The 72,089-nt window shown below is 37.2% G+C and overlaps 4 protein-coding genes and 2 pseudogenes across 19 annotated transcripts in view; 4 read left to right on the top strand and 2 right to left on the bottom strand.

Moving 5' to 3' along the window:
* Positions 1 to 6,972, top strand: part of LOC122281368 (pre-mRNA-splicing factor ISY1 homolog) — a 9,315-nt gene extending 2,343 nt beyond the window's left edge. For 4 of the 15 annotated variants that reach the window (XM_043092795.1, XM_043092793.1, XM_043092792.1 and 1 more), the window contains one exon: positions 5,751 to 6,972. In XM_043092795.1, the coding sequence (XP_042948729.1) occupies positions 5,792 to 6,703 (912 nt within the window). In that variant the 5' untranslated portion in view covers positions 5,751 to 5,791 and the 3' untranslated portion in view covers positions 6,704 to 6,972. Of the gene's footprint in view, positions 1 to 434; positions 511 to 2,482; positions 2,958 to 3,078; positions 3,160 to 3,250; positions 3,406 to 5,750 lie in introns of all 15 variants that reach the window. The other 11 variants (XM_043092784.1, XM_043092788.1, XM_043092790.1 and 8 more) reach the window with 8 other exon arrangements.
* Positions 6,973 to 18,668: 11,696 nt separating this feature from the next.
* Positions 18,669 to 19,052, bottom strand: LOC122282302 (uncharacterized mitochondrial protein AtMg00860-like). Its single transcript, XM_043094259.1, has one exon. It carries the CDS (start codon positions 19,050 to 19,052, stop codon positions 18,669 to 18,671), a length of 384 nt encoding a protein of 127 aa, XP_042950193.1.
* A 3,965-nt stretch (positions 19,053 to 23,017) lies between these two features.
* LOC122282301 (zinc finger BED domain-containing protein RICESLEEPER 2-like) lies at positions 23,018 to 24,577 on the bottom strand. Its single transcript, XM_043094258.1, has one exon. It carries the CDS (start codon positions 24,575 to 24,577, stop codon positions 23,018 to 23,020), a length of 1,560 nt encoding a protein of 519 aa, XP_042950192.1.
* A 4,282-nt stretch (positions 24,578 to 28,859) lies between these two features.
* On the top strand, positions 28,860 to 33,715 carry LOC122280582 (protein NUCLEAR FUSION DEFECTIVE 4-like). Of its 2 annotated transcripts, none has more exons than XM_043091541.1 (3): positions 28,860 to 29,428; positions 31,717 to 32,663; positions 33,052 to 33,302. In XM_043091541.1, exons 1-3 carry the CDS (start codon positions 29,120 to 29,122, stop codon positions 33,161 to 33,163), a joined length of 1,368 nt encoding a protein of 455 aa, XP_042947475.1. In that variant the 5' UTR covers positions 28,860 to 29,119; the 3' UTR covers positions 33,164 to 33,302. The 2 variants fall into 2 exon arrangements, with proteins under 2 accessions (XP_042947475.1, XP_042947473.1); XM_043091539.1 differs by having other exon boundaries at positions 28,864 to 29,428; positions 32,975 to 33,715.
* Positions 33,716 to 40,518: 6,803 nt separating this feature from the next.
* LOC122282582 lies at positions 40,519 to 47,008 on the top strand (annotated as a pseudogene).
* A 21,541-nt stretch (positions 47,009 to 68,549) lies between these two features.
* Positions 68,550 to 72,089, top strand: part of LOC122282300 — a 9,418-nt pseudogene continuing 5,878 nt past the window's right edge.

Raw genomic sequence — 72,089 nt, 5'->3', positions numbered from 1 at the left:
TACATAAATTTAATTATTTATCATGAAGATGATTTTTTCACAAACCGGTATGAGAATAGTGACAAAAATATTACAAATTTAATAATAATTAATATTCACCTTTCAAAATGGTAAAAAAATACAAATTATATGTCACGTGAATAGAAAAAAATTATAATTATATACACTTAAAAAAATGACCATAATTCAACCCCAAAAGTCTATTACATGTAAACATAAGATTAGTAAGAATTTTTTAAAATAAATTGTGAAAACAAAAAGCCACGACATTGAAATCACAATAATCAAACTTGTTTTCTCCAATTTCCTCTTACACCTGTCCAATTCAATTTCAAGTTGATGTCTAGCAGTTTGGATGTTCATTGAGAATTGTATCTTATGAAGGTCAGTTTTTAACCGATGAATTGTCTTCTTGCCATGTGGTGGTATTTCAGAATCATACCAACAGAAAAATCCGCAAGCTTGCCCATCTTGCATAGGTGACAAGTATTAAATTTGTCATCGTCTGAGGTATGACAATAATGGTACAAAAATGCGTAACGAAGATGATTTGGATTTTTACCTCATAGTTTATGCACCTGAAAAAGCGGCGGCCTTTTCTTATTCAATTTCTTCCATTCATTATCAGTTTCTTTTTTGGTTTAATGCCAGCCAAATAAATAGGCTAAAATAACTCTTTGTAATACGGAACATCCTCCATCCGTGTCTACCAAATTGAGTAATTGGAAGAGGTGAGTTTAATCATGCTACCAAATGAATCCTCATTTAATCCACACATATAATTAGTAAAATAGTCAACCAAGCTCTGATACCATTTTGTTAGGGTAAACACAAAAAACACCAGGGAATATTCTTTACCGTTATTAGTGTAAATTAAATTGGTACTCTATTAAAGATAAACTTAAATACATAATAAAGAAAATCAAGCACCCCACAAGTTTTGGACCCAGTCTAACTAAAACATTCACTATTAATAATAACAAGGTTATGTCTTCTCTAGAGCAATATTTAGAGGCAACTAGTAGATCATGAATATCTATACTCTTTGTTCAACACATAATCATTATCGTACAAGTGGATATCAACTAGGGCAACAAAAAAAGATCTCACCAAGTGAGTATTTGTAGTAAACAATTGAAGAGGAATCTCAACGATCAGCACCAGTCAAAACAAAGCTCTCGCCATAAGGAATAACATACTGAAATTTCGTTAAAATCATATCACATATGATGATCCCTCAAAATTCTCATAGAAGTGTAAGAAAAATTCCCACTCTTTCGTAGATACAACACATTTCTTTCTCTTTTAAATTTTCTCTTCTTTGTTTCCCACACCTTTTAAAACACAAAAACCCTATTTTTTTAGTATTTACCATATTACCACTGAGTGGCTTAATGAGCCTCCCTCACGGTGAGGGACCCACCCAACAAGTTTTTGTACACCCCTTATTGCTTATTATTGTTATGCTTTGAACCAGCTAAATACTTATGCTTTGCTGCATGTTGTGCTATTTGATTGTTGAGAGTACTTAAAAAAATATAAATAGAATTGAGTTTTGATCATACACAGAAACATTAAGGCTGCGTTTGGATGTTGATATGAGTTGAGTTGTGAATAATATTATTTGTTGGGTCCCATTGCGATGGGTTTAACTTTTTAAATTTGGGATGAGTTTAAGTTTTTAGGTTGAAATGTATGAAGTAGGTTTAAATAAGTTTAATTTTTTTTTTTAATGGAAAATTGAAAAAGTAGTGTGCTCCATCAATGATTAGTTTGAGATAAGTTGAGTTTGGTTTAATAACTAAACGTAGCCTAAAGGGTAAAAGAGAGAGAAATTTCCTATCCAAGGGAGGAGTCAATTGTATTTCAAATCCTATCTGTAGAAATATTTTGGAAAATGCTAGTATGACTCCTAAATATACCCACTAAATGTGCCTAATCATGTATTTTTATTTTTTATTTTTATTTTTAGTGACTATTAATAATTTTTTTTTTTTTTTCCCTTAATGAAAGGGTATAAGAAGAGAAATATCCTGTCCAAGAGAGGAGTCAATCGGATTTCAAATCCTATCCCTAGAATATTTTGGAAAATTCTAGTACGACTCTCAAATGTACCCACAAAATGTACCAATTCAATATTTTAATTTTAATTTTATTTTTTTAATAGTTAAGAAAGTGATTATTAGTGAATTTTTTTCTTAATGATTAAGAATGTTTAAAAAACACTTAAAAGAAAAAAAAAGAAAAAAATTATTTACAATGATATGCATATTTAAAGTGTATATTAGTGTTCACCATAACATTGTTTAAATATTTTTTTTTTCTAAAACTCTATTTGTAGTTATTTTTACGTATTTTTTATACAATTTATTAATATAATTAATTATAAAATTTTATTTTAATATAAAATAATTATTTTAACTAATCATATTAATAAAATATATGAAAATAACTATAGGTAACATAAATATTTTCCTTTTAGCCAGCATTGAGAGAGAATATTTTATTCCGATCCCTCGATCGTGCAATGCGCAGGCCTTCTTTGTTTCCTCTCGACCAGAGTAACCTAGCTCCTACCGCCTCGGTCCAACCCAAGCCCAAATTCCAGCCACTTCAGCGTTTCCTCAAAAAACACACAGCTATCAAAACGACTCCGTTTTATATAAGCCCTAAACCGCCATCACGTCTCTACTTTCTTCCCCGATCCCCTCTTGCCTCTGCTACGCCCCCTCCCATCCCTCAATCTCTCAAGCCCATGCAAACCACTGATTCTCACCCTACCCTGTGCCGCCACCTAAGCTGCAACCTTCTTAGTCACACGACGCCGCAACCAAGACCCCTTGCTTCGAGCACCATTCTCCACCGTCCAAGAAAACAAGCCGAACGCCTCGCGGCTCGCCATTCGTCCTCTGTAGTTGCAGTCGCCGCTGCTCCTCCCGACCAAGATCACGCTGCCGGTAAGCCTCTTGGCCCCTTTTCATCTCCCTTTCCGTCCGTCTTCTCCCACTCTCTCTATATCTCTTATTCGGTCCCTCACTCATCCCATCTCTCACTCATCCTTGCCTCTTCTATATTCAGAGACACTGAACGGTGAAATTGTAGCAACCTGCCGCACCGCAAGTCCTACCGCCGCCTCCCCTCCGCTTGGTCTTCATCTTGGTAATCTCTCTCTCTCTCTCTCTCTCTTGGTAATCTCTCTCTCTCTCTCTCTCTCTTGGTAATCTCTCTCTCTCTCTCTCTCTCTCTCCAGTTTTTGGTATCCCTCTATCTCACTCTTGCTTCCTCGGTTCTGCTCAGTTTTCGATTTTAAATTCGATTCCTGTACCGAGCATTATATCGGTGACACTGACAAAACAAGCCACTTGCTTACTGCCGTGTTTCCCCTTGAATCCACTTGAACCTAAGGTAAATCCATGTTTCTCAACGCTTGGGCACTTAGATTTTGATATGATCATGGTTGGGCTATCTTCTTGGTTTGGCTAAAATGGGCATTGTTTTTTTTTTTTTTTTGGATAGGTAAAAATGGGCGTTGTGTTATGGTGTTAGATGTTAGAGCACTTTCATTGGAATAGCCAAATGCAAACTCAATTCCATGGCTACGCCATGATTTTATTTTGTTTTGCCATGTGTCACTGTGTTTGATTGTTTGTACTTTTTAATTTATTGGATTTGTTGTTGGATGATGGATTTGTGGATTTTAGGGATGAATCCAAAAATTTGTTGTATTTTTTTTTTCTTCCGGTTGTTTTTAGCCGTGGGTGGGCGGGGTGAGGCAAACAATTGTGGGAACCAATCTGCCCCTCGGCATCCAGATGCCCATGGGGGGCAGTGCCAGGGTATGGGGACCAAACTGTCACCTCTCTCTCTCTCTCTCATGCGAGGGCGGGATAGGGGCACCCCCCATCCCATCCGGGGGATGCGGGTAGCACCATCTTGAGTTAATTGGCTGTATGTATTAACTTGGCACACATATGCATGTGGAAGCTATACTTCATTTGGGTATGATAGTGATGCGACCAAAGAGTGGAATTTAATAAACATGTTTTTGATGATGAGTTGTGAGCTTTTGGCCAGGGAAGGGATATATGGGGAATATTTCTAGTTTATCATGATTTCATGTGGCGGAGTTTTTTAAAGGATTTTGGGGTGGAAATACATTGATAGGAGGGCTTGATTTGTACAAGGGCTAGTGTCTCCTGTGGGTTAAGTGAAGGTACTTGAAAGAGATAGAATTAGATATATGGGTCTTGTTACATAAATGTATATTGGGCCACAAGTATTTGAACCCCTAGGGGTTGGCTGAAGTGGTAGAGGCCTTTGTCTTGCTGTTATGCTCCCTCCAAGGTTTAAGGTTTGAATCTTATTGAGTGTAAACAATCTCTAGGGGTCATCGAACTGGGAGATTTTCCCCTTGAATTACCTGAGGTGAACTTGGGGAACCTCCTTGCTGGGATTAGTATAGACATTGTTCTCGGACACTTGGTGCTAATAAAAAAGAAAAAAAAAGAAAAAAAAAAGCATGAATCGTCTTAATTTTTGGAGGTACTAGTTAATTCTGTTTGCATATATATGGTGTTAACTATGTTTAGGTTCCGATTGATTTATCGTTTTACACAATTGCAAAGAAATTTAATGGTGTTAATGAGTTCAGGTAAGCAGTGCTCCTATGCTAGGCTTTGCTAAAAACTGACTGAGGTTGATTTTGTGAAAAACTTGCATGGTTTCCTAAGAAAACTACCTTGGTTATTTACTGCACTATTCTCTGTATCTAAACCATGAAATGAGACATTTTATCATGACTGGTGTGACATGAGCATTTTTGTACTCTGGTTTCTCTACTGCATAACATGTGTTTATAACCTTCTAAAATTTTTATGTGATTATATGATATTATCTATTCAAGTACACTGTTCTGTTATTGCATTGTATTTGAAAACCCTAATGCACAAGATCCTATTCTGTGGCCTTGTCACAGGTAATAATTGTGGCCTCTGTTCTGTTTTTGGCCTTGCCATGGGTATAAAATGTGGCCTCTATTATTATGTTGGTACCACCCTCTATTATTTTTGCTTTGGTAACTGTAGGTAATGCACGACCTTGCCATGGTGTAAACATGTCACGTTTATGTTTCTGATGCTGTTTCAGTTTTGCTTATGTCAAAGGTTATTTTGTTCTGTACTGTTATTAGCAAATGCTCATTTGTTTCCGCTTTGTTGTTTCGAGGCATTGTTTTGTTTCTGCATTTTATAACTAACCCTGCTCTACACACTAGAGTATAGGTGCATTGCTTATTGAGTCGGTGGACTCACCCGTTTATCTATATTATTTTTCAAATGACTATGTGGTTCATGGTGATGATTGAGGATAGAAAGCATGATGTGTGAGACTAAAATAGAGTGTTGAGATATGTGCCAAGTGGCACTGATATATTTGCAGATTTAAGAGAGAGGTTATCAGTGTGTTTATTTTATTTGGAAGAATTTTTTAGACATTTGATTATGAGGGAGATTTTTGTATTTGAGTTGTTATTTTGTTTGATTTTGGTTAAAAGGATTCATCCTGTGTATGGGGTGCGACAGCTCAGGTGAACAGTCTTATTTGAGAGAGGGGGCATGCAAATTTATAGGAATTTTAAACTAAATGATTTCAATTCTACCTGAAAGCTTTTACCCATCGATGTGCATCTGTAGTATGGATAGTGTAGATAGAGTTCTGATTTTGATGGAATTAACATGGACTGTGGTTTTCAGATTCTGTAATATAAACAAATCCGAAGAAACAGAATTGAAAGATGGCTCGTAATGAAGAGAAAGCGCAGTCAATGCTGAACAGATTCATCACGCTCAAAGCTGAGGAAAAAAAGAAGCCAAAAGAGCGTCGTCCCTACCTTGCTTCTGAATGCCGTGACCTTGCTGAGGCTGACAAGTGGCGCCAACAGATCATGCGTGAGATTGGCCGCAAGGTTGCCGAAATCCAAAATGAAGGCCTCGGCGAACACCGCCTTCGCGACCTCAACGACGAGATTAACAAGCTCATCAGGGAAAAATCCCACTGGGAACGGCGCATTGTCGAGCTTGGTGGGCCCAATTATACCAAGCATTCTGCTAAAATGACAGACCTAGAGGGAAACATAGTGGATGTTCCTAACCCTAGTGGGCGTGGGCCTGGATACCGATACTTTGGGGCAGCGAAGAAGTTGCCAGGAGTGAGGGAGCTGTTTGAAAAACCTCCAGAGTTACGAAAAAGGAGGACTCGATATGATATATATAAGAGGATTGACGCAAGTTACTATGGGTATCGGGATGATGAGGATGGGGTCTTGGAGAAGGTTGAGGGCCCGGCAGAGGAGAGGATGAGGGCAGAGGCAGTTGAGGAGTGGAGGAGAGTGGAGGAGGTGAGGAGGGAAGCAAGGAAGACAGTAAAGAGTGGGGAGGTGGTGAGTGTGGTGAAGGAAGTGTTGTTCGAGGGGATGGAGGAGGAGGTGGAAGAGGAGGAGAGGAGGAATAGGGAGAAACTGGAGGAGGAGGAGAGGGAGAGGGAAGGGAGAAGGGAGTTTGTGGCACACGTTCCATTGCCGGATGAAAAGGAGATAGAGAGGATGGTGTTGGAGAAGAAGAAGACGGAGCTGTTGAGTAAGTATGTGAGTGAGGGGTTGTTAGAGGAGCAGAGTGAAGCAAAGGTTATGCTTAATATTCAGCGCTAGACCCAGTAAGGCTTGGACTCTTTGGTTCTGTATTTGAGTAGAGTAAGAGCTTTTGTGTACTCAGTTTTAAGCTAATTATTGATGTAATTAGAGGCTGTATTTTTTTCTTTTTTATTTTTTAATTTCAATGTCGCTATGTCATGCTGCAACGTCTAAATCATTGTTTGGAATTTATGCTAGCATTGCTAGTGAGGTTCCTAGATAACTTGCACAATTAAGAGTTTGCAGATACAAATACCTATAAAAAAGAAAAGAGTTTGCAGCTACAATTTGTTAGCGTTATCTTGATTTCTCCCTTGGCGAATTGCGGTAAATATCTTCATGCTTGGTGTGAGACACTATTGATCCTAATCCGGATAGAATAATGAACTTTAATGCAGCTTGGATTCTATGGTTTTCCCTTTTTTATGATATAAGAAAACTCTGATAGAAAATATTTGACTTATAGGAGCAGTTGTATGCTTTCTGTAAATAATGTTTTATTTTGTGGAATACTTGCTCCCTTTATACCAGTTGAGTTCATATTTTTATAGCAGTGTATAAGTACTGTGTTCTGTTGGCATGTTTTTTCTTTTCTTGTATTCAACAAGGCATGCATGGCCATATGATCATATCCAGTGCTAGGGGTGTGCAAAAGCCAGTTAAACTGGCCACAGGTACGAAATCAGCAGGATGCGGGTCAGCCGGCGGCAAAAATATCACAAAACCGATTCAACCGGTTCGGTTATGGTTTGGAGTTGTTTTAAACTGTTCAACCGGCCAATTGGATATATATAGATTTTATCTTAGGTAAATTGACGCCGTTTCACTTAAGTTAAGGTGAAACAGTGTCCTTTTACCCATCATGTATGCAATATATATATATATATAGAAGTTAAAAACGGTGTCGTTTTACACATAACGTATTCTAAAATAATATAAGTTAAACGACGCCATTTGATATTAAATCAAATAACGGCGATTGATTTTAAAATTGAATAGCATCGTCTTACATAGAACATATTAAAAGAAAATATAAGTCAATCAACACCGTTTGATATTAAACCAAATGTGGCGTTTGATTTTAGCTTGCCGCCTTCCTTCTCCTCTCTTCTTTGATTTCTCTCATTTTCTCTCTCATATCTTAGACGAACTGCTATGCCCTGAGAACCCCTAGAATCGGTATGGCTGGTATTTCTCCTCCACATTAGCTGCTCTAGTTGGTTTTTCCATGAAAATGCCTTCCTTTGATCGGCGGTTGTTTTTGTCAAAAACCATGCCAATATGGTTGGTCTTCACCTTTCTCCAGAGCTGTCACAAACGGTCTGTAGGCTAGTTTCTCTGTGATTCTAGAGGGGCATGGTAGTCATTAGGGGTGTGGATCCAAATACGAATTTGGATATTTGGATCCGTACCTGGATTTTAAAAATCAGGTAGATACTAGCATGGATAAAACTGGTTACAACCCGGGTGAGTACCAAATACCCAAATTGTAATCGGTATCCAGTTTTAAATCCACTATTTTCTCCTTTTTTAAAATTTTTTTAAACTCTAGTTTCTGTACATGCAAGTTTTTTATTTTATTTTATTTTTTGTAAAGGAACCTGAATTTCATTCATAATAAGATCTTTCATCAAATACCTCTACAATCATAACTTACTGAGTACAAAGAGGTTACATCATTTCATTTGACACAGTGGTCATAATACCAGTAGGGACATCTTCAATATCATAAAGGTCCTCAGGGCAATCCAGTGCAGACTTTGCAAGTTGGTGAGCTGCACTGTTAGCCTCTCTATAGGCATGTGAGACAGTCTATTTTGTAGATAAATCTAAAGTTTTTTTAGCATCACCAATTATGCAGCCTCCCAGACTCCAGTTTGAGATGTGATTATGTAGCAAGTCCACTATTGTTTTGAGTTACCTTCTAAGGAAACTTGTTTCAAACCTATTTCTTGACAAAACACTACAACTAACAATAGACCATAGGCCTATGCATCGAAAGGGCTTCCTCTAAGGGGTTTGGATGCACGACAGGCACCAATGACTTACCCTTGGTAATCTCTGATGAGGACCCCTATCCTAGTCTTTCCTTCACCATTCTTTACAGCTGTATCCCAATTAATTTTAAACTGACCCTAAGAAGGCTTGGACCACTTTTGATCTTCAGGTGGGGGCTGGATCTAAGCTAACTGGGGAGTTGTGATTATTGTTTTATAAGAGGATAACTCTACTCTGGCTTGTTGAGATAAGACAGTAGGATGCTTGAAACATTTCCCATGGAGAAATTCATTCCTCTTGGTCCAGATTCCTTTGAGTGTAACCGCCACCTCTTCCAACTCTGTAGTGTCAAGGGTTGCCACTAGTACAGACCAGATATCAAACATCATCTCACTGTAGAAGGTCATCTTTTGCACTTTCTTGCAACCTTGATTCAATACATCTCTTGCAGCACCACAACCCCAAAGAACATGACCTGAAGTTTCAAGGACTTGCATACATATTGGACATAAGCTGTCTGGGATAATTTTCCTCCTTTTCAAGTTAGCTAAGGTGGGTAGGGCTTCTCTGCAGGCCCTCCAAATGAACATTTTGATTGCAGGAGCCAGCCTTAGTTTCCATAGAGCCTTCCACACAGCTTGGTCTTTTGATCTATTTGAATGTTCCCCTTCCACCTTATTAACCATTCTCTGTGGAGGTGGTATCCACTTTTAACAGTTTATATGCCGTTGTTTGTTAATCTCCATATCATGTCATCTCTTCCACCAATGCTTATAGGAATTGATTTAATGGCTTCCATTTCTTGTGGTGAGAATGCAGCATGGGTACTTTCCATATTTTTTGGTTGGGCTAAATCAGATCACTTACTATCTTGCACTAGCAATCATGTGCTTGAGGGGAGGTGACCTGATAAGCTAGGAGGGAGGGGATCCAACAATCAGACCAAATGTTGACCTTGTGTCCATTTCCTATTCTCCACAAAAGGCCTTCCTTGAGTAAATTTAGCCTTGCATGAATGCCTCTACAAGCAAAAGAGGCAAAAGAGGGACCAGTTCCCAAAGTTGCCTTTAAGAGATCTACCTGGCTGAAGTACTTCTATTTAATGAGCATTGAAACTAGTGAAGATGGATTTTGTATAATTCTCCAGCCTTATTTGGAGAGCATTGCTAAGTTGAAGCTTCTAAAATCCCTGAATCCAAGACCACCAGATTCCTCTGAGTAGCTAAATTCAATTGGCCCATTGGATCTTGGAGGTATCTTCATTGTATCCCCTCCAGAATTTCCAAAGCAATTTGTTCAACTTCCTTGTAATGGATGCTAGTAAGAGAAAAATTCCTATTGAGTATGTTGGTATTGCTTATAGAACTGCTTTGAGGAATATTTATTTTCCTGCTGCTGAAAGGTGTTTTGTCTTCCAATTTGCTACTAGAGCCCAAGTCCCATCAATGAGAGAATGAAAGGCAGCCACCTTAGCTCTTCCCACCATAACAGGCAGCTCCAGGTACCTCTCAAAAGATCCCGTAGACTTGACCCCTGCTATCAATAATATTTGTTGTTGTGCCTCTAGCTTAGTGTTCTTACTAAAGAAGATAGATGATTTCTCTTTGTTTAGCATTTGTCCTAAGGCCTTTTCATAGAGAGCAAGAATGTTTAGCACACAAAACAATTCTTAATTGTTGGCTTGGCAAAATAAGAGGCTGTCATCTATGATTGGGCCTCACCCTATTGGAACACTTTTGATATTGTTGCATTGTTCAACTCTATTTAGCAAGGATGTTAGAACTTCAGCACAAATAATGAAGATGTAAGGAGATAAATGGTCTCCTTGTCTAAGGCCTCTTATGGGAATAAATTTTTGTTGGGCTCACCATTGACCAGGATTGAGTAGGATACTAAACTGAGACAATTTTGGAACAAATTGATCCAATGTTGAGGGAATCCCATCTTATGCATCACTACTGTCACAAAAGCCCATTCTACCTTGTCATAGGCTTTGCTCATATCCAATTTGAGAGCCATAAGACCTCTCCTCCCCTTCATCCTTAAGGTCATTGAATGCAGTACCTCATAAGCTACAAGGGTGTTGTCTGAAATGAGTCTTCCAGGTACAAAGGAGCTTTGGTTCAGAGAGGTTATGATGGGGAGGATGCCTTTTAATCTATTGGCCAGAGTCTTTGAAACAATTTTATAGAGGACGTTGCATAGGCTAATTGGTCTGTACTCAACCACTTTCTCAAGGTTCATAAGGGAAATATAGTTGTCATTTACCTATTGTAAAGATGCCCCTTGGTTGAGGACTTGGAGGGCAAAGCTGCATACTTCCTTTTCCACCACTAGCCAATGTATTTGGTAGAATTGAGCTAGGAACCCATCGAGACCAGGGGATCCCAATGGGTTCATTTGAAAGACAGCAGCTATGACCTCATCAGGTTTGAAAGGTTTCATGAGCCTGTCCTCTATTTCCACAGAGATTCTGGGATCCAATGCATACAAACATTCCTCTATGTTAGTAGGGGAAGACATAGTGAAAAGAGAAGAGAATTAACCTATAAACACTCCTCCTATGTCATCCTATTCAGTTACACCCCTCCCAACTTGGTCCTCGATGCACTTTATTTTATTTGCTCTTCTTCTTTGGTTAGCCTGCATATGGAAAAATTGTGTGTTTCTGTCTCCATGCTTGAGCCAGTGTTGTTTAGCTCTCTATCGCCATATCAGGTCCTTTTCTGCTAATGAGAGCTCGACTTCCATTTGTAGTTGTTTCGTGGTATCCAAGTGGTGACTAGTGCCAGTGTTTTGAAGTTGACTAATCCTGGCCAGCCTTTGTGCAATATCTCTTTTGTCATGCCAATTGTTCTTCTATTTCCATTGCACCATGTGCCTTTGACATAACTCCAACTTGTGCCTCATTGAGCTAGCCTCAGTGCCTCCCAAAGGACCTTTTTTCCATACTCCTGTCACGATTCTATGGCAATCTTCCTTCAATTCCCAAGACCAAACCTCTCCTGTTCCTTCTATAGTCTAGATTCTGTTTGTTGATGTGTAGTGGGGAGTGATCAGACTTGACTGCAGGTAGTGCAGTACATGATGCCAAGGTAAACAAGTCATTCCATTCCTTGTTTGCAAAAGCTCTGTCGATTCTTTCTTTTGTAAAGTTATTCCTACTTCTATTATTTGACCATATGTATTTTTGCCCCTGAGAGTGGAGATCATTAAATCCACAAAGTTCAACCACCTACCTGAATCCTTCGATTTGTTTGTATGGCCAATTTGCAACTCCTAGCTTGTCCTTTTGGTGTAGGATTTCAATAAAATCCCTTGCACATAGCCATGCCATGGGGGTGGATGGCTTAAGCATCTGTAGTAGTTGCCAGCTCCTGCTCCTCTTGGTTGCCTCTAGGTGACTATAAAAGCCTGTGAATTGCCATGTAGGGCCATTTTCCCCTTCCTGTACCAGAGCACTAATGTGTCAACGTGAGTAGCTCAGTACTTTCACACTCCATTCTTCTTTCCACAACAAAGCTCCCCTCACTAAGCCCCACACTGTTTACTGCTAGGCAACTATCAAACTTCAAATTCCTTCTAACCATGTCCATTCTATTAATACTACATTTAGTTTTCACTAGGAAAACTAATAAGGAAAAATTTTCCTTAGTTAGTTGCCTAAGGATCCTAACTGTTCGAGAGTTCCCAAACTCTTAGCAGTTCCATACTAAGATACTCATTGTGGTTGGCAGGGCTAGGAGCTAGCCTCTGCCATTGAATTGCAGTTCTCATCAACCTCTCCAATCCTCTTAATTCTTTTTGGACCATGGTCAATATTTTTGTTACTCCTTTTTCTATTCCCCTTGCTCCCATTCCTCAGGTAATAGTTAGTTAAGTCAGCTAGAGCCTCACTTGAGTTCCTTTCTATTTGAGTGTTCTTCCCTTGAGCTTTCTTTTTTCATTTACCAGAATTTGGCCTCTTGTTACACGGTACAAGTTCTTTGCACTCCACTTTGCCAAGTAGGCTACCAACCAGCTTGGACTTGACGTTTACTTTTGTGTTAACAAAAGTTTTTCCCCTCTGGGTTACAGCTATATTGGAGTGGGGCTTCTCACACTTTGCCACTAGTGTGTTGCAGGTGTCATGCTTTGTGTTAGGTTTCAAAACTACTTTGATAAGGTCTAGTTCCATCCTAGTGGAGAACCCCATCACTTCTTGAGGCTCAGGTTCAGCTACAGAGATGTGTACCTCGTGTAGGTCCAAGGGCTGGTTTGGAACTGGGGTTTGACATTCGAGTTGAACTTTTGTATGATCTTGATGTTTTGGGTTTCTATGTTTCCATTTTCTGAACTCCCTTCTGTCAACCCATGCCCTTCAGAGTCTAGAGTTTCCCTTTTCAGCTTTTCAACTGTAGCCACCTTCTGTCAACCCATGCCCTTCAGAGCCTAGAGTTTCCCTTTTCAGCTTTTCAACTTGGTGCTCTACCTGCTTGTTCAAGCTAGGCTCTCCACCCTCATCTCTCTATCTTCCTCTCTTTTGCTCCTGTTGAGGCTACCTATGGTCCTCTGAGCCACCATATTTGTGGCTGTCAAAGATATTAGTGTTCATGGGCTGGGCTCAGAGCCAAGCTCCAAATTGCTGCAGTGTTAGCTCTTCTCCTTGTTGATCAAAGTGTGATCTTGAGTAGTTTTTCTCTTTATGATACAGCACGCCACACTGAAAACAAAAGTTCTGAAGTCTTTCATACTTGAAAGAAATCCAGTACGTCTGCTTGTAGAACATCAGCCACTTCCCTCTCAAAAGTGGTTTGTGAAGGTTCAAGGCTACCATCACATGACATGCAAGTTGTTTTGCATGTACAAAAATGATGTCATTTTAAAATGAGTTTTGCTAGATACAAGCACATTTCGTGCACTAATTCGTGTACTGATGACATTTTTTATTTAAAAAAAATATAAAAAAAATTTTGAAAGAAGAAGAAAATCTCCTATCTTATGAAAATTATTTTCATCTTCAATTCACATCGTTTCGTTAAATATATACCTTGCATATCAATATCGGTGCTCAAATTGGTGCACAAAGTGTGCTTGCAAGAAGATTTTCCTTTGGAAATAAAACTTAAAAAAAAAACTTGGTTATGAATAATCGGATCTGGCTAGATAACCATCCAGATTCACTCTGATTTTCGGGTTTCAGACTTGACCATAAATAAATTCGGTCCGGATGCACACCCCTAGCAGTCGTGCTAGAGTTTCTCAAGAAGCTGATTGCAACAGCATTACATGTGTGATGTTCTGCAATGTGATGTTACAGGTTTTGTTGTTTGTAGCAGTGTGATAGCAATAAAAAGACTCAAATTGATCTCAAATTGTAACACCTCCTTCCTATAGGCTAGAGATGTCACATGTTTTCATAAAAAGATAACCTGGCAAGAGATCTCATCTTTCATAAAATAAACATTTATTTCATAAAAGAATAATTTAATAAAAATGTCTCCAAATAAAATGAAAAGAACAACTGAATAAAATTTATGTCAAAAAAAGAATAATTTATTCTAAAAAGTTTGGAATTTATCAACTGTTCCATCTAATCCTAACCTGCTTGCTCATGTTCATCATCTTTACCTAGGTGGTTAAAAACATGAAATAAAACTAAAATGAATCGAAAACGTAATAAGAAACCCATTACAACGTATACATAATATACATAGAATTTCTCATAAAACATTTCATGCTGAGAATTTAAAATCATGATCATTCATACATATGCTCATGTCATGCATGACTTATATTTAAATTATCTGATTTATCATGGTATACATCACTAAAAATTCTAGAAGTCGTATGATGAGTCTCCATTTAATAATTGAACTCATAGTATAGGGAATAATAATTTTAAATAACTATTCTGATACGTACCAAAACAAATACTATTAATATTTTAAATTCAAATGATTTATCTACTCTTCTAAATCATAACTAAGTAGAAATTTATATTAAAATCTATCAAAACAATTAGTCAAGAATCATAAACTTAAACAATTTAAATTGGTTGAAATAATGTAATCTATTATTATTTACTACTGAAATTAGTCATAAAATATTTAATAATTGAATTTAAGTTTCTAGGTATTTTTTTATACAAATAGTTTCTATTAAAATATGAGATTTCTGGGCTATTATGAAATAAATTAAACCCATTGAAAAATGCTTTCTAAAATAATTAATTTAAGCCTATTGAAATTCAAGCTGAAAGGCTAGAAAGAGTAGAAAGGGTTGCTTTGACAGCCTGTGAAAGGGACTGTATTCACTGTTGGGAAAAAGCAACACAATATAAAAAGAATAATTCTACTTATCATCTTTATACATTACATATCATACTTATTTTTTGATTTTTTCTATATTAAGTATGTGGTGTATGGATAATAAATAAAACAACTCAATTAATTTAACAAGAATAAAATAAAATTAAAATTAAAAAAATAATATTAAAAAATAATTTTAAAATATATAAAATCTGTGGTATGGGATGATCAATAATATTTCTTTTTAAAAAACTTTTAAATGGAAATTCTATTCTTAAGACTAAAAAACATATTTGACGGCAATGCTAAAGTTTAAGGTTGTGTTTGATAGTTGAACCAAACTTTAACTCATTTCAAACCAATAAATTGATAGCACCCATTACTTTTTCAACTTCTTATAAAAAAATTAAACTTATCTAAACCTATTTTATACATTTTAACTTAAAAAGTTAAATCCATCTCAACTTAAAATATAAAATAAAATAACCATTGTAATGAAATTTATACAATACTACTATTTATAATTCAACTCAACTTATCTCAACATCCGAAGATAGCTTTAAGATAAATGTTGAATTGTGGAGTGTTCTGGCAACATAGGAAAAAGAGGCTGAAGCTCAAACTAGGGCACAAATGTAAATTTAAACATAAGGAATGATAAATTAATTTAACACTAAGATATTTATGAGTTTGGTTTCACACATAAACATAATTTAATCCACAAGAACCCGGATCGAGAAAAGAGAATTAGAGAAGCTTGAAGACTTTTTGTATAAAAACTTTTTAATGGCTTTTGTAATGACTTTGAATGGCAAGTAAAAAGTGATATGATTTAGAGCATTCTTATTGGAATATGCAAATGCATAGTTAAAGTCACTTTTTAGATATTAGACATCAAAACCGCCTGCATTGAATTAGGCAAAAGCAAATTTTGTAGCTTTTAGCTACAGTAATTGAAAATAAAGGATCAAATTTGATATATATTGTACAAAGGTCAAATCTTTATTTTATTAATTTATGTAACTCTCCCTCTCTCTTTCGTCTTGCACTCAGACCCAATACAGTATATCATTTCGTCTTGCACCCACTTTAATTCGTGAGCTAAATAAATTAAATAATTAAAAAGTTAAATATTTTTTAATTAAAATTAAATTCATGATAAAATTAAATAAATTAAAAAATCCAAATTAAATATTTTTTTATTACTATATAATAAATAAATGAATAATGCAATGTAGAGATTTGATGTGAATGAAATAGCCAAAGTTAAATTCATCTCATATTACTTTATTGTTATATAATGAAAAAATGGTTATTCCAATGTGAAGATTTATGTAAATGGAATAACCAATATCTAAATTCATCTTACATTCATCAAAAGTGTTATTTGCATATGCATAATCCAATAACAATGCTCTTAGCAGCACTCACATTTCTTGAAACTTTGAAGACACACTTCTTGTAATTAAAGAAAGGGAGTAACGAAGAAAACAATCAGATTCGTATGTGTTGGGCAATTAATAAAATAAGAGAGCTCCCCAAAGGAGAGATAGTGCGACAGCACTTGGAGTTTGACCTATGACGGGGATTCAGGCGACAAGATGATCACTGACTGTTTTGGAATATAGTGGGATGATGAATGATGTGGTTAGCTTTTGGAATTTAAACGGAGCAAAGGAAGAGATAAAGGACGTGCGTGGCTTACCAAGAAGGATTGAGCAGAAGAAGAGTGTAAGTTGGTGAAGACTAATGAGGGAGGAAGCATGCGACAGAGCCGGATGGAGATCTGGGTAGAGGAGGTCTCTAATTGAGGAGGGGTGAACCACTACACGGTGGTGATTCTGGGTTGTTTACAGGAGATTGAGGTTGTTTCTCAGTTTGGGTTTGTGTTGTTTACTGTTTGTTAATGAGTTGTAGGGGCAATATTTATAGATGGAAATCTTGTTTTGACGTGTTTAAGTTGAAGTGTTTCAGTGAACTTGTGGGAGGGAGAGTCGGTATGATCTTCGAGAATGGAGGGATAATGTATGGAAGAAGTGGTATTGGCAGGGGCTTGTATTCCAATACATGTATGGAATCTGGGGCATACTTTTGTAGCATAGAGACATGAAATACGTTGTGCACCGTCGATAAGTGAGGTGGACTATCGATAAGTGAGTGGAGGTGCTAGTTTGTAAGCTGTAGCACCTATTCCTTCTAAGATTTCAAAAGGACCTATGTACCTCGGGCTTAATTTTTCATTTTTACCAAATCTTATTACCCCTTTCATCGGTGCAACCTTTAATAGTACTTTGTCTTCCACCTCAAAGTTTAATTCTCGTCTCCATTGGTTTGTATATTTCTTTTGTCACTCTTGTGCTATTGTGAGTTTCTTTGTGATAACTGATATTTTCTCACATGTCTTGTATAATTTCTTGTCCAAGTATCCTTTGCTCTCTTACTTCATCCAAGTAGAAGGGTGACCTACATTTACGTCTGTAGAGAACTTTTTATGACACTACTTGATTACTTCCCTAGTAGTTGTTATTATATGCGAACTTGATACGTAGAAAATACTTTATCCAACTACCTTTAACTTCTATCACACACGCTCTGAGCATATCTTCTAGTATTTGAATTGTCCTCTCTAATGGACTATCTGTCTGAGGATGGAATGTTGTGATGTAGGTTAGTTGAGTTCCCAACTCCTTCTGTACCTTCTTCCAGAAAGTTGAAGTGAATCGAATATCTTTGTCAGAGATGATCTTAGATGGTATCCCTTGTAATCTAACAATCTCTCTAACGTACAACTTTGCCAATCTATCCACAGCGTACATCATCTAAATAGGAATAAAATAGGCTGATTTTGTAAGTCGATCAACACTCATCCATGCTACATTCTAACCTCTTAGCGCCTTCGGAAACCCTAAAACAAAGTCCATCCCCATCGCGTCCCAACTCCACATTGGTATAGGGAGTGACTAGAGTGTACCTGAGGGTCTCTGATGCTCTGCTTTGACTTGTTGGCCAATCAAACACTTGACTACATTAGTCACTATCTCTCACTTCATCCTATTCTACCAAAAATGTTGTTTTAAATCCTAGTACATCTTGGTACTCCCTGAATGAATTGTGTACAATTAACTATGGGCTTCTCTCAAAATCAAATCTTTGATTACTCAACCATTGGGTACACAAAATCTTCCTCTAAATCTCAAGGTTCCATCATCTTATGCCAAAAAATAAAGTCTCTACCTATCAAAAAAAAAAAAAAAAAAAATGAAGTCTCTTACCTTTTAATATTTCCCCTTTAATTCTCAACAATTCCGTATCACTAGCTTGGGCTACCTTAATTTGATATATCAACGTTGAACCTAAGGTCAAACTATTTATTTTGGATCAAGTGTCCTGGATTACTTCAATACCTACTCGCTTCATATCCTATAGTATATGCTTTTGTGGAGTGTACATCGTAGCCAGGGTACTAGAGGATGATTTTCTACTAAATGTATCTGATACAATGTTTGCTTTGCCCAGATGGTAGTTAATACTGCAATTATAGTCCTTTAGGACTTCCAACCATCTATGTGAAGAAATATTTCAGGCTCTTATGCCCAGTATAAATCTCACACCTCTTTCCATAAAGGTAATGTCTCCATATTTTCAAAGCAAACACTACTGTTGCAAGCTCTAGATCGTGAGTTGGGTAATTCTACTCATAATATTTCAATTGTTAGGAAATGTATGCAATAACTTTCCCATTCTGCATTTAAAACACCACTTGAACCCTTTAGTGAAGCATCACTGTATATAACAAAGCCTTCATCTCCCAAGGGGATTGTAAGAATTGGTGCAATCACTAGTCTTTTCTTCAATTCTTGGAAGCTCTCCTCACACTTATTTGTCAATAAAAACTTCTCATAATTTCTTGTCAACTTTGTCATTGCAGCGGCAATACTCAAAAACCCTTCTATGAATTTCTTGTAGTAACCTGCAAAATCTGAGAAACTTCGTACTTCATTAACATTATTAGGCTTGACCCATTTTACCACTGCCTCCACCTTTGTCGGGTCCACTAAAATTCCTTTTGCGAACACCATGTGTCCGAAAAAGGCTATCTCTTGTAACCAAGACTCGTGTTTTTGGAATTTCACATACAACTTCTTTTCTCTTAGTGTCTCAAGGGCAATTCTCAAGTGATCCTTATGTTCCCTACTACTCCGAGAGTAAATGAGAATATCGTTGATATAGACTATTATAAACTAATCCAACTAATCCTTAAATAACCTATTCATAAGGTCATTGAAAGCTGCGGGTCATTAGTTAAACCAAAGGGCATAACAAGGAATTCTTAATGCCCATACTGTGTCCGGAATGCCGTCTTCAGCACATCTATCTCCTTAACCCTCAATTGATGATATTTTGATTTCAAATCTATCTTAGAAAGGACTTGTGCTCTTTATAGCTGATTGAATAAGTCGTCTATCTGTGGTAGAGGGTATCTGTTCTTAATAGTCACCACCTTATTTAACTCCCTGTGGTCAATACACAATTGTATAGAAATATTCTTCTTCTTTACAAAAAGTATTGGATCACCCCACGAGGATACACTGGGGCGTATGAAACCTTTCTCTAGTAACTTCTGTAACTGATCCTTGGGCTCCCTTAGCTTAATTGGAGCCATGCAGTAAGGTGCTTCGAATATAGGTGCTATCAAACTCCACTTCCCTATCTGGAGTTAACCCTGGAAGATCCTCGGGAAACATGTCTCTAAATTCTCTAACTATCTTTATGTCCTCAACTTTGAATCCATCTACTGGTGGTAAAACCAAACTCGCTAGGAAAAGGTGCACCCTTGTCCCAATAATCGAGTGGCTTGCATTGCTGATATTACACGAGGTGGGAAACTTTCTCGTGATGATGGAAAACTAAACTACTCTCTATCTGTAGATTTAAAGACTACTCTCTTATTAAAACAATCTACACAAGCATGATTCTGAGATAACCATTCCATTCCCGGAATCAAGTTAAATTTGGACATTAAATACAATCAAGTCTATAGGTAGAATCCTCCTTTGAATCTATATTGGACATCCAATCAAAACAAAATCTCAAATGATATGCTCTCTCGAGGGCGTAGCAACAGACATACTAGGTTCTAGTGGCTTAGGTATCTTCTCAATCAAAGGTGCGTAGTGATTGGAAATAAAAGAATGCATGGCACTGTAATCGAATAAAATGGAGGCATAACATGAAAATAACTATAATGTACCTATATGAATGTTATAATGACTTAGAACTATAAAGATCATATAATTTATCCATCATACTATATACATATCTAAACTTAGGATAAGGAAAGGTACCTGTGACTATATCATTTAACGTTGCAGCGTCATCAGGAGTGAGAGAATATACTCTTCCCGTAGCTATCATCTTTTAGCCCCTGCTCCTTCCTGGTTCCTTAGGTCTCTTTATAGGGCAGTCTTGAGCTACATGGTTCAACTTTCCACATTTTAGGCACAAATTGCAGCCAAATAAACACTTTCCCAAGTGCTTTTTCCCACATATTTGACACTTAGGATAAATGTATCTTGTTGGTGGTTGCCCTTGTCAATTCTCGTTGCGGGGTCTCTTGTCCCTATGCCACATCGATTCGAGTTGCTGTTGCTATTGCTAGCGCTTCTTTGGATTGTTATAGTTGATATTCTCTTGTAGGTCTTCTTCGACAATAGTAGCTTGGGTAATTAGCTTCATGAAACTTTGAATCCTGAGAGCACGTAAATGCTCCCTAATCCTGCGATCTAGGCCCTGCTCGAACTTATCAGCTTTCTTCTCCTCATCTAGAATTAAGTAACTCACGAAGCGGGACAGCTCCATAAATCTCGTAGCATACTATGCTATCGTCATTGTTCCCTTAGTGAGGTCCATAAATTGATGAGTTCTCAATTCCCAAAGAATTTATGGGCAAAGTGATCTGGAAAGGCTCTCTTGAAACATTCCCAAGAAATGGGGACTGCTTCCCCTAACTCCAGTTGTATCAAGGCTCGCATCGACTTCCACCATTGGTTTGCCATGTCTGTCAAGCTGTAAGTGACATATTTTACCTTTTGATCATCTGTGCATTAAAGTGTTTCGAAAGTTTGTTCCATATGTTCAATCTAGCTCTCGCATCCATGGGATTCAATCTACCGTCGAAAGTAAAGGGATGCTGGTTGAAAAATTGTTCCAAGTTACAACCGGCCTACGGGGCTCTAAGTGCTACAAACTGGCCTCTATCCATTGATTGGAAGAATTGGGTTGCAGCCTTAACGAGAGGACCGGGTTATCATTTTGGCTAGATTCAGAAGATCCCTCTTGATTTGGGTGATTTCTAGTGCTAGGGGCCATTATCTAAGGTGGAGATGTCATTGTAACAATTAACTAGTATTTGATAAAATGTAAAAATAATGACAATAATAAATCATCATCATTCATACATATACTCATGTCATACATGACTGATCTTTAAATTATTTGATTTATCATACTATATACATCACTAAAAATTCTAGAAATCGTATCGTGACTCTCTATTTAATAATTGAACTCATACTATAGGGAATAGTAATTTTAATTAACTATTCTGATATGTACTAAAACAAATACTATTAATATTTTAAATTCAAATACTTTATCTATTCTTCTAAATCATAACTCGGTAGAAATTTATATTAAAATCTATCAAAACAATTGTCGAGAATTAGAAATTAGTTTAAACAATTTAAACAATTTAAACTGTTTGAAATACTTTAATCTATTATTATTTACTACTGAAATTAGTCATAAAATATTTAATAATTTAATTTAAGTTTCAAGGTTTTTTTGAATACAAATAATTTCTGTAAAAATATGAGGTTTCTCGACTATTATGAAATAAATTAAACCCACTTAAAAATGATTTATGAAATAATTAATCTAAGCCTATTGAAATTCAAACTGGAATTGAAAATAAGCCAAACTAAAACAAAACTCATAAGTTTAGCCCATCTAAAAAGTTAGGGTCATTTTAATAAATTATTAGGATAATAATGGAAAGGCTGGAAAGAGTAGAAAAGGTGGCTATTAGGCCTGCAACCCGTAAGCAAAAGTCGGTTTTGTGCATGGTCGGATCCGACCCAGCCACACAAAGCACGCCAACCCGACCCGACCCGTCAGTACAAACCGGGTTGTACGGACAGATCGGTTTTTTTATTTTTTTATTTTTTATTTTTTATTTTTATGAAATGCTGCAATTCTGCACCCACTTTGGTTTCTTTTCCATATAAATAATATATCATTTCATTACTAAGGAGTGAGCAAAATACTAGTACAAAAACTATCAAGAGAAAAACTACAAAATAAACATATTTTTCTATACAATTGCTATTAAAATCATTAAAACATCTACCAAACTACTAAAACCAATTCCATAATTTGTTGAGAAGGCAGCAACAAAATTCCTTTGCATCACATTCCAAAGCTACTACCTACATTCCATTTTAATCCACCATTTTGCAAGTGAATCTACAAATCCAATATCAAAGGTTTAGAAACTAACATTAGGGAAAATCAAATCAGAATTTTTAATTCATGAAAATCACATAAAAATGAGTGAAAATGAAAATCATACCATTCATGCATACCATAAGCCTTGAGTTACTCCTCAATCTCATCATCATAAGCAAAGCTTGATTTTGGACCAAACTCTAAAAAACACATCATGATTATTAAAATGATATAAAAATAAACATTATGAAAAAGTTTAATAAATATGTAAATAAGAAATAAATTCATTACCCAATTCCGCCTCAAAACTTTCAATATTATCTAAGGAGGCACGAAGATCAATGGGTATTGGATCCTTCAACCAATTTTGTGTACAAACAAGTGCCTCGACTGTTCTTGGAGATAGTGAACTACGAAATGGGTCAAGCACACGACCCCCTGCAATGAAGGCTGACTCAGAAGAAACTGTAGAAACGGGAATGGCCATTACATCCTGTGCAACTTTTGCCAAAATAGGATATTTTACTTCATTGATCTTTCACCAATCCAAAATATCAAAATTTGGAGCTCGTGCCTCACATCCATGTTCTAAGTACTGATCAATCTCTGATTTGTTCATCAAATTAGACTCAATAATTTCTTGCTCATACTCAATCCAAAAACTCTGTTGAGAATCAGAATCAACCATAGTAGGATCAACTGAGGAAGGAGGCTCAGAATAGGAAACTCCACTTGAACTCCCATACACAATACTATACTCCCAATAAATGTCCATCATCAAGTGTTTTACTATTGCAATCATTTCTTCGACTAAATTACCACCATATATCTTTTTGAACCAAAAATGCAAAAGACTAAATTTGCATCTTGGATCAAGAACAACAGCAATAAATATCATCAAGTTAGTCTTTTCAATTGATCCCCAATATTTGTCATACTTAATCTTCATATTTTCTGCCATACATTTCAACACTGCATCATTACTTTGACTCATTTTTGACAAATGTGATTGTATGCCACAAAGCTCCTGAAAATATGCATTAGATGTGACATACAAAGAGCCAGAAAGTCTCACAGTAGCATCATAAAAAATCTTCAAAAACTTTATCAATACTCTAACTCTCTCCCAATTATTAGAGTTAGGGGGGCCCAAGTTCACACTACGACAATAACGAACAAAAGAATCATCATCCTTCTCCAATCGCAAAAAAGGTTTTTTATATGTTTCTGCAACTTCTAGCATTAGATAAGTCGAATTCCATCTCGTGGAAACATCAAGACATACCAATTTTGTACAATCAATTTTCTCCTTCTCTATACACTTTTTGAATTTCTCCATTCTTGCGGGAGATGATCTAACATACCTAACTGCATTGCGCACCCTTGTGATTGAATCATCACAATCTCTTAGCCCATCATTCACAATGAGGTTCATTATATGGGCACAACACCTGATGTGAATATACTTCCCTTCAAACAAATGACCTCCCACAAACTTTCTCAAATATTCAATGGCAACATCATTTGAGGAAGCATTATCAACTATAACAGTAAAGATTTTGTCAATGCCCCAATCTTGTAAACATGAATCTACACACTTTCCAATAGTTTCTCCTTTGTGATTAGGGATCATACAAAAGTTTAGAATTCTTTTGTGTAGTTTCCAGTTAGAGTCGATAAAGTGTGCAGTAAGACACATATAATTTAAGTTTTGAATTGACGTCCATGTATCATTGGTTAAACTAACCCGCCCAACCGTCTTAAAAATTTGCCTTAACTTCTCCTTCTCCATTTTAAACAGTTTAATACAATCTCTTGCTGCAGTGGTTCGAGATGGCACTTGAAACCTTGGTTCAAGAGATCTACATACCTTCCTAAATCCCTGGGCTTCTACTATCCTAAATGGAAGCTCATCACAAATGATCATTTCAGCAATTGCCATTCGTACAGTTTCCGAATCAAACTTATGTGCATTTGCCGAGTTATTAACATCACTATCTCCAACTCCCTTAAGAGGCCCATCACGACTCATATTCTGTTGATCCGTAAGTCTGATTCTATGAGGATGTTGCTTACAAGTACCAAGATGCTGCAGCATACTTAATGTACCATGTCTTTTGGGATGACAAGAGTAAATCTTGTGACAATAATTACACTCCGCTTTTGGGTCATTTAAAGGGCATCCATCTATTTTAGTGAAATGGTCCCACACTACTGAGGGGTCTTTATTTGCCCTCCTTTTATGAGGAGGGAGACTAATATTACTAGACAAGTTAATATTTGATGCCTTTTGTGATCGATTATCCAAAGGAGTAGCCGTCTCATTACCTCTTAAATTGGTATGAGTGTCACTTTCAAAGCAATCCATATATGAACTGACATAAAATATTACATACAAAAATCAAGATATTAGTAATGCATAGAAACCCATCTATTTGTAGACCAACTGATATACAAATGAAATTTACAATTGCAAAAACACAAGCAATTCAGCACAGAGAAGGTCGACAATATGCTGGATCAGCAGATGGTGGAAAACATTTGTGGGACTTATGTTCCATATAGGTATATGTTGTAACTTCTTTTTTTTATTTTTTTGATAAGTTCGTAAGACTATAAAACTTCTTTTGGGTAGCTAAGCTTAGCTGTAATAATAAACTTGCAGTAACCTTTTGTCAATGTGAACACCAAAACAAGTCTGGACTTTTTGGAGAAATTCATGTGATGAACTCTCTCATCTAGTTCTGGTAGTGGTTGTTTCGGATGTTGTTTTTTGGTGGTGGTGTTGAGATGTTATGTGGTGGTTTGGGATATTTCTTCTTCTTTTTTTTTTCTTTTTTACTTATCTAATTTACTTGTGAATTAATCTGTCCAAACGGATATGCAAACATGTAACTATAGTTATTTTATCGTATCAGGTACAACAAAAGCCTGCTTTGGGTGTCATCGAGGCATTGCATGGAGCACGGGAAGATTTCCTTGTGAATACTTAAGTATAAACATTGTCGGTGTTGAAGATAAAAGGTTATTTAGGCCCACGTTTTGTATCCTAGTATTTTCAGCTGTAATTTTGGATGCACCAAGGCTGTAATATTGGGGGTTTTTGAGCCTCCATTATGTATCTTTGTACTTTTGCAATGTAAATTTGGTTGACCTGATTAATATAATTTATGTCTTTTCTCCCTCCTGAAGTTATTCCATTTGCCTATTTTTATAGAAAAGAAATGGAATAGCATTCATATTTATAGGCCCAAGCGTCAAGTACATAACAAAATGTTGTCTCAATTACATAACAAGAAAGTCTCAAGTACATAACAAATTAGTTACTGATGTTATGCAGAAGTTACACTCTAGGGTTACAATACAAGGACTTTTTGCAAAAATTGACATGTTCCTACCCAAAACTTTCACTACCCTCAAATACATAGAGAAAGAGAGAGACATAAATACTATTTTACAGTATAGTCAACTCTAGGAAAAATGTTAGTGGAAAAAACGTTTTATCTATCATTAAGGAGGAAGAGGATAAGAAAATAAATTTATAAGGGTATCACCAAAAGATTAATCTACAAATTAATTATTGATTAGAGACTAATGATCAGATTAATCTTGATTCCTCACCACATAACCAAATGTAATGAAAGCCTCATCTCTCTCTCTCTCTCTCTCTCTCTCTCTCTCTCTCTCTCTCTCTCTCTCTCTCTCTCCATATATTTATATATACATACATATCAGGTACCACAAAAGAAGACCTACAAAAGATTTGCATTCCATCCAATGGTTAAGAATCAATGGATAAAAGTAATAAGCAATTGGGCTCCACAAAAAGGAAGATTGGGTTCCCTTTAACAACAATTCAAAGAAAATATTACCTACTGGTTTAACAGGGCATTCTGAATGCCTTCCCCTACATAAATTGACCTATGCAATTTCCAGGACCTTATGTTGACTCTCCCACAGCTAATACTCATCCAAATGTGTATATATTATTATAGCCAAGTTGGAATCTGTAAAGGTTTAGACCAATTATGGGGAATTAGGTAGTGGCAGATAAGTCTATCAATTCTAAATTGTAAAACTAGTCATTAACACTTTAAACTATCATCTCATTTCCATTATCCAAGCAATTTCTGAACCAAGAAAACGTAGTGGAGTATGGACCAAAACTTTCACTGTTTTTTAACCAAACCATTATCCAAGCAAGAAAGGAACGAAGTTTCCCAACCAATGCTGAGAAAAACTAGAACAGTTTCCAAATTCCCACTCTGTTCTCAAATATGAAATATGGCTAAGCTATAATATGGCTAAGCTACAAACAGAGAGGATAATCTTTTCATTGCAAACAGAGAGAGGAAGGATCCAGGGCACAAAATCCTCATTCAGTTCGGGGGAAATGCGTTTAAGAGGGACTTATTGGTTTGGACGGCGAAGATGAACGGCGAAGTCAAACGGCGAAGTCGACCGGCGAAGACGAACGGCGTGGTGCACTGGAGGCTAGGGTTTGTATAACCAGAGGAAGGGCTTGAAACGAAGACTGCGGCTCAATCGGTTTCGACCGATGTTAGCAAATCTCAACCCGTAAGAGAGTTGGATCCGAATAACCCGACAAATGTCGGGTGGGCTCACTTCGATTGATGCGGACGGACCGGCCCAAGACATTATTTGCACACCCCTAGTGGCTATGACAGTCGGTTATGTTTGGATAGTAAAATTATTTTATTTTATTTTATTTTTAAATTTTTATATAAAATATAAAAAAATTAATTTTTTTAATTTTTAAAATAATAATAATATTAAAAAATAATATTTTATTTAATTATCACGTTCTATATATAAGAAAATAAATAATGATAAAAGATAACAAGATTTAAGACGATTAATAGCGTGACTTTTGCCACTGTCCAAAATCCTCACATGACCTGCTTAACAAATAATGTAATTATAATCACAAAAGCTTTTACACATGAAAATGATGGGATTTGGTAAAGTTAAAAGGTATGGGTAAAGGAGTCAGACTCGTGGTCCTCTTTTAGAAGCAGATAGGTTGGCCAGTTTAGCCTGGCCGGATGCGTTTTTGCTGACTGGTTGATACCTTGCAACCAACAAAATTTTGGTAATTTTTCTTAATTCCCGAAAGAGAAAATGTATTTGCAGTCGGTAAATATTACATAATTTTTTTTAAAAAAATAAATTCATACAAAACTTAAATAAAAAAAATTAATTTTTTAATCATAAATTCTATTTCTTTTTAAAATAATTATACGATATTTACATATTTCACTAGCATTACTCTTCTCAAAAAGTGTTATAGAATTCCCCATCCATCAACCTTTCCTTCCCTAACCAAATTTCAGCATGAATCTCCACCCAAACTCTACCGTACGGGACCTTCGCTTGACTTCAAAGCTGTACGTAGCTTTTTGTTTTACTCCGTTTGATGCTGTACGTAGCTTTTTGTTTTTTGTTTTATTCCTTTCGACTGCCCTCAATTTGTCTAACCTACTTTCAACATTTTCCTTTCTCCTTTGAAAAGCAGCCAACAAATTACACATGATGTACTTTAACTTCCTCCTTCGATCTAGAAAGAAAAGTAAGAACAAGCGTCCACTTGGATTTTAAAGAATAAATAATTATTATGAATTCTCGTTAAGAATTGGACAAAAGTACTGTTTATACTTTATTTATTCATTTATTCGGTGTTATAGAAATTATTCCTTAGCAAATTAATGAATTTATGGACTTTTAAATCTATTACACTACCTACCCACCAATATTTAAATTTATTATTTAAAAAATTAATATGAATTTAACAAGTAATTAGTGATGAAAATGTGAGAGCCCAAAATTCTTAGAGACGTGAAAATCTATTTATAAGTCTGATTATTGACAAGATAATTGCAGATATAAAAATCTATCACACTACATTAATTTTAAATTTTTGGCATAAGTACAAATTCATTCATAAATAAAGCAAATAATACTTAGACTACGTTTAGATGTTGAGCTGAATTTAATTGAGTTGAGTTCTTTATGAATAATAGTGAATTGAGTAAGTGAAATGAATTATGTGGGGTTCATCTAAAATAGGTTTAAATGTATTTGGATGTTAAGATAAGTTTAGTACTATTTATGAGAAATTAAAAAGGATTGTGAGCCTCGCATGTAAGAAGGTTTTGAGTTGATATGAGTTTAGTAATTTGAGAATTATGTATTTAGATGTTATATTCAACTTAAAATTAAACTGAACTGAATTGATCTCAACCGAGTCTTGCAACCAAATAGGGCCCTCATAAGTGATATATATATATATATATAAATACATAGTCATCAGAAATATCATTATAGATAATTAAATTCGACTAAATATAAGAATTTTTTAACGAGTCTTATGGTGTGAGAACATATGATCCGATTCTTCCTACAGAAAATTTGGATTGAAAACCTATCACTTCACTGAGAGGCCAGACGAAAAAAAAAAGGCAGCATGATCTACCGCCCTGGCCTACTCGAGAAAAAAAAAAATAAGAAATGCTTAATCGCTGCTGTGTATATATATATATATATATATGATATAGCATGCACGCACATTCATCAAGAATAATCCATCGGGCTGGACGGAGTGCTGATAGTTCGCGCGACCATGAAGGCGCAGTCACGGAAGTGGATGATAGTGGTGTCCACCATATGGATTCAGGCATTCACCGGCACAAACTTCGATTTTTCAGCCTACTCTTCGGCATTGAAATCGGTTCTTGGCATCTCTCAGGTGCAGCTGAATTACTTGGCAGTGGCGTCGGATCTCGGAAAGGCATTCGGGTGGTCGTCTGGCCTGGCATTGAAGCATTTTCCGACGTGGGTGGTGATGTTCATGGCTGCTTTCATGGGCCTTGCTGGCTATGGCATTCAGTGGCTTGTGATTACCAGTATCATCACCTTGCCTTACTTCCTGGTATGTTCTCTCTCTCTCTCTCTCTCTCTCTCTCTCTCTCTAACACAAACACATGAGCACTTGGTCATTTTCATGGCGGTTGTACTTTGATTGGGCACATTCAATTCTGTCAAGTTTCGATTTGCAACTCTGGATTAATTATTAACTTTCTATTTTCCAATTTTTCAATAATTGATGGATTGAGTTCTATTTATAAAGAGGTGTGGATAATATATATATATTTAGTAAAATATTTCATTGATATAATTTAATATAAAAGATAAATTTTAAAATTTAAATATTATCAATTAGATTTTATAATTTAAATCTCCGACCGTTAAAAATTAAAATTAAATCATGTCACCTATTTTCTTTTTATTTTTATTTTTTAAAGATAACATTCATGTCATAAATTAAAGCATAGAAACAGTTTCTGTCATGTTCAATACAATGCATAATTTCCAAAGGGCCCTCTTCAATCCATACAGCTTCATCATCTAACTGTAAGGCCATCCTTGCAAGGATCTGAGCAATCTAATTGCAATTTCTGGGAGCAAACTGGATTTTCTATCGAGTTGGATGCTTGGAAACAGACATGAGATCTTCAACAATCTGGCCTTACCATGAGCAATTCTCCTCTGTGCTTAGAATATATTTAACCAAATTCAGTGAATCTCCTTCAAACACAACCTGCTGAAACCCCAACTCAACAACAATTCAATAGTCCTCTCCAAAGCTACTGCTTCAGCTGCTTGGCCATACTGCAGCTGCTAATGGGTCTCCTGAACTGTTTCTGAAGACAACACCCCCTCCCATCTTCCAACCTTTTGAGATGAAAGCTGCTGTTGGCTTTTACCCAGTCCCCTTCTGGTCTGCTCCATTGAAGATTCAACGTGCTAGTTTTAATAATTGAAGTAGTTACGTACAAAGTTAAACCTCTTGACAATTTGAGGTTGTCAAGGGTAATTTGAAGATTCAAACTTTCCATTCTATTTTTCTGTTTTGGATTCACTTTTTCTGACTGCACTGTACATTATAGTGAAACAAAGGGGAGAATTGTGATTTTTCTTATTTAGCAATAATTCATTCATTGTTATTATCCTTTCATTTTTTAAGGTTACATCTACCCATAGACTATGGTCTGAGATTCACTTAACTGTTGGTGTTGTTTTGTTTTGGGACGGTTAGGCTTTTAGGCCTGGTTCGGATACAAAAATCCTTCCAATTTATTTCAACTAATCTCATCTAATCATTATAACTTTCTCAAATTTCCATTCAAGATATAATAAAAAATTCAATTTTTTTGAATTTCAAAACAATAATAATATGAATAAATATTATTCTAATAATATTTTATTCAATTTTCAACTTTCATCTCAACTCACTGACCAAACCTCTCCTTAGTGACAAACTAGTGAGGTGTGCTTGTTGTTGACAAGGTTTTTCGCGCTACTGATCACCTTATGCCAATAAAAATGTGCATCCTATGATTTAGTCGAGGTTTTATCCTGAATGCCCGATGCTAATAAAAAAAGGGTGCAACATCATTTATAGAAACAGTAAGAAGAAAATAAGTACTTATCACTATGGGTTTTGGTTCAATGGTAAAAGTTAATTATTTCATTTAATTTTCATGTGGTTTGGTAGATGATCGATGATGATTTGGATCTCCTTAAATATGACTGTCTTTGCATTTTTATCATCTCTGTTTACTGATTTGGTATTGTTATGATTATTTTAATCTTGGATGAAGTTAATTGGAGTCCAGACTCCAGAGTGGTCATTTTGGGCTAACCTTGTTCTTTAGCCATGTGTTTGATTCATGCTCATTATAGTTCTCATCAACCAACCCTTTTCAAATGACCCTTTTCATAGGATTTAGAGAGAGAGAGAGACGACTGAACAGAGCATTGAAGTCATTTATAAAAACCACATTAATTTGCAAGCAATAAAGTTTAATTAATTTCCAAAATCACACATTTAGATTTCAGAAACTTTAGATTAATTAACAGGCCATAAGATCATAACTGAAAAGGGATCCTGAGCCATTTATATGGACGGATGGTGTTCCATGGAAGAGCATAAAGATCTGAAGCTATGCAGAAAGAAAGCCGATATTCATGAATCTAATAATGCGTGAAACAGAAGGTTGTAATCAAGTTTTCATTGGCTAATTTCCTGTACTAATCATGATTTTGCTATCTCTAATTTGATTCTGCAGTACTCTAGATATTACCACTAACTTTTATAAAAAATATATGTTCATTCTTGGCCCCTGATATTAATGGTGTCTTAATCTACCGTGGCAGGTCTTTCTTCTGTGTTTGTTGGCAGGCTGTAGCATTTGTTGGTTCAACACTGTATGCTTTGTTCTTTGCAATCAAAACTTTCCATCCAATCGACCCCTTGCAATCTCACTCACAGTAAGCTTCAATGGCATAAGTGCAGCCTTCTACACTCTTGCTGCCACTGCAATTGACCCATCTTCTGATACTACATATCTTCTTCTAAATGCTCTCATTCCCCTACTCACATCTATAGTATCATTGATCCCAATTCTCAGCCAACCTTCTCTAGACCCCCTTTCCCCAGATGAAGTTCACCGTGACTCCCTTTTGTTCTTGTTTTTGAACTTATTAGCAGTCATCACCGGCATTTATGTTCTCTTTGGTCCTTCCAATTCAGATACAACAACAGCTCGTCTCCTTTTTATTGGAGCCATTGCACTTCTAGTGGCCCCTTTATGCATCCCTGGGGTTGTCTGTGCTAAAGATTGGTTTCATCGCTCCTTTCATTCTTTCCATCTTCAAGCTGGGTCTGGCTTCATTCTTGTTGATGCAGACGATCTTGAGATTCATAAAGAGCTTCTTTCCCTTCATGCTGGTAGTATTGGCTCTGTTGGGCAAGGATCATTCCATCACTCAAGCGAAAATGGAGCTGTGAATGGGATCAATGGCCCAAAATTAGCTGGAGAGATTGAAGGGTGTGGATGTTGCCAGAGAACGATAGCCAAGGATCAGTTGGCAATGCTCGGGGAAGAGCATCCAGCACGAATCGTTGTACGCAGGTTGGATTTCTGGCTGTATTATCTTGCTTACTTCTGCGGAGGTACAATAGGGCTGGTTTACAGTAACAATCTAGGACAGATCGCACAGTCTCTGGGACAAGGTTCAGAGACTACGACGCTCCTTACACTCTATTCCTCATTTTCCTTCTTTGGCCGATTGCTTTCAGCTGCACCCGACTACATTCGTGCGTAAGTAACGACCACTTCTACTTAGCCAGTCCTTACTCTTATTGCACAATGACCTGTCTTTCGAATCTGCTATCCTAGCTTGTTTAAAAGCATCAAGAGCAACTTCAGTAGAGCATAATAGAAAGATAGGTAGGGCAAAACTTCATTGGAACAGAGCAAACATGGGGGGATATAAGTAGTTCACAAGCTTCCATTGATCCAACTTTAATTTGATACATCTTTTAATATGAAAACTTTAAGATGGAGCAGCACGGCATAATGTGTTAAATATATAACTTAAAATGATTACATTAACCTATATTTATGTGCAGGAAGTTTTATTTTGCAAGGACTGGGTGGCTGACAATTGCACTTTTGCCAACCCCAATTGCTTTCCTGTTGCTAGCAGCATCAGGCAGCGGGCTGGCACTGCATGTAGGCACATCACTAGTTGCCTTAAGCTCTGGGTTCATCTTTGCTGCAGCCGTATCAATTACATCGGAGCTGTTTGGACCAAATAGTGTGGGTGTGAATCACAACATTCTCATCACCAATATCCCAATTGGGTCACTCGTTTATGGCTGTGTTGCTGCAGTTGTTTATGATGCCTACACAAGCTCTGAATCAGCAGTATGCATTGGGAGGCAGTGCTATTTCTTAACGTTTGTGTGGTGGGGATGCATGTCGATTCTGGGGCTAGCTTGTAGTGTGCTGTTGTTCTTGAGAACCAGACATGCTTATAACCATTTTGAACAGAACCGCATGTCTACACAGCTGTATTAATATATGCATTGCGTTGAAGAGACAGTACAAGATCGTAGCGCGCTACCTGATTCATTAGGTTGAACTACAAAGGAAAAGGCACTAACTAAAAAGATACATGACATAATGGCCGCACAACAGAATTCAAGGGAAAGACACAGCTATTCCGGGCATTGGGACCCACAACAAGTTATGCTAAATATAGTTATTGTTACGTACTCTTGCGCAAAGTACTAAAAATTGACTATAAATAGAGTTTTTGAATGTAAAAATTCAGATATTCGATAAAAAGGTTGCAAGTGTTTGCTAAATTGTATTTTCTCACTACCGCACTAAATAGCATATAAAGTCTTTCGCTTGGCTTTTCTCACTAAAACGAGCTTTAATTATGTGGGGAGTTTACAAATTATCAACACTGTTGCAAGACCTGGAAAGCAAAACGTACGTTATTCCTCTACTCTGTGTGAAAAAATTTCCCCACAAATCACACGTCAACCTCCCCCGATTTGAAACCACTTTTTGAGGCCTGTTTTTTAATTTTGAAAGCACCAAAATCGATCTACTGCATTAAGTCCTCCGACCCACACACGCCCTAATTAGCTAATATCCCAAGCCTTTTACATTTGGAAAATGAGTTTTGCTACGTACAAGCAAAATCGTGTACTAATCTGCATATCAATACTGATTCCTTCATATTCAAAATTTAAATTAATATTGTTTTCAATAAAATCTACTTTTTGACCAATCATATTGTATTGATACACATATTAGTACGCAGTTTATTCCTTCATATTCAAAATTTAAATTAACATTACTTTCAATAAAATTTAGTTTTTGACCAATTACATTGTATTAATACACATATTAATTAGCAGTTGTGCTTGTAACTAGATTTTTCATTTGAAAATTGACTCAAGTTTTGTATTTCATTCTGGATTAATTACTTCAATATTAATATGTATCAACATTACTGTTTCAGAATAACCACTATATATAATAATAATAATAATAATAATAATAATAATAACAACAACAACAACAACAACAATAAGTTAATCGTTCTCCATGGCAAAATTTGATTTACAACTAAATTTTTTTTTCTATTTTGCATAATTATATATAAAAAAAAAAAAAAAATCACAAAAATAAGTTGCAATTGGAAGTTGGCACATTCAGCTAGCATTTTGAAACTTTATATCATCAGGGAACTTTATATAAAAATAAGTTCAACTTGCATAATTGATAAAATTTGGATTGTTCGGTGTGGAGTGTAACGCCCCGTACTCGGATGGGTTGGAGAGCTACAACCTGTCGCCTAAACCATTTTTACCAAGACAAATAGATATTCCAAAAGACTCCATAAATATAACCTCATTTATTTTTAAAGACTCCATAAATATAAATTCATCTATTTCCACCAAATATACATGTATATCCCTCTAGAAGGTCATCAAAATAATAGTCTAACAAATAAATCAACAACTCTTAAAAAAAGTGTCAACATGTCAAATAAACCGAATCAAAAGAACAAATCAATCTACAAGATAGTAGTCTCTAGTAATCTCAATACATATCTCCAACACTCAATAAGCTTGTTCATGCTTCTTAATCTTGATCATCAGTTGAAAAATTCACGTCATTTGAAAATATTGTGGAGATAAGTAGAGAGTTATCAACAACTCAGTAAGCAGATAACGTATACTAGTATATAAACATGAGCATTTACAAGGTTCAAAATACAGAACCAAAATATGTTATCAAAATATCAAAGTGACAAATCAAAGCATTCATATTAAGAAATCCTTTGGCATAACATAACTGAGCATTATCATCATATCGTATCATATAAAAAAAGAGGTTATATTTAACCCCTGTGGTAGGATTGTGCATGTTTGCAATTTACCAAGCAGAATCTATCACTGTTCGTCACCCAAGGTGATGCACTTAAAACATAGATCACTATTATATCTTGTGGCGGGGTTAAAAGCCACTGTTGTATCCCATGACAGAGACAAAAGACACTATTATGTCTTGTGATGGGGTGATGGAGATGCAAGAAGAATCATTCGTAATGCCACTAGGAGGGCTAAGCGTGCTAAGGTTTGGAGAGTTGCATTTGGGTGCATGCATGGCTCAGGTGATGTTGTGTTGGGCGCCCAAGACAAGAGCAACTAGAAGAGTTTCGAGTGTTGGCCAATTCCTTGATTTTAGGGGTTGGATGACAAGAGAACAAATCCCTTAATTTTCAGGGAGTGGGCTCCGACCATATGTCCTTTAAATTAGGAATTTATTTATTTTAATTTGTTTAAGTTTATTACCTAGTTTATTTCCTTTATTTCAGGCATTAGGTTTTATTTTCTTAAACTTCTTAGGAGTTGATGTATGTTAAGATCTATATCTAGTGAGGCCGAAACCCTAGAGGACTACTATATATAAGTTTCGGCCATTGCATTATTGATAATAATTATTATATTTTCTTTTAATGAATGAAAATTTTCTCTTTAAAACTTTAGAGAGATAAGTGCTAACCTGAGTTAGTCTTAATTTTCACCAACAAATCAATTTGGATCTTTGTGTTGGCTTGAGGTAACCCTAGATTTAGTCATCCAACATTCCAAATTCAAGTGAATGAGAGTGAGACTTCCATCACGGGGCCAGAGACCACTATTATATCGTGTGGCAAGGTGATAATCAGATCAGAACATAAATGTTGGTACCACACTATCACAAAATCAGAATCATTGTATCAAAACTGAAAACAAAATCAGGATGTCTGCCAAAGGTTTTCATATACCCAATTATATCATAATAGAGTACTGAAAATATTCAGATCATTTTCACATATTCAAAATAGATTCAGAACATCTTCACATAGTATGCACAAATTTTTAGATTTCATATTCGTTCTTTTTGCATAGTTCAGAAACAAAATGTCAAAAATTTGCTCATGTCTACGCTATTCATGACAAAAATACTTCTCTTTTATACAAATTTCATAAGTAATGTAGAAAAAATAACTGGGGTTGTTTCAAATTTCTTTCCATAACAAAATATGCATATTTTTTTCAAAATCAATCTCAGTTCATTTATTTTATGCAAAGTCTAGCATATAAACCCATTTATCTAACTCTTCAATTTTCCTGAAAATTCTCACAACCGTGTCAAGCGATATTGATCGTCACTTAAGCATAGCAAATTAATAATCCAAATAAACTTAGATTGATAGAATAAACGACATAATCAACGGACTCTATGACTACAATCTCATGCTTTCAGGTCTCGTAACTATAAATCAGCACACTTAATCTATAATTCATGCCTCGGTTTCTAATCATGTTATAAACACAAACTCTTCAATTCCCCGCACACCAATACTTTAACCCAAACTTTGAAATTCCACTTTACTAAACACTACAACATGTCAACAAAACAGTCTACACTTACTCTCGCCATGACAAGCAAATATATAGCCCTTATCCTCGACTAGTCCACAACCAATAACCCATAAACCAACCTATCAAGCACATCCCACAGTCCTCAAAAATGCTTATTTTAAACAAACACCACCTCACTCGTTTGAAGCACATCACAAATCAAATACTCCCACCCTTCTCATGCTTGGTCAATCTAATCAACACCAAACCAACCGCCACAACTAAAATCCCAAAACTGCCCCACACATCAACTTACTATATATTCTCAATTTCCACAATTTCAAACACACCAATAGAGATAGTACAACCTTCGGTCTCCAACATTTCATTCAAAAGGACCTCCACACACCAACCACTATGTATTCATAATCTTCACAATTTCAAACACCCAAATAGCCCCACAACTTACAACCTATCCAACACAATCAGTCCACCATCACAACCCATCCAACAGGACATAATCAACCCAACAGCATGTTCAACTCATACACGCTCCAAAAACAGTCTAATTAATCAACCAATAGACTATGGTCTAAAATTCACTTAACTATTGGTGCTATTTTGTTTTGGGATGGTTGGACTTTTAGGCCCTGTTTGGATACAAAAGTCCTTCCAATTTATCTTAGCTAATCTCATCTAATCATTATAACTTTAACAAATTTCCACACAATGTATAATAAAAAATTTAATTTTTTTCAAATTTCAAAATAATAATAATATGAAAAAATAATATGCTAATAATATTTTATTTAACTTTCATCTCAACTCACAAACCAAACCTCCCCCTATTTAGTAACAAACTAGTGAGGTGTGGTTGTTGTTAACAAGGTTGTTCGCGCTATTGATCACCTTATGCCAATAAAAATGCGCTTCCTAAGATTAGTTGAGGTTTTATCTTGAATGCCCGATGCCAATAAAAAGAAAAGGGTGCAACATCATTTATAGAAATAGTAAGAAGAAAATAAGTGCTTATCACTATGGGTTTTGGTTCAATAGTAAAAGTTAATTAGTTCATTTCATTTTCATGTGGTTTGGTAGATGATGGATGATGATTTGGCTCTCCTTAAATATGTATGTCTTTGCATTTCTTTTAATCTCTATCTATTGATTTGGTATTATTAGGGCTATGCATAAAAGGCCTAGACCTGATCAATCCTGAAGACCCCACATGGGTCCACTTGACTAAAGTCGGGTTCATTGGGTCACGGGTTTAATACACCTAATATTAGTTGAAACCGATCTCTCGAGGAAAGTAACACACGCCCATTACTTAGAGCTATTCTCCTCAAACCCTAACCTCTCTCCAAACACAAAGGGCTGGGTTTGGGTACCAAGAATATTTCAGGTATTCTCATAATATTTCACTATTATTAATTACTTTATTATTACTTTTCACATACTTTTTACTATTATTCATTAATCTTTGATGAAGTTAATTGGAGTCCAGACTCCAAAGTGGTCATTTTGGGCTAACCTTGTTATGTTTCATATATATATATAGTAATGATTGATACAATACTATGGTGTGCAAGTCTAATGCATTTTCTTTGAAAAAAGGCATGGTCCATCATTAAAAAAATAAATTTTCATGTGAATCCTAAATTTTTCATTTTTAAAAAAAACAAAAGTGTGCGAAACTTGCACATGCTCAAATATCATTTTTATATAAATATAAATATAAATATAAATATATATATATATATACAGTCTCTAGTATCAATGCTAGCAGTGACATATAGCCTCGTTTGAATAGTGAAGTATTTCATCTCATCTCATCTCATCATTATAATTTTTCTAAATTTTCATATAAAATATAATAAACAATTCAACTTTTTCAAATCTTAAAATAATAATAATATTAAAAAATAATATTTTAATAATTTATATTTTAATTTTTATCTAAAACCATCTATCTTATCCCACTATCCAAACCTCACTTTAGTATTTTCTGCTGAGGAGAGCGAAGCATTTTGTAGTGGACAGTGGACACTGCAGCTGGCGGATGGATAGTTTGAACGATGGTTACCTAAATTTCCAAGTGTGGATTATATGGTTTATGGCAACGGGAATTAGATATTAAAGATCAGGGTAGTACCACTTGATCATATGAAGAATAGAATAGGTGTGGTCCAGAAAGACTTTTAAATGAAATTGGAAGTTTCTTAGTTTTATTAATTTAAAACCCAAGTGCATGTGGTATTCATTTATTTATTTATTTATTTTGAGTAGAGTATTTTTTAAGTTTTAGTAACGGAGAGAGAAAAGCTTGAATAAAAAATATTATAAAGTGAAAATATTATAAGAATATAATTTTATAATATTATTTTTGTTTAGAGATTTAAAAAAGTTATAATTATTTTTTATTTAAAAGTTTGAAAAAGTTATAATGATTAGTTTCAAAATTTTATAATGAGTAGTTTAAAAATTTTGTATTTGAATTATATTTAAAAATAAAACGTACGGGATGAAATGAAATGAGATCATATAAGAATTTTATATTTCATCTAATGCTTCAAACCTATACTTAGTATTAATCTTCACTTAAAAAAAAAATATAAATCATCAATAAAAGACCGAAAAATAAATAACTTTTTTTATATTCTCGCTGATTTAAGTTGTTGGCTAGCTAGATAGTTTAGCAAGTTGCGCGCTTACTCGATTCTCAAATAGATCTAGGTACAAACATTCAGAGTTTTTTTTTAATTTTAATTTTTTTATCCTTACATATACCGTTTGAACAGTAAACACCTTTCGTCATATTTTAAAAATGAAACTTAAAATTTATCCCTACATTTCATAATATGGGACGATTTTTATTTCATCCAAAACAAAAATCATCCCAAAAATGAATTTTCGTTACGATGAGATCTAGGTACAAACATTCAAAGTTCATTTTTATTTCTATTTTTTTTTTCGTTCGAATAGAATATGTGTGGTCTAGAAATGAGCTTTTGGATCATAATTAGGTTCATCTGCATAGTGCATATTATATTATTCACAGCTTCTATTAGTTTATTATTATTAGATGAAAATTATCCGTATAAACCTGTATCATTCCTCCAAACACATTATTTTTAAATGAAAAATAAATACTCTTTGCAACATCCATGCTAAACTTATTATATGAACAATAATGTATCTCTTTAAATCTATCGTATATTTTTTTAATTGAATATTTTATATTATTACAAAGTAGATATAACGAATTCTATAAAATTATATCAGTTTGTAGATTTATTTTGTATAATTTCTTTGTGTCTATAGCAATTCTATTTTTTTTATATTCACAAACATTTTTATTTTAAAATTACAGTTAAAAAGTATTTACTTAATTATTAAGTAAAAAAAAATGAAAAAAATGGAAACTTGAAAAATGCTAGGGAGTCGGGACCCAAAAGGAAAACGCAATCTCGTGCACCAAGTGCGCACCGAATGTTGACATGAAAATAAAATGAAATTTTTAATTGAAGAGAGATTTTGAGGCGTTGGGAGAGGGAAGACTTTTCCGAATCAACGTTTTCAAATTTTTACATAAAATAAAATAAAAAATTTAATTTTTTTAAATTTTAATATAAAAATAATTATTAAAATAATATTTTATTTTAATAATATTTTATTCAATTTTTAATTTTAATCTCATCTCATCTCATCTCAACTCATTTGTTTTCACAAATGATAACTTTCTTCTTCTCCTCCTTCAACCATCGAAATCTCCTCTCTGAAGACTGAAACCATCAAAATCCCTAACCCTAACCCCACCCTAACCCGTCGCAGCCCTTACCCCTCCATAAGCCTGATTCAAGGTGAAGGTACTTGGCCATTGTGAACTTTGCAAATGACGAGTTCAGATTATGGGAAAGAAAATGCCTCAGATTTACGTTTGTGAGCTTCTTGAACTTGTCGAAGAAGAGGCGATTGCGATGTGTCTCAAGAGGAGGTTGTCGCTGGGAGTGATCAGTTGGTTGGAACTAAGGGCAATTGATGGTCATGTTTATGAAGGATTCGAAAGCGAAGAACTGGTGGCTTGGGTTTGTAAAAATCGCATTAGGTTCGATGAACTTGATGGCCACGTCAAGTTCCCAGTGCACCGAATCCATTTTATGTATCATTAATTTCACGAAATTACGAATGGATTGTAGGGTGTAGTGAAGAAGTTGGACAAAATGAGCCACATTGAGCACCGTAAGTCGAAGATTATCGAAAATGGACAGAGACCCACTTGAGTTTAACCTCTTATATAAGCACTTTTTAAGTGAATTGAAGTTGTCCTACACACAAGCAGAGGCTTCAAAGATCTCAGCTTCTTATCAAAAATGGTTAATTTGAGGTTTCACCAGTACCAAGTCGTTGGTAGGACTCTGCCAACTAAAGCTAATGAGCACCCAAAGATTTACCGCATGAAGCTCTTGGCCACGAACGAGGTTCGCACCAAGTCGAAGTTTTGGTGTATTCTGAGGAAGTTGAAGAAGGTTAAGAAGAGCAATGAGCAAATGCTTGCTATCACTAAGATTTTTGGAAAGAACCCTACCTAGATTAAGAACTATGGTATCTGGTTGAGGTATCAAAGTTGAACACGTTATCACAATATGAACAAGGAATTTCGTGATGTTGAAGATATGTCAAACCTTTACAAAGTGTTCTATACGACTTGCCGTTTTCTATTCCCATGTATTTTCATTAATGGCATTTACGTAATCTTGCATAAAAGGCAAATGTGTAACGCTTTGTATAAAAGGCATGTGTGCCTTCGTAATAGAGGGGTAGAGTCCGATTTTTCACTTTACCTTTCTTGGAGCCGCCATCATCCTGGAGAGAAACGGATGATTTTCAAACCCTAGTTTCATCAAGATTAAATTAGAGCTTGAGGTGAAGATCAAGTGCAAGAAATGTGTGGTTTTGTTAGAGGATAATATGAGGAAGCTACTCTCTATTTTGTGAGGTGAGAAATGGTTATAAGTAATTGTAAAACTTTATTTTTGATCCATTCTTCAATAATAAAGATTCCTAAGCTGTTCCTGCCGTGGATGTAGACCATTAGAGTCGAACTATATAATTTCTTGTATTGTTTTTGCATTTCTTTTATTTTTTTGCATTTATTTTGATTTTGCAAAAAATATATACTGTGATTTTGGATTTCTGTGTTTAAAATAGAAAACTAAACATGTTAATCATATAATTTTCTTGAAGTTTTGGTTGTTTCTTGTTCAAATTAATTTCATATTACAATCAGTTAATTTAATTTGGTTCTTGTTTGTGAGAGGGCTGAAAATATAACAAGTGGTATTAAGAGCTCAGTTCGATGGGCACTGCGAGGTTCGATATCGAAAAGTTTGATGGAAAAAATGACTTTGGACTTAGAGGATCAAGATGAAAGCTCTCCTCAATCAACAGGGTCTGCAAGAATCTCTTCTTGGAGAAAAGAAAATGAAATCTATTGAAAAGAATGATAAGAAAGAAATCTTGAGGAAGGCTCACAGTGCACTCATTCTTTCTCTCGGAGACAAATTTATGAGGGAGGTAGCCAATGAAGACACTGTTGTTGGAATCTTATTGAAATTAGAGAGTCTCTACATGAAAAAATCTCTGGCCAACCGACTACACAAGAAAACAAAGCTCTACACGTTCAAGATGTCCGCAGGTATATCGATTTCTAACCATCTCGATGCTTTTAATAAAATTATTTGAGATTTGGCTAATATTGATATTAAAATTGTTGATGAAGATCAAGTAATTTTATTGTTGTATTCTATGGATAATTCTTATACTAGTTTGAAAGAGACCATGATGTATGAGAGGGAAACACTGACCTTAGATGAGGTTCATGCCCTATTACACTCCAGGGAATTACAAGCCATGTCTGAAATAAAGTCTGAAGCTTGGGAGGGCTTGACTGTGAGGGTGAGAGCTGAAAAAAGAGGTTAAAAGGGAAAGAACAGTAAAAACAATGTGAGGGGTAGGTCTAAGTCTAAAGGGAAGCAATTAAAATGCTTCCTGTGTCACAAAAAGGGGCATTTCAAAAGAGATTACCCTGATTAGAGATCTAAGAAAGGAAATAGGTCTAAGGAGGAGGGGGATGCCTCGGTTGTGAGTGATGGGTATGAGAGTACTGAGGTTCTAAATGTGTCTGAGATTGATTCAGGAAAAGAATAGATCCTTGATTTAGGATATTCTTTTCACATGTGTCCTAATAAAACATGGTTTAAAATGTTCACTAGTTTAGATGGAGGGTTTGTGATGCTTGGCAACAATAAGTCTTGTAAAATCCAGGGTATAGGGTCGGTGAGACTAAGGCTCCATGATGGTATTGAAAGACTCTAAACTGAGGTTAGATATATACCTGAATTAAAAGGGAACCTAATCTCACTAGGTGTGTTAGACCAATCCGGGTACACTTTTAGGTCTGAATCTGGATCTTTGAGGGTTGCTAAGGGTTCACTTATCGTGATGAAAGGAGTCATTAAAAATGGCTTGTATACTCTCATTGGAAAAACTATTATAGGTGAGGTTTCTTCTATCCTAGAGAAAGGTGAGGATAGGGTTGTTCTATGACAGAAAGTTAGGTTACATAAATCACAAGGGACTGTTAGAACTCCATAAACAGAGGTTGCTAGGTGAGAAAAAAACTAGAAATTTACCTTTTTGTGAGGATTTCATCCTTGGGAAAGCTAAAAAGGTAAACTTTAAAATAGCCACTCACACTACAAAAAAATCCTGGACTATGTGCACTTGGACATTTGGGGTCCAGCTTGGGTCAACTCACATGGAGGGAGAAGTTATTTCCTCTCTATAATTTATAACTATTCCAGAAAAGTGTAGCTGTATATTCTTAAAAATAAGAGTGACACTTTTGAGAAATTCAAGTAATGGAAGAAATTGATAGAAACTCAAGTAGAAAGGAAGCTTAAGAAATTAAGAACTGATAATGAGCTTGAGTATCTCTCAAGTGAATTCAATCAGTTCTATAAGAATGAGGGTATGGCTAGGCATAAAACAGTAAGGGAAACCCCTCAACAGAATGGCCTAGCTGAGAGGATGAATAGGACCATATTGGAGAGGGTTAGATGCTTATTGTCAAACTCGAGACTTCCTAAGTCTTTTTGGGATCAAGTTGCCACAACGGCAATCCATTTAATTAATAGGAGTCCTTCTTTAGCCATAGGGTTTAAGAATCCTCAAGAAATGTGGACTAGAAAACCTTCTAACTATAACTACTTGAGGGTGTTTAGGTGTGTTGTGTATGCTCACACTCGAACTAACAAACTGGAACCAAGGGCTATGAAACGTATCTTTGTAGGGTACCCTGAGGGAGTAAAAGGGTACAAGTTATGGATTGATGAGCCACGGATAAAAAAATGTATCATTAGTAGATATGTGGTCTTTAATGAACATGAAATGGCACAGGTTGAAACTAAAATACTTAAACCCACTCAGGGTACTAACCCGGAGAAGATACATCTTGAGGTGGAGCAACTTAACAATAATTTGAAGAAATTAGAAGGCCAAGATGGTGAGACTCAAACTTCCACTTTAGTCTTTAGGTGATGAGGACCAAGGTGGATGAGGAAGCCATGGAAACTATTAAGTCTCATAAATGGGTACAGGCCATGGATGAGGAAATGGATTCTTTGAAAAAGAATCATAATTGGGATTTGGTTGTTAAGCCTGAAAAGGTTAAGTTGGTAGTATCTAAATAGATCTACAAAAGGAAAGAGAACATACTAGGAGTTGAGGGTCCTAAGTATAAGGCTAGTTGGTAGCAAAGGGATTCACTCAAAGGGAAGGGATAAATTTTAATGAAATTTTTTCACCTGTTGTTAAACATAGTTCAATAAGGTTAATTCTATCCTATACTGCTTATGAATATTTACACTTGGAGCAATTAGATGTAAAAACAGCTTTCTTGCATAGGGAACTAGATGAGACTATTTACATGCAACCCCCTGAAGGTTATGTAAATGAGTCCAACATTGTTCATGTCTGTTTGCTTAAAAAATCATTGCACGGACTTTAACCGTCCCCCAGGCAATGGTACAAAAGATTTGACTCTCATATGTTGGACAATGGGTATAAAAGGAGTCATTATGATAGCTCTGTGTATTTTAGGCATTTCAGGAACCACATTATCTGCCTACTCTTGTATGTAAATGACATGCTTATAGCATGTAGGGATACCGATCTAATTGAGGAAGCCAAGTGTATACTGAAAATAGAATTTGAGATGAAGGAACTTGGACCAACTAGGATGATATTAGGTATGGAAATAGTTAGAGATAGGAAAAGAAAACTTCTCTATCTATCTCAGAAAAACTATACCACCTAGATCCTCAGCAGGTTTGGTATGTCTAATTTAAAATATGTTAGCACAACAATAAGGTAGCATTCAAAACTGTCAATAAATCAAGCCCCTAAAACTGAGGAAGACATTAGATTTATACAAGGTATACCCTATGCAAGCTTGGTGGGAAGCATCATGTATGCTATGGTGTGCTCTAGACCTGATTTAACCTATGTTGTTAGCATGAGAAGTAGGTTTATGAGTAACCCTAGGAAGCCACATTGGCATGCTATGAAGTGGGTATTACAGTACTTAATTGGAACACAATGTCTAGGTTTGAGGTTTGGAGGGGATATGCAACAGAGGAGTGAGTTAGTGGGATTTGTGGATTCTAACTATACTGCTAATTTGGATACCAGAAAGTCTTTGACTAGGTATGTATTTACAGCATTTGGATGAGTTATTAGTTGGAAAGTTAATTTACAATCTGTAGTTGCTTTACCAACAACTGAAGCTAAATATATGGTTATGAAAGAAGCAATAAAGGAGGCTATGTGGTTAAATGGCTTTTCACGAGTTAGGCATATTTAAAGGGGTTATTCACTGTGATAATTAGATCACTAGACATCTTGCCAAAATTTCAGTATACCACAAAAGGTATAAACACGTAGACATTTGACTTCATTTTGTAAACGATGTAATAGCATCTGAAGAGGTTAAAGTAGAAAAAGTTCCAACTGAGGAAAACCCTTTTGATATGATGAAAAAATCCCTACCTACTACCAAGTTTAGGCATTGCCTAAATTTGATTAATATGGGGACCTATTAGAGCTCGGATTACTTTGTAGGAACAATCTAGAAGAAGAAGAAGATCACTTTGCAAGGATAAAAGACTTGTCAAGGTGGAGATTTGTTGAAGATATGTCAAGCCTTTTGAAAGTGTTCTATACGACATGCCGTTTTCTATTCCCATGTATTTTTATTAATGACATTTATGTAATTTTGTATAAAAGTCAAATGTGTAAATCTTTGTATAAAAGGCATGTGTGCCTTTGTAATAGAGGGGCAGAGTCCAATTTTTCACTTTACCTTTCTTGGAGCAGCCATTGTCCTGGAGAGAAACAGAGGGTTTTCAAACCCTAGTTTCATCAAGATTAAATTAGAGCCTAAGGTGAAAATCAAGTGCAAGAAAGGTGTGGTTTCGTTAGAGGATAAACGAGGAAGCCACTTCCTATTTTGTGCGGTGAGAAATGGTTGTAAGTGATTTTAAGACTCTATTGTTGATGCATTCTTCAATAATAAAGACTTTTAGACTGTTCCTACCGTGGACGTAGATCATAGGGTCAAACCATGTAATTTCTTGTGTTGTTTTCCCATTTCTTTTATTTTTCTAGCATTTATTTTGATCCTGCAAAATATATACTGTGATTTCGGATTTCTAATGCATTTAAAATAGAAAACTAAACCAATCACGTTAATCATATAATTTTCTTGAAGTTTTGGTTGTCTCTTGTTCAAATTAATTGTATATTACAACCAGTTACATTAATTTGGTTCTTTGAGTTCTTGCTTGTGAGAGGGCTAAAAATATAACACGTGACACCACTCTAAACAGGGCTGTGGAACAGATGTACATTGAGATGACTTCTCAACATAGAGTCAGGTTTCCTTGCATCCAAATTATCAAGACTGCCATCATCCCAGCAAAACTCTGCAAGAGAGAGAGCACCAATTAGTTTCACAACTCCAAAATCAAGTTCCCATTGGTATTTAAGAAGGTCAGGCCACCCACTAGGAAGCTGAAGACCACATACAAGGCATCAAGGCCTAACTTGTTCATGTAATTTGATCATTTGATCAATGAGCTCTGAAGTGTTAGAGTGGGGCCTAAAATCATTTTGGTAGAGACCATTGTATTTTTGAATGTTTCTTTTTGGATATTGTTTCATTTCATAATCTTAGCAAACCAAAGATTTGGACCATATCTTTGGGTTTTCTGAGTACTTCATTTATAAATTTTCTATGAGAGTTTTTTTTGTTCATGAAAAATAAAAGAAGTGAATTGGAGTTGTCTAGCTAGTTCGGAAGCGAAGTGATGTTGGAGTCTTTGAGGTAAACCTCAGTCTCGAGCTTCTTGATGGTGATTTCATAGGTCTTTATCAACCCCTGCTGCTCCTGAATCTCGGCGAGCATGATCGTGACTTAGGGTGAAAGATCGAGTTCTTTTCTCAAGGAGCTGTGCTTCAACTCGGAAATTACTTTGAGATCATCCACCAAGGCCTGGTTCGCAACCTGAATAGCTTCACTGTTTTAAGGGTTCAGTGCCAAAGAGGGGAGATGGAGGGAAGAGATGAAAATGGCAGACCTCAATACTTCTTTCTTCTTCTTCATATTTTGCATTTTTTTTTTAATTCCTGCCATGTTAGCATTAGTGCACCATTGGTTACGCAGAATAGCTTGTATATAGAAAAACTGGACCCAAAACTTTCATTGGTGCTATCCTCAAAAACACTTTGTTCCCGACCTCAAATTCTAACTCACGTTGGCAATTATCAGCATAACTCTTTTGCCGGCTCTAAGCTGCTTTCATTCTAGCCTGAACAATATCTATCTTCTCTGTGGTCTTCTAGATGATTTCTGGCCCCAAAATCTTCCTTTCACCCACTTCATCCCAAAATAATAAAGATCGGCACCTTCTTCCATACAATGCCTCGTAAGGTGCCATTCCAATACTGGCCTGGAAGCTATTATTATAAGCAAACTCGACTAATGGTAAATGCTGTAGCCAAGTTCCCTTGAAATCCATCACACATGCCCTCAACATATATATCTTCTAAGATTTGAATATTCCTTTTTGATTGTCCATTTGTCTGAGGGTGAAAAACAGTACTAAAGTTCAACTTAGTACCCATTGCCTCTTGTAAGCTTCACTAAAACTTGGAAGTGAAACGGGGGTCTCTATCCACTACAATGGATACCGGTACCCCATGCAATCTCACTATCTCCTGCACATACAACTCAACGAGCTTATCCAGTTTGTAAGAAACTTTAATAGGCACAGAATGTGCAGTCTTCTCTAAGCGGTCAACAATCACCCAAATAGCATCTTGTCTGCTCAAAGTCCTTGGTAGGCCTGATACAAAATCCATGGAGATATACTCCCACTTCCATTATGGAATCTGAAGTGGCTGTAACAACCCTACTGGTCTCTGATGCTCAGCCTTCACCAAATTAGGCACTGTTCCAAAAATTTGGCAATTTCTCTCTTCAAACCATTCCACCAAAAAGACTCTCTCAAGTCCCGATACATCATGGTACTCCCTGGGCGAATTGTGTATAAAGAACGGTGTGCTTCCTCGAGAATTACCCTTTTTAGTTTGTCATTAGCTGGCACGCACAATCTACCTTTGAATCTCAAAGCTCCATCCTCGAAAACGCTAAAGTCAGATTTTTCTCCAATCCCAGCTTCTTCTACTAGCTTCACCATCCCTGAATCCACTTTCTGAGTAGCTTTGATTCTATCTACCAAGGCTGGTTGCACAAACAAACTAGCCACGAAGGTACTTGTATCACTAGTGATGACCTAATACCGGCTCTTTCTAGATCCATTAACAACTGGTGTTGAGTGGTAAGGGTTGCAACTGCTGGTCCCATTGTCTTCCTACTTAAGGTGTAAACTACAACATTGGCTTTGCCTAGATGATAACTGATGGTATAGTCATAATCCTTGATCAACTCAAGCCATCTTCTCTGCCTCATATTTAATTCCTTCTGGGTGAAGAAATATCTCAAGCTCTTGTGATCCATAAAAATTTTGCATTTTTCCCCATAGAGATAGTGCCTCCAAATCTTAAGTGCAAAAATGACTATAGCCATTCTAGATCGTGCATGGGATAATTTTTCTCATATTCTTTCAGTTGGCGTGAGGTGTATGCTATAACCTTCCCGTGTTGCATCAATACGCACCCCAATCCAAGCCTTGAAGCATCGCTGTAAACTACAAATCCTCCCCTTGCAATGGGGACTATTAACATTGGAGATGTCACTAATCTCTGTTTCAACTCTTGGAAACTTTCCTCATACTTTGTTGTCCAATCAAACTTGTTATTCTTTTTGTTGAGTGCAGTGAGAGGAACTTCTATCCTGGAGTAGCCATTATTGAATCGATGGTAGTAACCTGCTAACCCTAAGAAACTTCTAACCTGATGAACATTCTTTAGTTCCGACCAATTTACTATTGCTTCCACTTTCCCTAGGTCCACTAAAATACCATCTTTTGAAACGACATGCTCCAGAAATATGATTGAATCTAACCAAAATTCACATTTCTTCAATTTAGCAAATAATTATTTTCTCTCTAAGTGTCCCGAGTACCATCTTCAAATGTTCTTCATGCTCAGTCTTGCTTTTGGAGTATATCAATATGTCATCAATAAAGACAACCACAAACTTATCCAAAAATTCGTGGAACACCCTGTTCATCAAATCCATGAATACTGCTGGGGCATTAGTCAGGCAAAAAGGCATGACCAGAAACTCATAATGATCATAACGAGTCCTGAAAGCCATCTTAGCCATGTCTTCTGCCCTTATCCTCAATTGATGGTACCCAGATCGAAGATCAATTTTAGAAAATACTTGAGTACCTTGAAGCTAATTAATTGAATCATCTATATGGGGTAGAGGGTACTTATTCTTTATTGTCACACGATTAAGCTCCCTATAATCAATGCACTTTCTCATCGATCCGTCCTTCTTCTTCACAAAAAGAATAGGAGCTCCCCAAGGTGACACACTGGGCCTGATAAAACCCTTGTCTAATAAGTCTTGCAACTACTCCTTGAGTTACGCTAATTTTGACGGTGCCATCTGGTAAGGTGTTTTCGATAGGGGTGCTGTGCCTGGTACTAAATCAGTAGCAAACTCTACCTCCCGCTCAGGCGGTAGTCCAGATAAATCTTCTAGGAAAACCTTTGGATAATCACTTACAATAGGTATATGCTCTAACTTCAACTCCTCTTTTGGTGCTTCTACCACGCAGGCTAAGAACCCCTGACAACCATCACGTATCAGTTTTCTAACCTGAACGACAGATATGGTGGGCGGATGCAACCTCACTTTCAACCCTGTAAACTAAAATTCACTTTCTTTTGGGGGTCTAAACACCACTTCTTTTTTAAATCAATCAATACTAGCGTGGTAAGATGCTAGCCAGTCCATACCCAGAATCACATCAAATCCAATCATCTGAAACACTATTAAATTAGCTGGCATTAGTCTTCCTTCAATTGATAAAGGACACCTTGATAAAATCTTATCACAGACTACCGAATTTCCTATTTGGGTCAAGACCACTAACTTGTGCTTCAACTTTTTGGTTTCTAAAGTGCAAAACTTAGAATAAGCCATAGAAACAAAAGAATGTGCAAAATCTTATCAAATCCAACTGATTATTTTTGTCTATTTAGCTTCTCTTATGATTCTTTTAGAAATCCACCATCTTTTCGCCTCTTTGGTCAGGACTCGCAAAATCTCTTCAATATCCTGAATCCAATCCTCTACCAGAGTTGGCTCGCCCCTCCCATCAAAAGAAAGGGGTGCAACCGGTTGAATTGCTCCACGATACAGCTTCCTTCATTAAAATTGTGTTGGCAACCCGGGGGATTCTACCCAAGATCATCGATTAATTGGTGTGCCGCTGCTCTAAGTACCTCAGAAGCACTCGGGTTTGCTTCCCTTTCATTATTAGTTGCATTCAAATCCGACATACTTCGTTCTCGACGACGAGGTGGCATCCTAAAAACTTGGACCTTTAATAAATGTTTCAAAGATATAGAGTTTATTTAAACATAAAACATAAAGAAAAGAAATAGCGGAACCCATAAAGTAAACATACGTATATACTTATAATACTTTAGAGTTATACTAGTTCCAATAAAATAACAGCAGAAAGGATCATGCAACATTAGTATAGCTCTCTCTCCCAAGTCTAAACCTTTAACCCCATCAATTCTTTGTATAAAATTCTCCATAATCAAAACAAATCTCAACTATCATGAAACCAACTCATAAAGCTATATATTCTACACCTCATAATCATTCTTAACATCTGAAAATTCTAAGTCCTAAAATACCAACAAATTATTTCTTATCGTCCTCTCCAATCCACCATCAAATCTGAAAATAATTTTCAAAAATTTGTCTATGTTCCAAAATCTCACATATGATAGTCTAAAGAACCTCAAAACCTAGCTCTAATACCAACTATAACGCTCCAATCCCGCAGGAGTTGGAGAATTACTACTTGTCATTTATAAACTTACCTCTCATCAAATCGAAAATCCTCAAAGACTTTGAAAACAATAAACAATATCATATTTTCCACAATTAACGCATAATGATGTCCATATAGTCATTTCCACAAATAACATAAAGCAAAGGGTCCGCAATTTCTCATTAGTCCCAACAAAATAATTGAAAAAAAATCCTTAAGTCTTACTAAGTCCAAAAACAATAACAAATATAAAGAACAACAAAAAGTCCGTTTATTAACAGTACCCTAAAGTATCCAACACTCTATCCCCAGTTTAGCCTTGTCCACAAATTTCTATTCTTGATTCTCAACTGAATCATATACATCATATGAAAAAAAAATATTTGAAGATAAATGGGTGAGTTATCAACAACTCAGTAAACAAAAAAATATAGTAGTGTATAGAACATGAGCATCTTCATAAAGTTTCATATGCAGGATAAAGAATCATTTTATTTTCACATGCAAATCTCAAAGCATGTTATCAGGAAAGAAAGAAAAATAGAGCGACGTTTCAATCTTTTCATTTTCAGAATAAAACAACTGTTCATATTCAAAAACACTTTGGCATAACATAACTAAACATTCTCATCTTATCATATCATTTCATATCGTATTATATCATATACCATGTTTAACCCCTATGGTAGGGTTGTGCTATCCCTGGTGGCCAAACCAGGTAGTATCATATTGTGAAACTTTCCCTTTTTTAATCTCGAAACCCCGAGTGTGCACACAGGAAAGAACACATGAAAGACCACTTTGTTTTCAAAATGGGTACACTCATATCATATCATGTTGGTACCAACCATATCACGTGAACCAGTATCATCATATCAGAATCATATTCAGAATCAAAATAAAAATAGATAAGTATCATAAAAGTTTTGTCATATTCATATCATATCAAAACATGTGCTGAACACATTCATATCATTTTCTAATTATCAATAATATATCCAAAACATTTAATATAACATGTATAAAAATCTCAATTTTTATATTCGCTCTTTTACACAGTTCATAAACATGTCAAATATTGCTCATGTCTACAACACTATTCATGTCAAAAAGTATTTTTCTCTTTTATATAGATTTTTCATGAGTAGGGCTGAGCAGAAATCCGAAAATCCGACTTCGACTCCGACTCCGCCCTGACTCCACTCCGGCTCCGACAAGTCGGAGTCGGAGTCGGAGTTTTTTTCCTGAGAAAGTCGGAGTCGGAGTCGGAGTCCAGTCAGATCCAACTCCGACTCAGATCCAATCCGACTCCGATCCTCCGACTCCGACTCCAACTCCGACTCCCTATTCCGACTCCGACTCTGACTCCGCATCCGACTTCGCTCTGCTAGTGTGCATATTTTGTAAAAAATATGTGTTTTTCTATATAGTAATCATATAAATATGAATATAGTAACATTATTAGTTAAATCCAATGATATACTAGCAATTAGCACTAGTTATTAGTTATAAACTTATAGTAAATAAGTTAATAAATATTATTAATTTACTATATACTAATAGACTAATAGTATTAGACTATTAGTATATAGTAAATTACTAATATATATAATAGTATACTATTAGTTGTATATATTAAATTAATATCTTTAAGTTATTATCTATTAGTAATTTAGTACTAGTGTAGTGTTATCACATATTATTAGTTACTAATTATTACATCTAGACTATCTAGTTATAAGTTATTAGACTATAGTAAATAAGTTAATAAATATTACTATATATTAAAGACTAATAGTATTAGTATTAGTGTATTACTAATATATAATATATATATATAATAGTATACTATTAGTTAATATATATTAAATTAATATCTTCTAAGTTATTATCTATTAGTACTAGTGTAACTAGTGTTATTTCATATAATTAGTTACTAGTTATTACATCTAGTTATTACATATTTGTTATAGACTATTAGTATATAGTAAATTACTAATATAATTCAATAGTATACTATTGAGTTACATATATATTAAATATATATCTTTTAAGTTATTATCTATTAGTACTAGTGTAACTAGTGTTATGGACATATTATTAGTTACTAGTTAGTAGTTATTACATCTAGACTATCTAGTTATTAGACTATAGTAAATAAGTTAATAAATATTACTAATTTACTATATATTAATAGACCAATAGTATTAGTATTAGTGCATTACTAATATATAATATATTTAATAGTATACTATTAGTTATATGTATATTAAATTATTATCTTTAAGTTATTATCTATTAGTACTAGTGTAACTAGTGTTATTAGATATTATTAGTTACTAGTTATTACATCTAGACTATCTAGTTATTAGACTATAGTAAATAAGTTAATAAATATTACTAATTTACTATATATTAATAGACCAATAGTATTAGTATTAGTGCATTACTAATATATAATATATTTATTAGTATACTATTAGTTATATGTATATTAAATTAGTATCTTTAAGTTATTATCTATTAGTATTAGTGTAACTAGTGTTATTAGATATTATTAGTTACTAGTTATTACATCTAGACTATCTAGTTATTAGACTATAATAAATAAGTTAATAAATATTACTAATTTACTATATATTAATAAACTAATAGTATTAGTATTAGTGTATTACTAATATATAATATATATAATAGGATATATTTTTACTAACTTAAATATATTTTTACTTACTTAAAGTAGATTGTTACTTACTTAAATATATTTTTACTAACTTAAATATATTTTTACTAACTTATTAATTTATTTTTACTAACTTATTAATTTGTATTTGTAACTTATTTTTTTTTTCCAATTTTTTAAAAGTGAAAAGTTGAAAACCTCCCCTCCCCCTTCAGTGTTCACTGTTCAGTGCCTTTACCTCACGTCTGAGACTCTGAATCATTTTCTTCCTCAGTGCCTCACCTCTCATCTGAACTCGTGTTGTGTTGTCGCCCCTTCGACCTCCGTCACCCCTCTGAAAGCCCATTCTTTGCAATACTGAGGTGCCTTTCTCTCTCTTTCTCTCTCGATAATTTGTATATCTTAACTATTTTTGCATTATTTTTGTTCATTTTCTTGATAGTTGTGGATATTAGGTTTGTTTGTGTGCTGGAATCGCTGGATAGTTGTGGATTTTAGGATTATTGTGTGCTATTTATGAAAGGCCATGGGTTTTCTTCATGAGAGATGGATGGGGGTCATGGGTTTAAGTGTACAAATGGTTTAGAATTTATTGAAGTATGGAATTTGTTGGAATTTGTTGTTAGGATCTACTATGAAATACACTAAATGTTGTTAGGATCAATCTTCTTCAGTAGCTCTTGATTCGCAGATTCGCAAAAGCTTTTAACCCAGTAAGCACTGAGTTCGCTCGAGCCCAATGTCGAGCGAGGGTCGAGCGGCACAATCTGCCTGAGTTCGCTCGAGCTCAGTGTCGAGCATGGGTCGAGCGGCACACTCTGCCTGAGTTCGCTCGAGCTCAGTGTCGAGCGAGGGTCGAGCGGCACAATCTGCCTGAGTTTGCTCGAGCTCAATGTCGAGCGAGGGTCGAGCGGCATAATCTGCCTAAGTTCGCTCGAGCTCAGTGTCGAGCGAGGGTCGAGCGGCACTGTGATGACCCGCTTTCGCGTGTATTTTCACTGAAATGGTTGTTTTTATTTTAATTAATATATTAGTTTAGTTATTTTAATTTATTGCGTTTTAAAATTGATTTTTTTATTTAATTGATGTTGTGTTTTATTTCTTTTAGTTTTTTTTTCCTTTTTACGGTTTTTAAATCTCGTTGCGGCGGTCTAATTTTGTTTTCCCGGAATGAGGATTGGACCTCATCTTCTTTCCCTACACCTCTTTTCCTTTTTTCCTTTTTTCCTTTTCCTTTTTCTCTTTTTATTCTTTCTTTTTCTTTCTTTTTCTCTTTTTTCTTTTTTTTCTTTTTTTTCTTCCCCTTTCCCCGCGTCGACCCCGTCCCTCTCTCTCTCCTCCTCTCCACGCCGGAACTCCTTCCCGCCCTCGAACCGCCTCCGTCCAGCCACAGTACGGCACACCGCCCCCACCGGTCGACTCCCCTCCCTCCGGCGCACCTCACCACCGATTTCCAGCCCCATCCGGCTGACCGTTTGGCCGGAAAACCCCTTTAAAGCCTGCACGGTTTTTGGCTCGATCCGCCGCCGTCGCTCCACCTCCGGCCACCATTTCTTCACCACTTCATCACCAGTCCCTTGCCATCCTAACCCACCTATTTTCGGCCTCCAATGACCACCGGAACAGCTCCCACGAGCTAGCTTTCCTTTTTGGGAAATCCGGCCTCTCTCCGGCGTTTTCGCCGCCACCCACGGCCAACCACCACTTCCAATAGCTTCACAATCATCCCTAGACCATTCCCTATCGATCCCAAGCCCTGGTTTGTCCCCGTTCAAAAGTGGGTATTTCACAGGCCATAGTGATTTTTCACTGTAACGTTGCTTTTTCTCCCCCGTTTGCAACGCCGGCTGTTTTCTAAAATTACCGTATAGCGCTGTAAGTATTTTCCAAACCCTATTTTCAGATTTAAATATATATATCGCTCATTCAATTTATTTTATCTGCTGGTTGGTTGATTCCAGACTCAGTCCGAGGAGTTCGGGGGTCGGATGGATGGAGGACGGAGTTGCTTGATTTATTGTATTTAGGTTGGTTGTTTGTTTTGTGCATTGATAATTGCATTTGCATGGTGCATGCATGTGTATTTTATTTTATTTGAGAAATCTTGTTTTGTTGGCCTGAATGGGTTTTCGGGTGCGTGTGTCTCACGAGCCCAAGCCGGGATGGGTTATTATCTCGGTGGAGCTCCTCTGGTCACTCGGGAGTGGATAATACTGAGTGACGTCCCCTGAGTTGTCTCTGGGCGACGACGGGAGCGGGGTTAGAGGATGGCTTGGCCAGGTACGCGCTGGGCGCGAGTCTGGGCATCGCTCTACTCACCGACTCCGTGGCCCTTCGCTGGCGAGGGCTAGAGGATGGCCTGGCCAGGTACGCGCTGGGCGCGAGTCTGGGCATCGCTCGTCTAGGTGTCACATGCGTAGTCGTTACCTGCGGTGTGGCACAGAGCCAGGGTGTGCGGATGATCCCTAGGGGAGATCATGGTGCATGCATAATTGGATCGTTTTTATGGTTTTCGGATGTGGGCCATTTTCTGGAAAAATGGTGGTTTGGGCCATTATCTGGGATAATGGCAAGGCTTGGTTTTGAGGATATGTTTTTATGGGCCAAATGAGTTTTTGGCGTGCGTGGTAAAAATGTGGTTTTGCGGGACATGTGCATTGGCTTTTCTTGCATCCATGTTGCTTGAGTTCTATGTGTTTTTGATTTGGTGGTGTTTGGGTTTTACTTACCTGCGGTACCATTTTTGGTTCTATAGCTTTTGGTGCAGAGTTCGAGGATGAAGAGGAGGAGGCTGAGCCCGAGGATGCGGCTCCGCCGGGTTGCTGATGTTATGCTTTGTATTTGATATTATATTATATGCGTGTTTTGTAATATTTTATTTATGTACGTTTTGGAATAGCTTTGTATTAAACAAGAAAAATTCTGGTACTTAGTTATTGACTTGCTTTTCGCTGCGTTTTTCTCGTGCACATTGTTGCTTTTGCACACACTTGGCACACGTTGTTAGGGTGGTGACCCGGGATGTCATCATCCGGACGTCTCGATTTCCCCGTGTCCGTGCGTGGGGATTTGGGGGCGTCACAGGTGGTATCAGAGCGGTTTGGCTCTGGGTAAAAACCACATGTCCCGTAGGCAGTACCAGAATGTTTTTAAAGTTGTGTTTTGAAAATTATGTTAAGTAAAGTTATTTGATTTGTTTTATTTGTTTTATTTGTTTGAGCTTATTTGTTTGTTTTTTTTTTTATTTGGTTATGTTTTTGCAAGTTGGTTTCTTTTGTTTTCTATGATGTGGTGTTGGTCTGTGGTTCTGTTTTTGTTTGTTGTTGGTTTTATTTGTTTTTGTTTTCTGAAAGGGGGTCAAAGGTTTTGGTGGCAGGAAAATGGGAAGGCCAAAAAAATCTAATCAGGCGCCACGGGACAATACCTCAAGGGATGACTCCATAGCCGAAGCAATATGGCAGATGACGAAGTTTATGCAGCAGAATATTAGGCCACAACAGGTAGGACCTTGGCCACCACAAGGGGGTCCCTGGCCGCCACAAGGAGGGCCTTGTCCGCAACAAGAAGGATTTTGGCCGCAACCAGGCGGTCCTTGGCCATATCAGGGAGGGCCTTGGATGTACCCGGGAGGGTCCAGTAGCATGGTGCAAGCCGGGTGCATCTATGAGCGCTTCCTGGCGCATAGGACTCCACACTTCACTGGAGAAGAGGATCCACTTCAAGCTGAAAAATGGATCAAAGACCTGGAGAGAACATTTGAGGTGTGTGGATGCACCGAGGCGCAACAGGTACTCTACGCCAGCTATCTCTTGCAAGGTACCGCTTCTGATTGGTGGGATACCAAGAGGGTGATGCTGGAATCAGAATTGGGATCTTTCGCTGCGGTGACCTGGCCGCGCTTCAAGAAGGAATTTAATGACTGCTTCTTTCCCGCATCGGTAAGGAAGCAAAAGGCGAGAGAGTTCTCAGATTTGGTCCAAGGGGGCGCGACGGTGGAACAGTACGCCCGGAGATTCATAGAACTTGGGCGATTTGCTCCTCACCTTATCGCCACAGAGGAGATGCGAGCTGATCGTTTTTAGGAGGGACTACGCCCTGATATACGCCGTATGGTGGTCAGCCATCGGATATCCACTTTTCAGGAATTAGTGGATGTGGCCACCCTGGTGGAATGAGAAAATAATCTGAGTATGGGCTCCCCTCCAGGGCATAAGAGGCAGAGTTTTTCTGGTGAAGGAAGCAGCTCGGGTTCGCCTCAAAAATTTGTTCAGCGGATCGGGACTCGACCGCAAGCATCCTCAAGTGTTTGCATGGGAGGACGTGTGCCTGTTTGCGGAGTTTGTAATAGAGCCCATGTGGGTGAGTGCCCTTCTGGTGGGGCTCGATGTTATAATTGTGGCCAGCAGGGTCACTTTGCCCGAGAATGTCCAAGAACAGTTCAAGGAAGCCGTGGAGGTAGACGCGATGGAAGAACAAACCTGAGACAAACAGTGCAAGCCTGGGTTTATGCTATCACACCCGGAGAGGTGGATGATGAGGCGCCAGCGACCCATGATGCTGGAGTAATTACAGGTATGGATTACTTTAATTTTTAGTTGGATTTAATTTTTGGTGTAATTGGTTTCTTCTTTGCTTTTTGGATTTCATGGGTTGATGTGTTTGGTTCAGGAAGAGTCCGTTTGTATGAGTTTTATGCTTGTACTTTGTTTGATTCCAGTGCGTCGCAGTCATTTGTATCTTCCACGTTTGCGCGGGTGTGTAATTTGGTCACGGAACCGTTGCCGAAGGCTATGGTAGTGGCTCTACCCGATGGTGAAATGGTGTGGTGTTCCAAGGTTGCTTTGGGATGCTCGTTAAATTTTGAGGGAAGGTTCTTGGATGCTGATTTGGTGGTATTCAAGCTGTTGGGTTTTGATATCATCCTCGGAATGGATTGGCTATACCGATATTCTGCTAGTATTAATTGCAGAAGTCAGAAAATTAGCTTTCAGCTTCCAGATGGTGATTGTCTGGAATTTGCGGGGAGTGAATTAAAAGAAAAGCCGATAATTATATCGGCGATTCAAGCAAGAAGAGAGATTGCATGGGGAGTGGATGCATTCTTGGTTCAGATGGTGTCCACGCCGTCTGAGGAGAAGTCGTTGGCAGACATTCCAGTTGTGGAAGAATTCCCCGATGTGTTTGTGGATGACTTGCCCGGACTACCCCCTGTTCGGAAAATGGAGTTTGTTATAGACTTGGAACCTGGAGCGGCTCCTGTGCATAAACCTCCTTATCGCATGGCACCGGCTGAATTAAAAGAGTTGAAGACTCAGCTGCAAGAGCTGGTAGAGAAGGGATTTATTCAGCCTAGTACGTCACCGTGGGGTGCACCAGTTTTATTTGTTAAAAAGAAAGATGAAACCCTCCGTATGTGCATTGATTATCGGGAATTGAACAAGGTGACCATCAAAAACAAATATCCTCTTCCGCGGATAGATGATTTATTTGATCAGCTTCAAGGAGCAGCTGTGTTCTCTAAAATTGATTTGAGGTCGGGATACTATCAGCTGAGAATCAGAGACAAGGATGTGCCTAAAACTGCCTTCAGGTCGAGGTATGGGCATTATGAATTTAAGGTGATGCCGTTTGGGTTAGCTAATGCCCCTGCTGCTTTCATGGATTTAATGAATCGAGTGTTTCGACCTTATCTGGATTCCTTTGTGGTAGTATTTATTGATGATATTCTGATTTATTCCCGAGATGTTGAAGAGCATGTGTATCATCTTCGTCTGGTACTTGGAAAATTGAGAGAACACTAGTTGTACGCCAAGCTCAGCAAGTGTGAATTCTGGTTGGAAGAAGTTAAATTTCTTGGGCATGTAATTTCCCGAGACGGAGTGGCTGTTGATCCTAGTAAGGTAGAAGCCATTTTGTCATGGCAGTGCCCGACTACAGTGCGCGAGATCCGGAGTTTCTTGGGGCTCGCCGGGTACTACCGAAGATTTGTAGAGGGTTTTGCTCGCCTATCCGGACCTCTTACAGCTTTGACTCGGATGAATATAGAATTTGTTTGGTCAGATAAATGTGAGAGAAGCTTCCAAGAATTAAAGAACAGGTTGACGACGGCACCAGTGTTAACCCTCCCAGAACCGCATAAGCCATTCGTAGTCTTCAGTGATGCGTCTAAGTTTGGTTTGGGTTGTGTCCTTATGCAGGAAGGACAGGTTGTTGCCTATGCATCTCGTCAGCTAAAGGACCATGAGAAGAATTATTCGACGCACAATCTAGAATTGGCTGCGATTGTTTTTGCTCTCAAGATCTGGCGGCACTTCTTGTATGGGGAAGCTTGCGAGGTATTTACTGATCACAAGAGCTTGAAGCATTTGTTTTCCCAGAAAAATCTGAATATGAGGCAGAGGCGATGGCTGGAGCTAATCAGTGACTATCAGTGTAAGATCAAGTACCATCCGGGGAAGGCTAACATAGTTACTGATGCTTTGAGCCGGAAGTCACACTTGGAGGATGAAGTCGAGCCGTCAGAATTGGATTCGTTGCTTTGTGGGATGAGAAGGCTCCTTATAGAGAGTTCGCAGCAAGAAGAGATATTATCTTTAGTTCTTGATATTCGGGTAACTGATTTTGAAGAATTGAAGACTCTCTAAAGGAAGGATCCGAAGCTGCTGAACATCAGGAAAAGAGTCAGAAAATCTCGAGGGCCGTTGCATTATAGCATGGATAACGATGGGATACTTCGGTTCCGAGATCACAGAGTGGTCCCTAAAGACTCAGAATTCAAAGAACGGATCATGGCAGAAGCTCTTGCGGCCCCTTATTCAGTTCATCCCGACAGTACAAAGATGTATCGGGACTTGAAGAAAAGTTACTGGTGGGATGGAATGAAGAAGGATATTGCCTTGTATGTTGAGAAATGCCACACATGCCGTCAAGTGAAGGCCGAGCATCAAAGACCTGCAGGTATGCTCCAACCCCTCCCTATTCCCGAGTGGAAATGGGATGACATCACAATGGACTTTGTAGTGGGTTTGCCGAGAACGCCTAGTGGAAAAAATTCTGTTTGGGTGATTGTTGACCGATTAACGAAAAGTGCTCATTTTCTGCCTGTTAATAACACCGACTCTTTGGGTAAGTTGACCCGCTTGTATGTCAAGGAGATAGTGCGGCTACACGGCATACCAAAGAGTTTAATGTCGGATCGAGACCCGAGGTTCACGTCGCAGTTCTGGAAGAGTTTGCAGGCAGCTTTGGGTACTAAGTTGAAGTTCAGTACTGCATATCACTCGTAGACAGACGGCCAGTCAGAGCGCACCATTCAGACCCTTGAAGACATGTTGCGAGCATGTGTCATGGAATTTCAAGGGAGTTGGGAAAACCAATTGCCGCTCATCGAGTTTGCTTATAATAACAGCTTCCATGCGACCATTCAGATGGCTCCCTATGAAGCTCTTTATGGGAGAAAGTGCAGGTCGCCCTTGTGTTGGGATGAAGTCGGGGAGAGTAGGATAATTGGACCCGAAATAATTCAAGAGATGCAAAGCCAAGTCCGGATCATCAGAGATAAAATGGCGGCAGCTCAGAGTCGCCAGAAAAGTTACGCTGATACCAGGAGGAGAGAGTTATCTTTTGAAGTTGGTGATTGGGTTTACCTTAAAGTCTCTCCCATGAGAGGTGTTAAACGTTTTGGTAAGAAGAGGAAGCTAGATCCGAGGTATGTCGGCCCTTTTCAGATTCTGGAGAAGGTAGGGTCCGTCGCCTATAGAGTTGCTTTGCCAGGATATTTTGGGGATGTTCATGATGTCTTCCACGTATCATCCCTGAAGAAGAGCTTTGGACAGCAAGAGCCACGCTTCGTCGACCCAGAGGGTATTCAGTTGCAACCGGATCTCACTTATGAAGTTGTTCCGTCGCAGATCATGGATTGGAAGGAGCAACAGTTGAGGTCCAAGGCGATACCTTTGGTTAAAGTGGCTTGGGGAGATCCGTTAGCACAAGACTTCTCTTGGGAGCGAGCAGCGGACATAAGGGAGCAGTACCCGTACTTGTTTGAATAATGAAGGTATGTATCCTAATCTTGGTCACAGATGGTTTGTGTGTTTTTATGTGACTTCTTAAGTTGGTGGTTGATCTTGCAAATTTCGAGGACGAAATTTGTTTTAAGGGGGGGAGGATGTGATGACCCGCTTTCGCGTGTATTTTCACTGAAATGGTTGTTTTTATTTTAATTAATATATTAGTTTAGTTATTTTAATTTATTGCGTTTTAAAATTGGTTTTTTTACTTAATTGATGTTGTGTTTTATTTCTTTTAATTTTTTTTCCTTTTTACGGTTTTTAAATGTCGTTGCGGCGGTCTACTTTTGTTTTCCCGGAATGAGGATTGGACCTCATCTTCTTTCCCTACACCTCTTTTCCTTTTTTCCTTTTTTCTTTTTCCTTTTTCTCTTTTTCTTCTTTCTTTTTCTTTCTTTTTCTCTTTTTTCTTTCTTTTCTTTTTTTTCTTCCCCTTTCCCCGCGTCGACACCGTCCCTCTCTCTCTCCTCCTCTCCACGCCGGAACTCCTTCCCGCCCTCGAACCGCCGCCGTCCGGCCACCGTGCAGCACACCGCCCCCACCGGCCGACTCCCCTCCCTCTGGCGCACCTCACCACCGATTTCCAGCCCCATCCGGCCGGCCGTTTGGCTGGAAAACCCCTTTAAAGACTGCACGGTTTTTGGCTCGATCCGCCGCCGTCGCTCCACGTCCGGCCACCATTTCTTCACCACTTCATCACCGGTCCCTTGCCGTCCTAACCCACCTATTTTCGGCCTCCAACGACCACCGGAACAGCTCCCACGAGCTAGCTTTCCTTTTTGGGAAATCCGGTCTCTCTCCGGCGTTTTTGCCGTCACCCACGGCCAACCACCACTTCCAATAGCTTCACAATCATCCCTAGACCATTCCCTATCGATCCCAAGCCCTGGTTTGTCCCCGTTCAAAAGTGGGTATTTCATAACCCACGGCCACAGTGATTTTTCACTGTAACCCACGGCCCGGGTGTTTTCTAAAATTACCGTATAGCGCTGTAAGTATTTTCCAAACCCTATTTTCAGATTTAAATATATATCACTCATTCAATTTATTTTATCTGCTAGTTGGTTGATTTCGGACTGAGTCCGAGGAGTTCGGGGGTCGGATGGATGGAGGACGGAGTTGCTTGATTTATTGTATTATGGTTGGTTGTTTGTTTTGTGCATTGATAATTGCATTTGCATGGTGCATGCACGTGTATTTTATTTTATTTGAGAAATCCTGTTTTGTTGGCGTGAATGGGTTTTCGGGTGCGTGTGTCTCACGAGCCCAAGCCGGGATGGGTTATTATCTCGGTGGAGCTCCTATGGTCACTCGGGAGTGGATAATACTGAGTGACGTCCCCTGAGTTGTCGCTAGGAGACGACGGGAGCGGGGCTAGAGGATGGCCAAGCCAGGTACGCGCTGGGCGCGAGTCTGGGCATCGCTCTACTCACCGACTCTGTGGCCCTTCGCTGGCGAGGGCTAGAGGATGGCCTGGCCAGGTATGCGCTGGGCGCGAGTCTAGGCATCGCTCGTCTAGGTGTCACATGCGTAGTCGTTACCTGCAGTGTGGCACAGAGCCAGGGTGTGCGGATGATCTCTAGGGGAGATCATGGTGCATGCATAATTGGATCGTTTTTATGGTTTTCGGATGTGGGCCATTTTCTGGGAAAATGGTGGTTTGGGCCATTATCTGGGATAATGGCAAGGCTTGGTTTTGAGGATATGTTTTTATGGGCCAAATGAGTTTTTGGCGTGCGTGGTAAAAATGTGGTTTTGCGGGACATGTGCATTGGCTTTTCTTGCATCCATGTTGCTTGAGTTCTATGTGTTTTTATCTGGTGGTGTTTGGGTTTTACTTACCTGCGGTACCATTTTTGGTTCCCTAGCTTTTGGTGCAGAGTTCGAAGATGAAGAGGAGGAGGCTGAGCCTGAGGATGCGGCTCCGCCGGGTTGCTGATGTTATGCTTTGTATTTGATATTATATTATATGCGTGTTTTGTAATATTTTATTTATGTACGTTTTGGAATAGCTTTGTATTAAACAAGAAAAATTCTAGTACTTAGTTATTGACTTGCTTTTCGCTGCGTTTTTCTCGTGCACATTGTTGCTTTTGCACACACTTGGCACACGTTGTTAGGGTGGTGACCCGGGATGTCATCATCCGGACGTCTCGATTTTCCCGTGTCCGTGCGTGGGGATTTGGGGGCGTCACAGGCACAATCTGTCTGAGTTCACTCGAGCGAAGTGTCGAGCGAGGGTCGAGCGGCACACTCTGCTGAGTTCGCTTGAGCGAGGGTCGAGCGATGCAACCACATTTATAGATTCATAGGACATTTTTTGTCATTACTACTATATATGTATATCATATAAGTTACTTGAGTAATCTTTACATTAGTTCATGAATTTATTTTGTTTATGTTTATCTTATTTGTTGTGTTCTACAGTTCTAGTTATTAAATAATGGATATGGAAGGCACAAACACTCCTACATCCACAGGTGCATCTTGTCTCTGCATTCCAGCCCCAGAACAACCGATTGATATTTCCAGTCCAATAGTTGATGAGTCTAGCAGACCAATAGGCTCTTTGGTAGGTACTCCTAGTGCCTTTCATTCTACCCCTCGCCCTCCACTTGGTAGTAGAAATATTAAGAATAGGTCTGAGGTATGGTCCCACTTCACAAGAGTGCCCGATTGTGATCCCGAAGAGCCTATAGCTACTTGTAATCATTGTCATAGGCAATGGAAATGCCATCCCAAAAGGCAAGGCACTTCGGCCATGAAAATACACATCCAACTTTGCCCCAAAAACCGTAAGAGTAAATTGGATAAGAGTCAAACATTCTTGGTCCCAGAAGCAAGAAGTGAAGGAGGGGAAGGGGAGAAGACCTTAGGGATGGCCAAATATAATGAGAAAAAAATCCGAGCTGCCCTTGCTAGGATAGTGATAGTGGATGAGTTACCATTTAGATGTGTTGAGGGAGAAGGGTTTCGGAAATTTGTTAAAGCCCTTGATCCAAGGTTTCCTATTCCTTCTCGATTTACCGTAATGCGTGACTGCATAAGGGTATTTTTGAGAGAGAAGGATAGCTTGAAGAAAATGTTTTTGACCACCAAACAAAGAGTACGCCTGACCACCGATACTTGGATTTCTATCCAAAATATTAATTATATGTGTGTGACTGCTCACTTCATTGATAATAATTGGAAGTTGCATAAGCGGATCATTTCATTTGTTCGGATTAGCGACCATAAGGGGGCAACGATTGAGAGGGAGTTGGAGGAGTGTATGCTTGATTGGGGCATTGACAAAATCCTCACAACTACAGTGGATAATGCTACCTCTAACGACTCTGCTATTGATTGGTTGAGAACAAGGGAAATAGGAAGTGTGGATTGTATAGCAAATCACGAGTTTATTCACATGAGGTGTACGGCACACATTTTAAACCTTATTGTGAGTGAAGGTTTGAAAGATGTTGATGATTCAATTGTAAGGGTCCAAATTTTGATTAAGTATGTGAAGTCTTCTCCCCAAAGACTTGCCACTTTCAAGTCTTGTGTTGATAGATCAAAAGTTCAATGCTCTAGTTTTTTGACTCTTGACGTGCCTACTAGATGGAATTCAACTTTTCTTATGTTGGACATGGCTGAGAAGTATCAAAAAGCCTTCCAACTTTTGCTTGATGAAGATCCCTACTCACGAGTTTATTTGTCTGAGGATGGACATGGAAGAAAGGGTCTAGGAGCTCCTGGGCCGGATGATTGGGAGACCATAAGAAACTTTTCGAAGTTTCTTCGAATATTTTATGGTGTTACATTGCGCATTTATTGTACACTATATGTCACATCAAATAATTATGTCCAAGAGCTTATTGCCATTCATAAACACTTGAATAATTTTTGTGACAATAGTAATCGACGTTTGAGTTCAATGGCTTTCAGAATGAAGACAAAGTATAATAAATATTGGGGTGATCTTGAAAAAATAAATCGGTTGTTGTTTATTGCTGCTATTCTTGATCCACGGTTCAAATTGGTTACTCAAGCATATTGGTTCAAGAAAACATTGGGTGAGGAGAAGGGTGAGGAATTTGTTGCACTCCTCAAGAGGGATATGAAATATTTGTATGAGGCATATGTAGAGTTTGGTGGTGGGTGTGTAATTGGTGCTAACAAAACTCAAAGCGGTGAAGCTAGTGCATCAATGGGGAGTAGTAGTACAGTTACAGACTATGATCCCTTGGATTTTTTGAGGGAGTTCCATAAAGAGCATACAACATCCTTGATGGATTGTAAGTCGGAGTTAGAACGGTATTTGTTGGAGAACATTGAGATTCCTACGGGGAGTTTCGATATTTTAATTTGGTGGAAAGTCAACTCCACCAAGTATCCAGTTCTTGCTCTAATGGCAAGAGATATCTTGGCTATTCCTATCACCACCGTTGCATCTGAGTCAGCATTTAGCACAGGAGGCCGTGTCCTGGATCCGTTTAGGAGCTCTTTGGCTCCTAGAACTGTAGAAGCTCTCGTGTGCTCGCAAAATTGGTTGAAATCTACTCCCATATGCTTGAGTCAAAATTATTCTGAAGCCATTGATGATGCAGAAAGCTATAAGCTATACTCAGGTAATGTATTTAGAGATTTTTTTTGAGTTGTTATATGAGTTGATTTTAACATTTTGTAATAATAATTTCCTATACTTTAACATCTTAATGCAGAATTAGCCAATTCTATGGCCAGCATATTTCGTGAAGAGGATTGACAATCTTGTTTCTGGTATCTTATTTCAATTTTGCTTTCTTTATTTTTTTAAATTTATATGGTATCTTATTTCTTTACTAATTTTTTTTTTTGTTTTTTTTTTTAGGCACAAGTTGAAAAATGACATTTTTTGGACCTTTGGTTATGTATTTTTAATTTTAGGTTTTAATTTTGGTTATGTAATTTTAATGTGTGTATTTAGTTTTAATTTAGTTTTTAATTTTGATTGCACATTTGAATTTAGTTTTATTTTTTGTAGTGATAGATTTTGAATTTAGTTTTATTTTCTAATGTGATGATTTTGGTTAAATAAATTAGAAATCTCAAATTATATTTTTAAAAAAAATTGATATAGAACCCCAAATCCGATTAGAGTTACAAATTGTAAAATTGAAATGTTAATTGGGTAAAAAAAAAAGTTTAAAAAAAAGCCCAATAAAAAAGCCCAACTCCGACTCCGCTCCGACTCCGACTCCGACTTGTCGGAGTCGGAGTCGGAGCGGAGTGAGGTGTAAGTGGAGTCGGAATCGGAGGTCGGATTCGGCCTCCGACAAAGTCGGAGTCGGAGTCGGAGGAGGCCAAATCCGACTCCGGTTGAATCTGTGCTCAGCCCTATTCATGAGTAAATGCAAAACACATATATTGAGGTTGTTTTCACATTTTCTTTTAAAAACATAATAATGCACATTTTACAAACCAACCTCAATTAATTTCTTCCTTTTTATGCAAATCTAGCATAGGAACCCCGCTTTCCTATCTCCCGTAGTGTATTATCTAAGTCTTGAAATCGACCATTAAAAGTCTCGTCACTTATTCATAAAATATATACTAGGTATTAATAACTAGCAATACAAATGTTTAACTACCAAAACCAATGTAAAAGAAACTTAAATAATCAATATATCGACCCCAAAACAGCAGCCTAAAACTCAAGATAACTACCAACAACTCAACCAAATCAGCAATACACCACAAACTTCCCTTCATTCCCAACTTCACAAAACTGTCCCAAACTTCTTAATTTTAATCAGCATCTTCCACCCGTACTCAGTGAAACAAAGGTTTGCTATCACATACCGCATGTAAAAAAAAAAAAAATTATTCAATAGAGAACAAAACTTACTATTGAGAGGGTCATGGCAACTCCAAAAATTAAAACTTTGAGATTTGAGGATTTAGACTTTAAGCCTAAGAAATGATTTTCGGTACTATGAGAAAGATATTAAAAGAAAAATCACATGGACGTGAAAATCATAGCATTTTAACACACTTTTCAATAGTCTATATCTGAAATTTGCAACACCTAAAAACAAATCACCAAGAAGGAAAAAAAAAATCTACAATTGATGAGAAACCATGAATTTCACATCTAGAATCAAAATTACTCTGAAAAAGTTTCATAGGAGAGTGAAATCATGGGGTATCTGAAACCAAAGGAAAGAGGTACAAGAGAAAAGTGAAACTAGGAGGAGGAAAAAAAATGCTTACCATGATGGTTCGGCAACCTGCACAAGAGAAGAAAAATCACCAGAAAAAAAAAAAAATTAGAGAGTGCGAGAGGGGAAGTGAGAGAGTACATGAGAGGGAAGTCTTCTAGGAGAAACCGAAATCTAGATGTGAGGTAAAAGGTAAAAATTTTATGGAAGAGAAACTAAAAAGAAAACTGAATGGAGAGAGAGAGTTAACCGTCGGGTGGAGAAAACATGATGAAAAGAATAAAAAACTTACCAACAAACGACGTTGTGTGGGGTTCAGCATGGGCCTGGCTTGTGTAGCGAGCTTGGGTCTTACAGTAAGTTTCAACGGCATAAAAGCATTCACATCCAGTGCCCCAAAGTATCGGATTTCCCATAATTTGAGATTTATTATAGGGTTTTGATCAAAATACCCACCCACATCCGGATCCCTATTTTAGAAAAAATGTTTAAAGAATAAACAGTGAGTCTACTGTTCATTTCCTAAATCATTTTTATCAATATTTTATTCTAATATATAAATAAATAATTTTCCAATTATCTACACTTTCTCTCATACTTATATTTATTATAGTTTCAAATAATAATTTCAAAAATAATTTAATTTATTACAAAAATATAAAAAAATTAATTTTAAAAATATTATCATATCCACAAAAAAAAATTTAAATTTTTGTTTAAAATATTCACTAGAGTAATAGTTCAAAACATAAGAAAAAATATTGAGTAGTTAAGCTTGTAAATAGAAGTGAGAAAAAAGCAATAAAGAAATAATAGAAAAATATTATTTTAATAGAATAGAAAAATAATAGGGAATAGGATGTAGGAGATTTTCAAAATATGAGTAAAATTTAGGAAAAAATTTTAGGGAATGTACTTTTTAGCTAAATCATAGGAAATTTTACAGGGAATGAGATTTGAATGTTCTAAGTGCAGCCTTCTACACTCTTGCTGCCACTGCAATTGACCCATCTTCTGATTCTACATATCTTCTTCTAAATGCCCTCATTCGCCTACTCACTTCTATAGTATCATTGATTCCAATTCTCAGCCAACCTTCTCTAGACCCCCTTTCCCCAGAGGAAGTTCATCGCGACTCCCTCTTGTTCTTGTTTCTGAACTGATTAGCAATCATCACCAGCATTTACGTTCTCTTTGGTACTTCCAATTCAGATACAACAACAGCTCGTCTCCTTTTTAGTGGAGCCATTGCCCTTCTAGTGGTCCCTTTATGCATCCCTGGTGTTGTCTGTGCTAAAGATTGGTTTCATCGCTACTTTCATTCTTTCGATCTTCAAGCTGGGTCTAGCTTCATTCTTGTTGATGCAGACGATCTTGAGATTCATAAAGAGCTTCTTTCCCATCATGCTGGTAGTATTGGCTCTGTTGGGCAAGGATCATTCCATCACTCAAGCAAAAATGGAGCTGTGAATGGGATCAAGGGCCAAAAATTAGTTGGAGAGATTAGGGTGTGGATGTTGTCAAAGAACGATAGCCAAGGATCAGTTGACAATGCTCGGGAATGAGCATCCAGCACGAATCGTTGTACGCGGGTTGGATTTCTGGCTGTATTATCTTGCTTACTTCTGCGGAGGTACAATAGGGCTGGTTTACAGTAACAATCTAGGACAGATAGCGCAGTCTCTAGGACAATGTTCAGAGAATACGACGCTCCTTACACTCTATTCCTCATTTTCCTTCTTTGGCCGATTGCTTTCAGCTGCACCAGACTACATTCGTGCATAAGTAATGACCACTTCTACTTAGCCAATCCTTACTCTTATTGCACAATTATCTGTGTTACGAATCTGCTATCCTTTATAAGCATCAAAAGCAACTTCAGTAGAGCCTAATAGAAAGATAGGGAGGGCAAAACTTCGTTGGAACATAGCAAACATAGGGGCATATAATGTTGTGAAAAACGATGACAATAAATTGAAAAAGAATATGGAACAAGAAAAACAATCACACACAACACAAGATTTATGTGGTTTGGTAAATTGCCTACGTCCACAGGAGCTGCAGAGGATTTTATTATTGAAGAATATCAAACTACAATGATGGATGAATCACTATACATCCACAGTGTTTCTACAGTACGGCCATACGATATAATAATCATATATATAGTCAAATACAGGAAAAACCCTAAAATGCATGTTCGCTCAAGTGGCGTGTCGAGCGCGTGTCGAGCGAACTTCCTTCCCGCATCCGCTCGAGCTCACTGTAGAGCTAACATCGAGCGTTCAGCTCTGCCTGACTTCGCTCAAGTGGCCAATGCCTCCGCTCGAGCGGTGTAGACCAGACTCCACAGTACTCAAAAATTCTCCCACTTGGAGACTGGTACACTCGCTGTATCACCGTCTTCCTCAAACATGATATCCTCCACCTCTGCAACCCACTGCCCCTGTCTTCATGCTAGAAGATCAACTGAAGTTGCGCACAACTTCAGTTTCTCAAGTGTAACACCCTTTGTCAACATATCAGCAGGGTTCTTGCTTTCACAAATCTTCTCAAGTAACAACTGTCCGTCATCTAACAATGATCGTATGAAATGATACATGATCTGAATGTGCTTGGTCCTGGAATTAAATGCTGGATTCTTGGCAAGGAATATGACACTCTGACTATCACTGTAGAGAGTGCCTTTCTGATTCTTTTTACCTAATTCCTCCAAGAATCCCTGTAGCCATACTATCTCCTTTGTAGCCTCTGACACTGCAATATACTCAACTTCTGTAGTAGACAAAGAAACTAGTTTTTGTACATTAGAACCCCATGACACTGCAGTACCACTAAGTGTATAAACAAAGCCCGTGGTACTCTTTCTGCTATCAATATCTCCAGCTAGATCAGCATCAACATAGCCCTGCACCTCGAAGCTCTCTCCAGAGAAACACAAATAGGTTTTTGAGGAGCCCTTTAGGTACCTCAAAATCCATTTCACTGCTTCCCAATGTTGCTTTCCTGGGTTACTCATGTATCTACTCACAACTACCACTACATGGGCAATATCCAGCTTGTGCAAACCATAGCATACATAAGTGAACCAATAGCTGAGGCATAAGGAACCTTACTCATGTAATCTTGTTCCTCCTCTAACTTAGGTGACTGATTCTTGCTGAGTCTGAAGTGACTGCCCAAGGGTGTGCCAACTGGTTTGGCCTTGTCTATATTGAACCTACTGAGTACCTTTTTCACATACTCAGCCCGTGAGAGTCTCAACATACCTCTGACTCTATCTCTGACAATTCTCATGCCAAGGATTTGCTTTACAGCTCCCAAATCCTTCATTGCAAAGTGCTCTAACATCTACTTCTTCAGATTATTGATCTCATCAATACTAGCCCCTACAATAAGCATGTAATCCACATACAATGTGATGACCCGCTTTTACGTGTATTTTCACTGAAGTGTTGTTTTTATTTTAATTAATATATTGGTTTATGTATTTTAAATTAATGTATTTTAATTGGTTTTTATTTATTTGATGCGGTGTTTAATTTATTTAGTCATTTTACGGTTTTTAAAATCGTTTTTGGCGGATCAGTTTTGGTTTCCGGAGTGAGGACTGGACCTCATTTCTTTTCCCTCATCTTTTCTTTTTCTTTTCTCTTTTTCCTTTTTCTTTTTCTTTTTTCCTTCTTTTTCTTTCTTTTTCTTTCTTTCCTTCTTCTTTCTTCTCCTTTCTCTCCCGCGTACACTGAACAACCTCTTTTTCTCCTTCCC

This window comes from Carya illinoinensis, chromosome 11 (genome assembly GCF_018687715.1).
Source record: "Carya illinoinensis cultivar Pawnee chromosome 11, C.illinoinensisPawnee_v1, whole genome shotgun sequence".
In the NCBI taxonomy this organism is placed as follows: domain Eukaryota; kingdom Viridiplantae; phylum Streptophyta; class Magnoliopsida; order Fagales; family Juglandaceae; genus Carya; species Carya illinoinensis.
This window is presented reverse-complemented; position numbering and strand designations above follow the sequence as displayed.

Coding starts and splice junctions, on each gene's coding strand:
- LOC122282302 (XM_043094259.1), bottom strand. CDS start 19,052: ATGGTGTTCGCAAAAGGAATTTTAGTGGACCCGACAAAGGTGGAGGCA.
- LOC122282301 (XM_043094258.1), bottom strand. CDS start 24,577: ATGCTGCAGCATCTTGGTACTTGTAAGCAACATCCTCATAGAATCAGA.
- LOC122280582 (XM_043091539.1), top strand. CDS start 29,120: ATGAAGGCGCAGTCACGGAAGTGGATGATAGTGGTGTCCACCATATGG. Junction 29,429..31,716: donor TCACCTTGCCTTACTTCCTG/GTATGTTCTCTC, acceptor CTACCGTGGCAG/GTCTTTCTTCTGTGTTTGTT. Junction 32,664..32,974: donor GCACCCGACTACATTCGTGC/GTAAGTAACGAC, acceptor ATTTATGTGCAG/GAAGTTTTATTTTGCAAGGA.